Here is a 70787-nt window from a genome sequence, read left to right as displayed (position 1 = left end):
GATAGCAGAGATGATTGGATTGCCAAATGAATCTAATTTCATTGAGGCTGGGGTCAGTGCAATTTTATGCTTCGTAACAGCTGACTATTATGTTACTTGATTATTGTGCTGTTAAGGTCATTTTAGCTATTAGTTACTATACATCCCAGTTCAGATACAAAATGTTAAATACTCCCGAGATAAGACGAAGTTAATTGCTTTTCCAAAAGATCATAGAGTTTCATACATATGATACTTTCTTTCCAACTTAAAACATTATGCAGAGGTTGCTTTCTTTCCAAGGACAATTGTATCTCTCTCTTCAAGTTATATAATTTCTCCATGGGTTTTGAAGTCAAATTTTAAGAGACTTTAGGCTATCATAGCTTTAACATTTTCAAAGTGGTGCTAACTCCTTTACCATTCTGTATCTTTATTATGTCCTCTGTAGTTATCAAATTATGATTTTGTACAAGTGCGATTATCTGAAGGGTAAATTTACAGTCATAATTTACAATGTTCTTTAGATTCTCTCTTTCTTGTCATTGTTTTCATTAAAAGAAAGTGCACATTTTTTTTTCCAGATTCCTCCGTTAATAACTTCTAGCTTAAATTTGAGATAAATCAGCTCAGAATAACCTGCATTAGCTGAATGACATTTGTCTTCAACCCTCACCCTGTTTTGATATTTAATTTAGTGTTCTGATACTAAATTGTTCTTGTTTATTGTGGTTATGTAGCATTTGGTCTTCTTGCTATAACTATCCATTTAAGTATTAATTACATATTAGTTTTGACTGAATTGTTCCAGGTAAGAACTGTCCTAGATATAGGCTGTGGTTTTGGTAGTTTTGGAGCACATCTCTTCTCAAAGCAGTTATTGACCATGTGCATTGCAAATTATGAGGCATCAGGTAGTCAAGTTCAACTCACCCTTGAGAGAGGCATTCCTGCTATGATTGGTTCTTTTTCATCAAGACAGTTGCCATATCCATACCTTTCCTTTGATATGTTGCACTGTGCAAGATGTGGGATTGAGTGGGAGAAAAACGGTTAGTAATATTTGCCTACTTAAGAATTACTGGTAACCTCATATGTATTTTCTTTTCCTTTCTTTTTCTCTAAAAATTCACGGGAGTCAGCTTGAAGCAGTCCTTTTCAAACAAACTACTGTATCATAATAAACCATTTATCAAACAGAACATGACAACAACATTTAAGCAGGTGTGGCATCATCAGCTCATTTAACACAAATATGTTTGAAAAGGACATTATAAGAACTAAACTTCCATTCTGATAATCTGAGAACAATTTATAAGGATGATGATTTTCTTTGCTACATAAATAGGATAATGCTGCATCTTCTGTACAATTTTGATCATGTTTCCATAAACTTTTGGTATAAGAACTTAATGTCTTCATTGTTAAACAGATAATGAAGGTAGGTGCATGAATTTTATTATCTGGAGTGGTCGATGGACAAAAAAAAATGGTTTCTTGCTGGTAAAAATTGCATATATTCACTTGTTTTTCTGCTTCCTCTTTCTCGCATCCATAGCCACTCATCTTGTGATCCGCTAAACCAACTTGATGACATCCCACTCTGTGATTTTGCTTTTAAGTTATATTGGCCTTATTGTTGTCCTACCCTGGTGCTGACCGTACTTAGCACACTTCCCTCTACCACTGTTCATCTTCTATTCTTTTCATTGTCTCATCTTGTGATCTGCTAAACCAACTTGATGACATCCCACTCTGTGATTATGCTGTTAAGTTATATTGGCCTTATTGTTGTCCCACCCTGGTGCTGACCGTCCTTGGCACACTTCCCTCTGCCACTGTTCATCTTCTATTCTTTTCATTGTTGAAGTTTGACAAACTGATATTTTTTACATTGTTAATATGAAATTCTTCCATCATCCACCTTCTATTATTTGTATCCTTCCTCCTAGTGGTCTGTGGCCTATCAAACTCACATAATTATAGTCATATGGCAATAGTGTTAATCATGATAATCATAGTTCGTTAAAGATTACAATAACTTACAAAATAGAGATTTATTTTGTAAATGTTATTATTGTGTGATGTGATTTGTTCACCAAAGCATGGTTCAAAATCTCGTCCAAATAATCCTGTACCAAACATTATTTTCAGAAGTAGTATATATTCCTTTTCCTTTCAGATTTGACCATTATCATTTTTTAATTTAAAACCTAAAAAGTTTGACCCCGGCAGTTATTGCTGTAGTAAAACAGCTCTCTCTGTCTCTGTGTGTGTGTGTGTCTCTCTCTCTCTCTCTCTCTCGTCCTATTGTCCAATCCTTGCTTGTCACCGCCTCTCGTGCCGCCCACTGCTCACACTACCTCCTGCTTGCTGCCACCGCTGCCCTTTTGATACTTATCCTCTTCTCCTTCTCCTTCTCTTCTTCCTCCTCCCCTCTTCTTGACACCGATTGGTATGGCAGTATATCATGTGTTGATATGCTGATCTTTACCGAATCCATACTGGTACATGCAAGAACCACACCAGTCTGGCCAGGCACCGGTGTGGGATCAATATTCAAAATTTTAAAGCACCAAAGATATGAGTTATTTATTGTACATGAAAGCTTAGGAAATTATAATGGCTTGAGTAATAGTATTTCATAATTTCTTTACAAGAACCTTATAGAAATTTGTATATCAGCTTCTCCAATTTCCAAGACTGAGTCCTGGATTCATTGAGGACTAGGTCAAGTTGAGTTTCTTGGTTTTTGAGGACTAGGCATGGTCATTACCAAAACTAATTTCCTCTTCATTTTTTTTCCTGATAGCTATAAGCATGGCAAAAATGATGAGAATGCTGACATGTTTCACTAGTGCTGGATCCAAGAACAGATCTTTATGAATAAGGAACTTTACAAACATTGGGATTGTAGGACATATTATACAATTTTATACAATTCTCAAGAAGGTTGATGTATTAGCTAAGTGGTAAGAGAAGGTACAACAATTATGTCATGAACAAGGAGGAATGTAGGACCTATGTAAATTGCAAGTAACCAAAAAACCAATTGGATTGCACCATTATCTGGAACCCTAAGGTTGAATGCTAAAATTTGACACATTTAAGCTTGAGGGAACTGGTAACTACCCTTCAAAAGTCCATAGATTTCAGTCTAATTGAAGGCAAGTTGCAGCTTGTTAGTTACTTTTAGATGTGTGTCGCATAGAAATTTATGACATTCGTATCTCATACTCTTTAATATAACAGTATATATGCTTTCTTTGGCTGGGATGTGAAAAGAATACACTTATTTTCTAATTTATATGTGATTTTCATATTCTCCTTGTTCATTTAAGTAGTTTCTCTTGAGAATATCTTAGTAAGTTGATATAATCATATGCTAAATCTAAGCTAAACTACCAACTAAAGTTTATATTTCTAAGGTATCAAAAAATATTAATGTTTTTTTGGTGTTGAAATGAAAAGTAGTAGGAAATCAGTTGTTCTTATATCTTCAGAAGTTCATTAAGCTTTTCTTTAGGTAATGGATTATGGATACTAAAATTCTGATATCATGGCAGATGGTATTTTCTTACTTGAAGTTGATAGACTTCTAAGACCTGGAGGTTATTTTGTCTGGACTTCACAAATGAATACTCACAGATCTTTGCGTGATAAAGAAAATCAAAAGAAGTGGTCAGTGATTCATGATTTTGCCGAAAATCTTTGCTGGGACATTTTGTCACAACAAGATGAAACAATTGTATGGAAGAAGACAAGCAAAAAGAAATGTTACACTTCTCGGTATCAAACCCTAGTTCATATCCTTTCTTGTTATATCTCCCATATTATGATTCCACAGGGACAAGCTAACTGTGATCCTTTATACAGCAATATATTTTATTATCCCAATTATATGCATTAAACAACTTTTACTTTTTTACAGGAAGGCGGGCCCTGCAGTTTGCGATAGAAGCCACGATGTTGAATCTCCATATTACCAACCACTAAATCCCTGCATATCAGGGATGGGGAGTCAGCGATGGATTTCCATTGAGAGCCGTACACCTTGGCCCTCTCGAGTTGCCTTGAATTCAACTGAACTTGGTATATATGGTAAATACAAAATCCAGCTAGTGAATGAATGTATCCGTGATCCTTACGTGCATGCAACTCGTGCATGCACAAATTGCGTGTGTATACAAGATTGCTGTAACAATATCGTTATCATCTCATCATCCATTTTCAAATATTTCTCTAACACAGTTTCTTATCAGGTGTACATCCTGAGGACTTTGCCGAGGATGCTGCTGGTTGGAAGTCAGTGGTTCATAATTATTGGTCACTTCTTTCACCACTTATATTCTCAGATCATCCAAAGAGACCTGGTGATGAGGACCCCTCTCCACCTTTTAACATGCTAAGAAATGTCCTTGACATGAATGCTCATTTTGGTGGTTTTAATGCTGCTTTATTGGATGCTGGGAAATCTGTGTGGGTGATGAATGTGGTGCCCACAAATAGCCCCAATTATCTTCCTATGATTTTTGACAGGGGCTTTGTTGGTGTTCGACATGATTGGTATGTGTACGCCCACTGATATCCCCTTTTACATTTGTTGCTGCCTCACCCATACATCTTGACTGATATCTGCATGTATTGATGCAAATATGCCACAAAAGCATTTTTATTTCCTCTAGTTCTAATGATGAGGTTTTAATTTACAAAATATTTTAGGGCAAAACACAGTTCTATTATGTTAGTTTTCATTTATATCATCCGATAGTGCACTTTTTGCCATCTTGTTTCATTGTAAGAAAATCGAGATTGATTCATGTTCCATCATTGTATAATTCAAGACCTCTTAATGTTCCTTAATAATCAAAATTGTTCAGTATGTGTTTCCATATATCTCTTAGCCGGAAATTTAGACCTGTTAATTTCTTTATGTTCCAGTAATTGTGTTAATATTAAATATTAATCACTCTCACCTGACCGCTTCTCTAACTCCCTTTCCTTTTTAGCAATCACTCCTGTGGTTGATCCTGCATAGTTAAGCCTCGTGGCTTGGGCATCATAAGGCTGCATCCTAAACATGGGGTTCTATACTTAACTTAGTATAACTTCGTATTCTGTCTATTTTACCATGCTGATCATTGGAATTGTAGTTGGTTACCCCTGGTATATTCATTATTCAATCTCTAGCATAGCTGTTCACTTGCTGTATCTTTTCAAGAGCTTTAGTTATCTAATTAAGAATCCGATATTTGATAAGGTGTGAAGCATTTCCAACATATCCAAGGACCTATGATATGGTCCATGCTGAAGGATTGCTATCTCTCGGGACTCATCAAAAGCAAAGGTGCTCCATGCTTGACATTTTCTTAGAGATTGATCGCATTCTACGACCTGAGGTACAAAACATCTTATTTGTTTGTGCACCTTTTATATGCTAAAAGATATTGATACCCAGATTGCAACATTTTCAGGATAGAATATTTTCTCCGGATTTTTTCCCAAATTCCAGAAATTCAATTAACATACTGTGACATTATTAATGCCTATGGTCTTTGTGGGTGTCATTCAAGTTTGGGGCAACCTTTGGTTTGATTGATAAGAAAATTTGTATTGTGGATTTCTATTCGCAAATATCAGCAATCTCTAACTCTTTGTGGATTGGATGGGGAAAGATAAAAGATTTTTTTCATTGATGAGTCATAGGTACCTTGATTCTATTTAAATAAAGAAACACCTCACAACATAGCTAATGCCAACAACCCCAAGTTTGTGGCAGGACGTAAAAGTTATTCACTAATTGACTTCCTCACTTCCTCATCCATGGTAATTGTTTTACTAACATTCTTGGAGGTGTATGAGTCCGGGATTAATCATGGTATCATATTTAACCACTGCAATTTGTCCTTTCACTAGAATGTTGGAAATCAAGGACATAACTGAACAAGAAGTTTCATTATCCTCAGTGAAGTTAAAGTCAGAAAATAGATTAATTTATTAGAGTTTTTGTATCAGACCTGCTAACTTTATTCTAGATTTGCTGCATATTCTTCTTTATGGACCTCTTAGTTCAAGTGATGAATTGGTCGAAGGACATATTTTCAAGAAAATGAGTTACTTATTAGTGGTTGCAAACTTCTGTAATCATGTGAAATGACCATTTTGTTTCAAATAACAAGTTAATTTATCTTGACAAGCTCTGCATTGTTAAGAAAAGCATTACTAAAATACATGGATTCAACTATTCATCATAGCAGGTTGTCTCATTTCTCCTTGTTGTATCCTAGTGGTGGTTATGTTATTTTCAAATAATCATTTAGTTGTTACATTGTATGTCAGTTTGCCAGTATTCTGTTTGTGCTGTTGTTTTTTTTTCTTGTTACTCTTGTAAAATGTTTTGCTATTTTCTCAAGGCAATTTCCAATTGTAATTGTACTTTGTATTAGAATAATCTAATATTTTAAACACAAGTTAAACCTTTCTGCTGACTATCTTTTAGACAAACAGGACAACTCTTCTGCTTATTTTCCTTTGCTAGGATTTTATGTTGGACTTTGATGGTTGTCATCAGCTTGACATATACAAGCCTCTGGCCTGCCTATACCATTGTGGCTATGATTTTAGGCCAAATTCCAATTTATAAGAACTGACATCTGAAATCGATATTAATTTTTTGTATAATCATGAGACAAAGCACGTGTGACATGCTAGTCTTCAGATACTTCTCATTCCTCATTAAACCCTAGCATTCTCAGAGCCTAGCATCCATCTCTGACACTGTCATCAGTATATGGTCACACCAAGTCAAACTTTAATCATAAACACCTAGATTGACTTTGTTAGCAATCCCAATGCTGCTTCTCTCCAGTAGCTCTTGATGATACATGACGTGGGCTATGCCATATTCTTCCATCCCATACAGGTATCCAAGGTCTTTTGTCATGGTCATCTGATGTGGGGAAAAGTAATAGCATATCATGATTTTGAGATTTTTCTAGAATAACACGGTATCAGTGATAAAATTTTTTTATGTTTGTAAATGATGGATCAGAGAGGATGGGAAAAACATCTCATAATGCACAGCTAGTGTCTTTATATTGTTTACATTGTTTGTTGATTATGGAATGGTTCAATTTTGGGAGCTCATAAGAATGCTGTATAGTGTAACTCTTCTAATTTTAGAGAAGGAAAACTTAAACATGCTCAGAAAAATAATTTGTTCTGAGATGTTGTAATGACCCAATGATAATTGATTCTGTATTATAACAAAGTGCCTTCTCAGAAACTTTCTCCATGTCTAGCTCCAGTTGGTTCAGTTGTAAGCTATTCGTAAGTTTTGATTATAATCATTAAACTTGTACTAAATCTGATACTATTGCTGGCACAATGCAGGGCTGGGTGATAATTCGTGACACAGCGCTTCTTATTGAAACTGCTAGATCCATGACCACACAACTGAGATGGGATGCCCGCCTGATCGAGCTTGACAGAAGCAGCAACGAGAAGCTCCTAGTTTGTCAGAAGCCGTATTTCAGGAAACAACAGTAGCTCACACAACTACAGCAGTTTTGCATAGGATAAAACATTTGTTATTTGTCGATAATGTTTTCCGTAAAATGTCATCATGATAGGTGGAATCAGAAGAAAGAATAGAAAACGTTGTGAGGCAAAGAATTTTCAGCAAATGCTATTCCTGCGGAACCACAAGGTTCCATTGGCTATGTGATTACATTATAAATCTGCATCAGAAGGCATATGCCGAGTTCACCATGTTCCTTATAAAGATAAAGAAGATGAAGCCAGACATTGTGTTGGAAGAAACATACTGGTTCAGGAATGATGCTGCAGTATATATGATTCAGCAACAATTCTAATTCTTTCTCTCATTTAATATTTCATTAAGCAGCATTTTTTTTCTTTCTACCTGTAGATCTCATCTATGTGACTATTGAATGGTTATAGCTTTGAGAAAGAGAAAGAGCAAAAGAAAAACCATATTGACATTTTTTATTGTTTCAATATCTATCAATTCTCTGATTAGCTTCAGCAGTCAAACCTGTGATTGATGAAAAGAGACTGATCTGATTGCATTCATCCAACTATTGTTTCTTAATCCTTTCAATTGGATTTCTGTCATTTAGCCAGCATAGGCAAAAAAGAAAAAAATATTATGTCATATATATCATCTTATTTGAGTTTATGTGCATCCCCAACTTAATGATGGTTAAAATATTATGTACATTTGTTTGGTGTCTGGTTTTGTTAAAAAAACTCTAAAAATAGAGATTTAGCTGAAATCATTAAGCAAGTCCTTTTATTTCTTTTGGTGCTAAAAAACAGAAAACGTAATAAACTACCTCTAATCATTTTTATTTATTTATTGTTGATCTCAATACTTAAAATATTTAATTGTGTTAAAAAATGTTGTAATTGAGCTTCCATTATTTTGAGTTTTTACTAACTTTAATCATCAATGGAACTCTAACTTTTGAGGTTTTATAAAGTAATTTATACAAAGGTTTGAATAGTTCTTGATGAATCATAAGACATTTGGTTCTTTTTTTGAGAAATGATACTTAAAAAGGTTTGTTAAAAATACTCATTTTATGTTTTCCCAATAATTGACTTTAATATATTAAGGGTAAAATTTTCAAACGAAAGCTAAAAGGTTTTTTACTTTTACTCGTAGAATATTTATTTTTTATTTATTCACACGTAACACTTGTTTATTTTTATAAAAATAATATTACCCTCATCCTTCACCTCATAGGCTATCGTCTTAATTTTATTGTGCTTGTTCTTATTTTTTTTTGTCAAGACATCAGTAAAGAGCTAAAGGCCTTACTTCTGTCTCATTATCCTTCTCATCGACCTTGATAAAAGAAAAAGAGGTGAGCATGATGAGGTTTCCTCTTTCTCCTCGGACGTATCAAAGTAAAGAATGATCATTGGAGGAAAGAAAGAAGGGAAGCTTTACTGTGATTATCTCTTTCCGCTCTACGATTGATTAATGGAGCAAAGGTGTGAGGTATAGTAGCGATGAGGATAGGGATTAAAGGGTAAAAGATAATGAGAGACGAAGACTGTTCAAGAGAAAATAATCTCATCGTTTAGAAAATAAAAATACTACGAGAGAGAGAGAGAGTAATCTCAAAGGAGTAGAAGTTACAAAGTAATCTCATCTTTTAGAAAATAAAGATATTATGAGAGAAAAAAATATAAAAAGGGAACGAAAAAAAGAAGTGAAAACTTAAAATTTCAACAAAATAATATCTGCAAAATTAATATCGTGGGCTACTCTTGACTTCCACTCTTTAAAGAATTTGAAATATCTATAATAAATAAAATCCAACAAAATATATGATCAAATATTAAGTTGTATTAACGAAAATAATATTCCGTTGTGCATCGCAGCTGCTTGCGACCACTACAACTATATAGGTGGTGACGTATACAGAACCGTGACGACCTCCTCCGAGAGCCGAACCCGAAGGCGAGGCGGCGGCGATGTCGCAGGTCTTCTCCGCCGCCAAGCGGCTGCCCGCCCTTCTTCTCCCCCGACACCATCTCTCTACTTCTGCTCTCTCCACCTCCTCCTCCCTCCCCGATGGAGCCACCCCCGCTACCGCCGCCTCGGGCCTCCCCTTCCTCAACTGCCGGCGCCGGAAGAAGCTTCGCAAGAAGCTCCAGAGCCCTCGCGTCGCTCCCATCCAGAGGGATGCTGGCCGCCGCCTTCCCGACTTCGAAGCGGTCGTTCGCCTCGACGCCGCCCTCCGCTTCATCTCCCGCACTAAGTGCTATCTCTCTCGCCTACCCGGCCACTGCATCCCCCTCGCTGACGCCGGCAAGCTCCACCGAGAGCTCGGTTTTCCTCGTGGTCGCAAGGTCTCCCGCTTCGCTGCACGCCACCCGCTCCTTCTCCACCTTCCCCGCCTCCCGCCGGACTCCAAACCTCTCCTCGCCTTCACCCCGCTCATGGATTCCCTCATCGCCGAGGAGCTCGTACTCATGGACGCCATGGAGTCCACCCGGGTTACCACCGTCCGCAAACTCCTCATGATGTCCGCCGGACGCCGCATCCCCCTCGCCAAGCTCCACCACTGCCGCCTCCTCTTCGGCCTCTCTGATGACTTCCGTGATCGCGTCCATAAGTACCCCGACTACTTCCGAGTCGCCGTGGATCCTAAAGACGGTCGCCATGTGCTCGAGCTTGTTGAATGGGATCCAGCCCTCGCGGTCAGTGCCCTCGAGAGGGACTTCGTCCCTGATGAAGCCCGGGTCCGTCGAACATTCAAGTTCCCCATCCGCCACGGAAAGGCGTTACCTTTGCAGGAGGACGACGAGAGGAGACTGAATTCTCTGACTACACTACCCTTGGTGTCGCCTTATTCAGATTGTTCAGGCCTGCAGCCGTGGACAGTGGAAGCGGAGAAGTATCGGGTCGGTGTGATCCATGAATTTTTGAGCCTGACTTTGGAGAAGAGGGCGTGGATTCATCACATTGTGGAGTTCAAGGAGGAATTCAACCTCACGAAGCATACTTACCCGATGCTATTGAAGCAACCTCGAGCATTTTATCTTGCAGGCACCGAGATGAATTGGGCTGTGTTTCTAAAGGATGCTTACAGGGAGGATGGGACTCTGATTGAGAAGGATCCACAGGTGTTGTTCAACGAGAAATTGCAACATTATGCTTTGACAGAATCAGAATCTGGTGAGGGGGTTTCCTAAACAAAGAAGTTTGGGCTAATTGAGTATAGTGAAAAACAAATGTTCTTAATAAAATTAGTTTCGGTCAATGATAACAAGGCCAACTCAGGGGAATTGGAATTGCAAAGTTGTAAGAGACAGTGCCTAGAAAACTTTGATCAGGTGTTGTTCCTGGAGCAATGAAGGTATTAACTCTTGACTTTGAACAATTTGTGCTCATTCATGTATTTTAGTCCATGTCATGTGTACCATTTGGATGTAGTGAACATTCCAATTTGTGTTTGCTTTTGTGTTGAATTATGTCCTGATTATTGTGGCATTTTTTTGTGCTTGTGACCTGGAAAGTGTGAATTTAAGACTCTTATTGTTTTAAATTGTCGAACTTGCTAGATCATGTAAAATGAGCATCATGAAGTTGTATATTTGTCGACTTCAAATTGACTAGCAGTGTTACACAGTGAAGTTTGGTTTTCTTGGATCATCATGATGAGGCATGTGGACGATTCAATAATTGTACTATTGTATCACTGTAACGTCACGAACTTAGTTGGTTTTGTTAAAATTGTGCAGTACCTTTGCTTGTTCGTCCGCAAAATGTCAGCCTCTCCGAAATCTCTCATGGTCGTATAAGGACCTACAAAAGAGAAGATGAGTTAGAGGAAATATTTAACTTAGTATTCTATAAGTAGATGTTTCAGCAAGCACTTAATAGGCAATGCAAATGACAAACATAGACTTAATAAGCTTTGAACAGTCACGCGATAAATGATTTAAGGTGGTTTGCCATGACCAAAAGTTCCTACAAGTGCCCATATGATATTATTACGGAACAAGACAACGAACCAGTCCTAGATAATAACCCAAAGGTCTATCCAGCCATGTGCCGTCCGAGTAGCTTTAGGGTGCTGTATTGGCTGACACTCTGCACCACTCTACAAAGTTAGAAAACCCCAAAAATGGCTATCTAGATAGCTTGTTTTTGAGTAGTTTTGCCTTTGTGTGATAACTGCACACAACTTGTATTTATAGGACTAAAATGGCCACAAAAGCCAACTAAAGAGGGGTTGCCAAGCCTACTGCAAGTCCTCTACATGTTGTGCAAAGCATGAACAAAACTAAAAGATACCGACATACACAAACATTACATCAAACACCCTTTGTGCAGATTTATCCGTGACACTCCCCCACTTATTCCTTCAACGTGCTCGTTGAAGCCTTTACGGACGCTACATTTCCTAGTCTTTGCTAAATCTTTAATCTTTTGCTTTAACTACAACGCATCTCCCTCGACTTTGAGCTGCTATTCGCCACTGTTATTGAGTAGTCAAACTTTGATTCGCTAACGTTGTTTCAACTCACTAGTGACTTTGATTGGTGTGGGGTCGGTCGAGTTGTCTTGATTTTTTCTGGTTTTTGCGGATCCTTAAATGAAAGAAAAGACATTCCTTATGTGTCAGCCTTTTAAACATCTTGTATTGCTTGAATTGGGTGAATGCCTGTTGGAGCTTTAACGACCATCGCCTCACAGACTTTGAAGTTTTTGAAATGTTTTCTTCAGAAAATTTGTCCATCAATTTCTCTTCTACTTAGTTGTCGCCTCCAAGCAAGTTCACATCACTTCCACTTTCGCTTGATATTTTTTTGGGAAATGAAGTGGACAATCTACTCTTAGTAGAATCGATCACTATTGGTGAGGATTTAATAACTATTGTCTTCTACTAAGTCTCCTCGAAGGGTCTTTAAACATGTGCAGAGCTCTGCTACTGGATAAATTAAAGAACTGTAGTACTCGGTTTTGCTCATTCTCTTAAGAATTGAGAAGGTAAAGATTATTTGGTTTCGCTCGCCTTCTTGAGGGTTGTACTTAATGCATCAAGCTGGTTACTAGTCTTCACTTGCGCTTTGCTCATACTTTTGAAGCACCTGAAGTGTTTGCACTCATTGCATTGAGCTAGTTACTGCAATTTGCCTCCTCATTGTTATTAAACTTCTGGAATGCAAGAAGTTTTAACAAAAAAGAATAAAATTTTGTCCCAACTTAGAGTAAGTCTCCGATAATTTTGGTTATCTTTGGGATTGTATCATCTTCTTCATCATTTTCGTTGCCTACTCTTTTGAGTAGAAAGGTACAACATCGTGTACTATCTACTTTGTTCATTGGTCGAGCACTTCTGTATCAACTCAAAATCCGTCACTTTTGGCAATTTTGACGAGAACCCCGTCGACACTGGTCTTACGAAGTTCCTTGGCTTCTTCCCTTTTGTGTTGTCTCGGTATTTGGAGTTTGCCTCTATAATCTTCACCTTCTCGGCCCCCTTTTATAACCATGCACTCTCCCTCCATGAGAACAAATGATCGATGACTCAATAAAAGTCTCGCTTCTGTGGTACAATGGTGCTACCATGCCCATGGCCCTACTATCTATTGTTTTGCATTTGCGTCATTTTCTTTACGATTGGTAGATCCACCTCTGCGACACTGTAGCACTCTTCTAAGTCCACCTCTATTATAACTGACGCTTGGTTTTAAGTAGCTAAGTCCCTGTAGACTCATTGTTGTTTTCTTACCCATTTTGACTACCTGTTTCAACACCTCTATGTTCCCTAAGCAATTCTCCTTGATCGATGGAAAGACAGACTGCAACTCCCATGCATGGCCTTTGCCCTCATATTGTAGGGCTCACGTCGATTTTGTTCTTCTTTATTTCCTTAGTAGCAACATTTGCTCGCTCGACCTCGTCCTCCAACTTGTCGGGCTCCTTTAAGCGAATTTGAGCTCTAAAGTAGTCCAACACTCCAATTGCCCCGATCATATCTCTGTATGATCAAGACCACCCCATGAGACTCATTGGTACTTGCACTCGGAATCCTCTTCGGTGGTACATAGCCCCCATATACTAATAACTGAGGTTTTCATCATATGCAAAATTTGATGTATGCACGAAAGACCCGCCTCTATGGTATCATAGTATTCACTCCCTGAATCCATAGCCCTTTTGTCGTGTTACTCACCGAAGTGGAGCTCCTAATAGCTCCTAATCATACCTCTATATGATCAAGTCCCGTACGGGACTCCTCTCGTATGTGTTGTATTGCTTCAAACTATTCCACCATGATCTACTGCACCATGTCGACTTTTGGTGACATATCTATTACATTTTGATATTTGTAGGATGAACTTGGACTACGATCTCTCCAATATGTGGCCTCTGCCGACACATCGTAGGGCCTCCACTCCCTCTGATTGTGTTTGCTTTTTTGACAATCGACCTTTGCCCACTTGCTCTTGAGTGATACATAGACGAAGCACAACTCTAGAACAGTCTGTAGCTTGGTAGCTCTCGAAGTCCACCGACTTTGTTAAAATTGATGTACCATTGTTTGGATCCTGGGCCCTTGCCCCAACACAATCTTCGTTGTGCACAACTTCCTTTACGATAACTCGAATAACAACACTGTGGTATATTCTTCAAGAGTACCTATTTCTGTGTCCTCTTGTCCCGTGTCAAGACCGTATAACCCTAACTTCTCCATAAGTTGAGTCACTTTAGTCCCTCTATCAATTGCTTCTCTAAGATAAGGTGTATGTGGCTCGAAGCTCCCTTCAACTTTGGCACAATACAAGATGAGTCTGCTTTATCAAAACGAGGGACCCATAGAATGATATGATCTCGTTCTTCCCTTTGCAAGAGCTCATGTCCTTGACCTCTATCCTAGAAAAGTTTCGTGCCTCTACTCCATGTTTCGTCTTCTGTGTCGACTCCCTTCATGCGACTTGGGTACTTCACCAAATTCCACCTAAGTTGCTTCATTCCTCGCTTTTTATTGAATTGATAGGGGCCCTCGTGCCCACCTTTTTATAGGTCAGCCCTTCGTTGAGTTCGATCTCCACATCATCTCTAAGTGTGCCTTCGTTTGGTGTTGCCTAGGGTCGCTCTCTCACTTGATCTTACACTACGTCCAACAACACATTACCTCATGTGAGATCATGTAATGACCTCTCGTTGCTTGCTCAGTTCATTGAGCTTTATGGACCTGTTGTCTTGAGGTACACTTCTCAACGTATGTGATCCGTTGCATATGAGTCTCCCTTTGGAGAATCGAGACTATCCCTCCCGGATATCTGTCTCGTTGGAGCAACTTTCCTCTTCACATTCTTCCCTCTAGAAGTTTCGGAGACCACCGTCCCCATGGATTACTCTATTTTTTTGAACAAATTGTGCATTGTTTCGCCACCGTTAACGCACTTGTTAGATTATGACTCTTTGCCAATATAGTCTCCATTGTGCCCCTTAAGACCTAGCAACATGCTGAACCTACTACATATGTCAGCCTCCTACGGACGTATCCTTCTCATGTCGAAGAGAAAGTTTCCATGCTTTATGACGTTGAGTTTCGATCTCTTTGAGATGGCCATGAGCAGACCATTGTTCACATATAGGCCCTTGTATGAGTATCGAATTATTCGAGTTAGCAATTTCCCTCACCTTTGTGAGCTTTACACTACTCTTTCAGTCGCCGAGCAACTTATCCCTCTTTGCATGGTCTCATCCTTTGCCAAGTGCATTGCTTGCCTTGAGCACCATCAAGTTTGGTTGCCAACATCGAGCTGTAGTGCTATCCCAGCCTCTGTGCGCTACACATTCTTCCCAGTTCCCTTGTCCTTGTGATGCCTCTCACGTGAAGGCTTGGTCATTCATTTGAATGTCAATCTCGGATGCTCGTACCTTTGAGTAACTCCTTTTCCTACATCCCTACGCTCATTTCCCTCAAATGGTCATGCGTGCTAGCTGGCCTCAGCGCAGTCCCGCTAGGTCCCCACGTTTGTTTGCCAAGAGTTTCTAAGTGTGCTTGTCCCGCTTTGATACCATATGTCACAGATTTAGCTAATTTTGCATAAATCGTGTGGCACCGTTGCGTGTTCGTCAACAAAATGTTAGCTTTCTCGAAATCTCTTCTGGTCCTGTAAGAACTTACAAAAGAGAAGATGGATTAGAGGAAGCATTTAACTCGAAATCCCACAAGCAGACATTTTAGTAAACACTTGATAGATAATGCAAATTATAAACATAAACTTTATAACCTCTGAACGGTCACGCAACAAAGGGTCTAAGATAGTCTGTCGTAGCCAAAAGTTCCCACAAGTGCCCACATGACATTGCTACGGGACAAGGCAACAAACCAACCTTAGACAATACCCCAAAGGACCATCCAGCCATGTGCCACCTAGGTAGCTTCAGGGTGTTGTACTGGCTGACATTCCGCACTACTTAACGGAGCTAGAAAACCCCTAAAATGACTACTTGGATGGCTTGTTTTTGGACAGTTTTGCCTTTGTGCGATGACTGAATACAACATGTGTTTACAAGACTAAAATGACCACAAAAGCCAACTAAAATGGGGTTCCTAAGCTTACCGCAAGCCCTCTACATGTTGTGCAAAGCATGAACAAAATTGAAAGATACGGGCATACACAAACATTATATCGGACACCCCTTGTACAGATTTATCCGTGACAATATGTATTTGCACTAATCGAAGTACTCAATTAAGAATAACTTAATAAATCACTTGTCACAGGAAACTACTGATAGCTAGTTACCTGTGGTAGAAGGTGAACACCATGCGTCTCTTTCATGCACTTGGGCTAGTAAAATTTGTGAAGTGCCCCCATGGCTATCAAGTCGGAACATTTCTCAAGGGCTTGTATGCCCTCAAGTAGTTTCCATCCTTTTGTTGCTTTTTCTTCTGTAGACAATTCCCAATATACTCTTTGAACAAGATATTTAAGATGGACCACCCTTTTGTATTTAAATATTTTAATCTTTTTTTGGTGCAACCTGGTCTTTAAGAAGCGTCAAATTAGTGGTCGGATGCCACAATTTACAGTATAAGTAAAGCTGATCTAAATCTAGTTTTTACATGGTTTTCCAACATTTTCCATTCTGAATTCAATGATGAGTATGCAGTGTAACCAGTAATGGCTTGCAAACTCTGAATTCCATAACTGCTTTTTATATCAATGTTAGTTGCCAATTATTATTTCTTTGTTTCTTTATTTCTTTTTTGAAAACTTGCATCTTTGAATTAAAGAACTAACTAATTAATAGCCATTTACAATTCTGTAGTTCACTTTAAAGCAATAAACTTAGAACTTCATAATATCTTCTTTTTAAGAATTTATTATTGTATCATAATTGTTTGTTTGCTCTAACAAATAATGTATATTGAAAAAAATTGGTTGTGCAAAGAATAAATAAAATTCTGCATTGTGGCTCCTCCACATCAGCCTCAGGTTATCAAAGGGTGTCAGCTTTTGCCTTTGGTTACCCTGGAAATTGAAGTTTATGAAATATTACTTACAGATTTTTTTTTAATTTAAATGCAATATGATTTTAGACGTGAATTTCTCCCTCTTGGCAAACCTGTTCTGTGATTATACCCTCCTAGTTTGTTGTGGTTGCTACCTGTTTGGTGTAATCCTGCATTACTCGATCAAATATCTGTGGAGAAAATCATGGACACACCAGATGATGCTGATCTCAAGGAAGCTCGACAGCAGGAGTATGGTCTGCTTTCCTGGGCTGTTCCCAGAAAAAAATGCTTTAGGCAGACACTTATCTATCACTTGCTAGCTTCTCTACTTATAGATTGGTTTGTTTTCTTCTTCCAGGACTTACTGCCCACATTCAGCAAGCTTGGATGAGGAAAATGCGTGATGCAAACTTGATAAGATCTTGGGATTGGCTCATGCATATGTCCAACAAGCCAAGCAGGGTGTCCATGCAAGAGAAGCAATTTCTGGGAAGCTGCAAAGAATGAGTGGATGAGCTTCCAATTCATCAGCATCAGTCTTCAGGCTAGTTTCGCCTTGACGTTCTCTTGGATTCTCGATGCTTGTTATGTCGCTCCATCTCCCCAGGGACTGAGAGCCAGTTGCTAGCAGAAGAGCTTATGCCACAAGTGATGGCAGTTGAGACAGAATGCATCGAGTGAAATATAGTGTTGTATAGGATAGATATGTAGAACAAGAACTCTATGTTTTTGTTTTCTTGCAGCTGCCTTCTGTTGGGAGTGAATTCATTAAATGGCCCAATTACGACCCTCTTTGTTAAGTTTTTTTTATTTTAACACAGAAGAATTAGTGTAAGATATTTCAACTGGCACATTATAATCAGGACCTGACTGCTGTTTCAGTCTGCTTGAAATGAAATGGTTGGCTGAATTCAAGTGTGAATGAATAGTTCTGTTCTCATTAGTACTCTAGTGAAATATATTTTATGACTTTGTGGATGTTGATGGGAGGCCTCAATATAATTTTGGATAAATTGTGTGAAATTGATTACCAGAAGATGACTGTGCAGATGGCAATTTACTCTGCTCTGAATGCCTATAAAATATGTTGATCTGTTGTCTCTGTTGAGACATCCAGTGTTGGTACACAACACTGCAATGTTGCACAGATGGTGCATCAGGTTGGATATGATTTAATATAATATTTTTTTTCTTTCAAAAATATGATCTTTTTTTTTGTAATCCTGTTTTAAAGCCAATGATAACTACATAGAGCGCAACATATAATCAAATTATTATATAGTTTCATTGATAATAATTTTTTAAGTTTTTTAATAAATTTTTTAAAGCAAATGATAACTACAGAGAAAGCAAAATATAATTTAATTATTATATAGTTTCACTAATAATAACATATACTGTATAAGCAAAGCTTAACAAACTAATGATGGAGTTTCAAACAAACCATGCTATAGCTATGTATGCAGTGAAAACCTAAATACACAGGCCAAGCATATTGAAGTTATTCTTGCCAATATATCTACCTGCTTCATGATATAACCACCTTATTCTAGAAAATATGCATAAAGTTAATGCAAGGCATTGCTGTTTGTTGAGCAGTATAACAGCTTGTTGTAGAAAGTAAGCAGTTTACACCAATTTTCCATTGATTACTTCAAAACATATTAACTTCTATGAAAAATTTATATGGTTGGAGATCATAGTGTTTCTTTCTTGATAGATGTATTTAAGAGGATTCTCAAGCAGTGTGGATAACTGGACAAGAACAGGATTGATCCACAATTCTGGAAATCCCAGGGATAATGCAAAAACATCTAACATAATACGGCCTTTTTATCAATATTTTTTGGTTATAATTGCATTCTTAAGTTCTATGATAAGGCTTTTCAAGGTCTGCAAGATCCTGCAGATTTTTTATCACTTGCAGAAAAATATTGAGGCATAGGAAGACAAATTATAGTTCATGACAATATATTTTCCTGCCAATTTGGCAGCAAAGGTGCAAACAGCACCACCAGAAAATAAAATGAGAAAAGTCCACCAGTTGAATATATTTGCAAGCATGATATCAATATCTATATGATTGAATACCAAGAGAACATATAACCTTCACATCACCATATGAAAAAAAAGAAAGATGTTCACCAGAGGACACCTGTAGGGCATGCTGGATTTATACAGAAAAGAAACAAACAAAAATTAACTTACAAAATGACAAAGCAATTACAACAGATGTCACGAGGGTATAGAACTTCACTTGTGCATGAGTGAGTTGTTCAATGCAGCTTCAAGGAACAAATCATGGTTTGCACGGAGGTTTATGCCATAGTCGTATAAGCATATTTAACATAAGGAAAATATTGATGATCATCTATCTCATGAGATGTCTGATCGAACCCTATCCCTTGAATCGAACAACAATGCATGATATGTCATCTTTACTATCTCTGTTGAAGGCTTCCAGTGTCAGCTGTTTAGCTGCTGCTAATGGATTCTTGATTTTTCTCGCAAGATTGACAGCTTCCTCATTGCTCATAACCTGGTAAAAATATACAATAATTCAAATTTCTCATGTGTTAAACTTAAATGATTAGAAGATGCATGGACTATGATAAACAACACCTTCCAAAGGCCATCACTTGCAAGAATGAGCAGCTCTGTTTCGGAGCTTGTATCTTCAACTTGTATATCAGGATCTGAACTTAGAAGTGTTTTGAGGTTCTTGTCTCCAAAAGCCCGTGAAACAGCTAGTTGACCGTTAACTCTTGCGACATCTCCTAGAAACCCATTAGTACTAAGCTCATTAAAAAGAAAGCTTTCAGGTTTATTAAACATGTTCCATAGAATTAAAGAGCATATATATATGTAGAGAAGTCAATGGGAAATTGCATTAAAGAATCATCTGCTCAGCATTTTAGTCTAAGGGAAGATGACAAGCTTTTGAAATTTGTCAGCAAGACACCTGGCATGCTTCTCTGATGCATACAAGCAAGAATATACAGGTGTTTTAGAGATACATTGAAAGACTCATTAATATGTTTTCATTGTACAACAAGTACAGTGAGATATAAGCAAAATGGTCAGTGTTTCTTCTGGAAAGTAGTTTGGGATACCACTATAAAGTATTCATTGGTAAGTATACTCATGCTATCTTCATATCTGACCCTCTAGATCCATCTATTCCACACGAATCTGGAATCAAATCAAGTGCATTATCAAACTTCATATACGAATCAATTGTATGAATGTATCAACTCACTCCTTTTATTCAGTTAGTGTGAGAGTATTGGCAGTTCAAATTGTTTGTTTCACTTAAAAAAGTTCAAATTGCTTGTTATGTGGGTTGACCTCAACTATCCTTTAAAAACTGACAAATTATCTTTAGTTGTTAATGCCAATTACATATGTAACGAGATAATGTGCTTCACATGGGTTCAATTAGAGTTTAATGTAAAGGAAGAAAGGGATCTAAGACTATTTAAAGACCATGATGTGGTGCAAATTTCTTTTCCATTAAGGGTTTAGGTTGACATATGCGTTCAATATTTTTTACAAAAAGAAAGGTAAAAGAAAAAAACACGCATTCAAAGAGAAGCTCCATGGAAAGTGCATTTGTAGATCAGCAGTCCAGCTAGTCCCTGCAGGTGTAGCTGGTTTACTTATTTGAGTCCTAATATGAAGGCTTCCAATTATTGGGTTATTGGACTCTATATACAAAGACAGAAGATTGTTTTCTTTTAATGTACTTGCTGGTATAACTATGTATAGTTTTCTTGCTGAAAATAAGAAAACTATGAAGTTTGAGAATACTTGAGTAGGTGCAAAGGTAAAATGACTGATTCTGGAGACAATTGGAAATCATAAGGCAATACCTATTTTAGGGGTAATTTGAGTTCTGAAGGATGTACCATGTCCTAGTAGCATCAGTTAATTGATATAAACTTCTTAAAGAGGACTACGAGTTCCGGTGAAACAACACACACATGAGAACAGTGAAGTAGAGAGGATTGAAAAAGGATAAAGCAGGATAAACTGGAAACGACTGGCAGGCTGCTGGTAAAAACATTAATAAAGGAGGAAAAATTAAGCTCGGACAGAGACAGTGCTACTCTAGATTTTCTCTTTTTGCAAGAAAAAGGAGGGTATTGACTGACAGGCTACTTAAACTTTACAATTCATTAAATATAACTGAAACAAGTCCTTGATGCAATACGTCTGACTAACCTGGCATGTTAGAAACAAAGCCACCCCTCGTTTCAATTCTTTCACGTTCAGAATCTGGTTCATGATCTGTTGACATTTGTATAATCTCTCCAGATTTTGCAAGAACAGCTCTTGAGTCGCCAATATTAGCTATCCACAATTTGGTGCCGTTGACTAGGACTGCCGTAACAGCAGTGGATCCACCTCGCCCCAAATCACGACTCTGAGAAAGTATCTCATTATCAGTCTTTTCATAGGCCCTTCTGATGGCAATATCAGGATGTGTCCAAAACTCTTCCTGTTAAGAAATAACACATTTAACATTATTCCATGAGCATCTCAACATCCAAGAATTTTTTACTCCATCCATACAAAAAAGCTGAGTATTACCTCATTTATAATATTGGCAAACAAATGCTTCTCCAAGTATGCCGGGACACTATCGCCTAAATGGCCGTCAAATACAGCAAATAGACCAAGTTCCTGACCTCTGATATGGATGAATTTGGCTACATGATAATCCTCGATAGGATGAGCTGCTGCTCCTTTTAGTAGGCTAAACCCATAACTAACTCTAATGCGACCTTGCGAGTTTCTACCTTTACCGACAGTTAATGAGGGACCTGCAAGCTGCATAGCAAGATCAGTGTCATCAGGTAAATTCATGAGACAATCCTCCGACTATTTGTCATTCAAGAAATTGTTATTAAGAATAACTGCATTAACATTCGAACTGGCACACCAAATTGAGTTTCTTAATGAATACGATAAGTAGATGTTTAACTTTCTCAAAATGAATATAGCAAAGTAATTCAAGACCATAAATAAACAGGAAAGCAGAAGGGAAAACATTTTTGGTACTTGGCTCTAGAATCTATCTGAGTAGCTATCCCAAATCGAGACATGAGATGGTTGATCAAAATTACAATTAGTTAACCAGAAGTAACATACATAACACAGCTAGTAGGCCCTTGAGACATCAATTTTAACTAGTAAATTCTGGCACGGTTGGGTTCATATACACTATGATCATCCTTCATACTTATTCTGAGTCGAATAGTCCCTCCTAGAAATAATCAAATGAAAATTCAAGATCTAGCTTTTGAATTACACTCCTCCCTGAAGAATCCATGATTAGATAAAATTGAATGAGAAGTATTGCAATGGAGTAAGAAGGCAAAAGCAGGTAAATTTCTCCCCTCCATTCAACCACGACAATCTGTGCAACCAAAGCTTCGAACAACTACTCTGTAAGTAGAAGAGGATTTCGAACAACTGCTCCATAAGTAGAAGAGGATTTTCTCGTTATCCACTTAAAGATCAGTGAAACCATTTGCTCGAACGAAAAAAGAAGAGAAACCAAAGCCAAGAACTAAATAATAGGAAGAGCAGCAAACGAACAATATCAACAGAAGAAGGTCAAAAACTGTCAGATGCCCAATCAGAATAAACTTACTCAATGCGTTCAAAGCAGCAAAAGAATGATTACGTGGATAAATGAGAGAAGGCAGGCTCAGATGTGAGAATATCTTACCCATGAACAGCAGGATCTTAAAAAGCGCATCTTATCCATCAAATTCCGCACAGCTCGATGGCGACTCTTAATTTCTCAACACAAACCGAAATCGCAGAACCTCAACTTTTCCACGAATCCGACGCCAAGTCGGAAAGTTCCTCACTAAATTCCCAATCTCCGCTACCTTCGACGCCAAGATACGATTTTTAACGAAGCTCGATGCTCAAAATCTTGACTTTAGACCCAGAGGATCAAGTCGCACCAAAAAAAACTTCTTCGGAAAGAAAGCTGGCTTACCGAATCGATCGACTCATCTGTTCCAGCAGCGAAACACCAAGGAAGGGGGGGAGAGATCCGAGGAGGAGCAACGAGGCAGTGGTTGTTTCCGCTGAAGAAGTCGGAAGTCTGGGGGATTGCGAGTGGGAAACAAGGCGAGGTGGGCGCGTCTCCTTGGAAGAGTCCGCGTAGTCGAGGGAGTCGTCAGCATCGGGCCGAGAAAGTAAAGCCGATCAATAAATTAAGGAAAGTGAATGAATCAGCACGCAAAAGCTTGGCCACAACACCAACGCGAGGCTGAATTCGTCTCCCGTGGACTTCACCGTCCCTTTCAAGAACAGATTAATTTAGACCAATATTTATATTTATATTTATAATTAGTAAAAAAATTAATACATCATCATCGATCAACACTCGATGCATAGATTTCGATTCGTAACTATTGGACACATCACGTCAGCTTTCGAAGGTTATCAATGATAAATGTTTATTTAAAGAAAACTTGACTGATACTGTTCATTGATCTAAAGAGGTGAGAAAACTCGACTTTTTTGAGCTGATGATCAATTAAAAATAATATATCCAAGAATAAAGTCCTAAAAAAATCTGGGAATTGGATAAATTCCATTTCCAAAATTGACTCTCTCTCCCTTGAATCATATTTGATCCATGCAGAGCAAAATTGAACTGAGGTAGCTACTTTGCCTGAAGGGAGCATTAAGACTTGTTGCAGTTGTTTCATAGAAACAAAAAGGATGAATGTTGATGGATTCAATTCACCTCTGTTTGTAGTACTCGAACCAGAGAGAAGACCAGCAGTTTCAAGGAAGACAAATTTGGTATTGCTTTGGGTTGGAGATCAAAACCAGGCTAAGAAAAATTGGAGGACAGACATCTCAAAGAAGAAGACTTGCTGTTGGAGTTCATATTGGGGAGGAAGACTTTGACTTCAGAACTTATTGATGTTGAAGTGAGCAATCATGTCACTGTGATTGATGGGATATGTGGAAGAGTTATGCCGGAAAAAAGAAGAGTTATGGTTTAGACAGCTTACAAAGAACATTAAAACTAATATTCTGATTAAAGACCAAAAATGTCATTAATGGCTAGAATATAATATGACCAATATTTTAGGTAATAAAATTTATATTTGATAAGTAATCATTTAAGAAAATGATTATATATTTTCAAATCTAATTAAAAAAAATTTCTCATCTCTTTCGGTTAATAATTCTGTAACATTTCGATCAACTCTTTTAAGTTTTATGCATTTAAGCAATCTCAAAGTTAGTCTCATTCTTATCATTACTAAACATATGTAACAAAAGTCTTAATTATCTTGTAGTCAGTCTTCTCAGCCTTAGGAAACACATTGTCTCCTTTGACCAGGAAGTCATCCAAGGAAATAGATTTCAAACTGACTTGGTCAATGAGATACCACCACCACCAGATAGATATATTTTCAGATATCAGCATGACAAATTTTTAATTTGGCAACTTATGTTTTCTTGAGACATCACTTAGAGCTCTTGTTATTATAATCCTATTGTCCTTTATGTTTTTTCTTTTGTTATTTTCCCTTCTTTTTTTTTTATGTATGTAACTTGGTTGAGAACATAAATAATAACCATGGTAAATAGAAAGTTGTAAGTTTTTATACAGTGTTGATTAATATTTATGCAATGTCATTCTCTTTGGCTAAATTTTACTTATATGTCTGGTTTCATTTGACTCTGCATTTTTCATTGTTCTTGAAAGTATTGCAGTATATGCTGATGAGATTGTCATCCCTTCACTCCAAAAAAAATGGAACTCAATTAATAAAAATATGCAACTCCTGCAGTATGGGATTAACAAATATTCTATCAACAATCTCAGTGTGTAGTACTTAACTGCTGAAGACAACCATGGTTTCTCCAAACAAAGAATGGCTCCCTTTGCAGAATGACATATTGTTCTTTTCAACTCTGTCTGTAGCAAGTCAATCTTTGGTGGTGTGAGCCCAGCAATGCATTTGATTCCTTTCCACCTCTGATCATTGTCACCCTCAATCAGTAGTTCAACTTCTCATGGCAGTACACCATGCTTCAACTTTGATGCTCCATTCTTTGTCTCTTGAAGTGATTCTGGCAAACTTCTTTCCTTGCTTTATATCATTGAGCTTTTGATAACACTTGAGATTTAAGTTGGATTACCAATTCCCTCAAAAGTTTAAACCGATAGGAAAGGACCCAACTTGTTCATAAACTCTAACAAAAATCACATCTTCTTAAATTGTTTTTACTGAATAATATGTCTGTCTAACATGTTAACCTTGTTCTGTCCTTCATGAACAAATTACTTTGCCTACCCTGACATCCCAATATGAGGCATGACTTCCAATTTATTTATTCTTCGATCCACTGTTCTGGATCAGTGCTGTACTATAAACCTTATGAGGTGAAAGGTCATTACCTGAAAGCAGCATTTAAGGTTGCAGGTTAATTGAATGGGTCTCACTTAATCCAAATTTACTCCACCAGATTTCTATATATTTGGCTGATCAAAGAAAATAGGAATAAACCAAGTTAATATAGTTAAATTCAGCCAATAACCATGAGTTTGAGTCAGATGTGAAGACAGTTTCCTTTGCACTTCAAGAAGGAAAGTTTAGATGAAGCCCATGCAAACAGGCCATTAAGATGGATCAATATGTCTGTGATCAACCCCCATCATGTTTATCAACCCCGTCTTTTTGCTCTGCTAGTTCATTTATGCAAATGGCAATAGAAGTTAGATCAATTTGAAGAACTAATTTCTCAGCAGTGGATATATATAGTATTATGCTTCATGCCTGTTGTCATCAGAATGGATATTTAGTCATTTCTATTCCAAAACTGAAAACCTTGAGATATACATACTGATTTCTGATTTTTTTATCCATATGATGCCATGGAATGTTTGCTCTTTTTTGTTCTTTCTGATTACAATCAAAATCTGGCCAGGCTCATCACAACACTACCAAGTGAACTGCCACAGCTGCAATTATTCAGCAAGCAACCACATTCCCTTATAGTTCATGCGGTGCAATATAGGCCAAAAGGCCTGTGCCACTTATCTGAATGGTCACATCATCTCATTTATCCAATTACTGAATCCTTCATAACATTGGATAAGAGCTGCACACTGCAAAAAGAACAAAAAAAAAAAAAAAGGAACAAGAAGAAGAAGAAGAAATCATGCATACATCAGAGCATGGAGTTTCAGGTTTAGATAGGTACTTCTCTGTACCTTCATCAGACCATGGTAGAATAACAACCCATATGTAATTGTATTAAGATTACTATATGCATAAGTTCCCTTCTCTTATGGAATATGGATCCTAAGAGAGGTATGCATTAACAAAGTCAAAGCTCTTAATTGAACAATAATTATGTATGACAAGCGACAACTCATTGATGGATATCAATTAGTTAACATAGGCCAAGCAAATTAAAGATCAATGTCTGGTGAGGAGGGCACAGGTAGAGCAGCATATTAAAGAGTTGAGATCAGAATAAATGTCTAATAGGATTGAACCTGAGACCAACTTGGAAATGATATTTATGTCATAGTACATTTCTGTCAGCATGCTTTCCACTCTTTTTATCTTCCTCTCTAGGCATGTCCATCTCTATCTGAAGTAAACAAAACTTTATTGATGGTGTTTTAGCCACTTCAACAATTTTCAGCTTCCATTATATTGCAATTTTAAGAAGAGTGTTATATTTTTTGTAGATTGTTAACAGTAGCATGACAGAAAACCATCATCTTAATGGTTTTCATTAAATGGCCAGATCATATATTTTCTGTATAAATTCAAAATTAGAAGTATTTTAATACATATATATGAGATATTAATCGATAATTTAAACCTCACAGATCAGCTGTGCTCTTCTTTATTAAAGATGGGACAAACCTCACAGATCAGCTGTGCTCTTCTTTTATCATTTTCAGACATCAGTCAAAGTGTCATTGTTTCAATAAGGTCATAAGCAATGGTAGTTGGGTCTAAAAATAGTGCTACTTTCTGCTCCTGAACAAAACCAAGAGATTAGGTAGCTTGAAATCTTGAACACTGCACAAGTATCTAAAGACAAGCAGTGCAGCTGTCCAAAAGATAGGAATTCCCACTGAGTTGGGCATAACAGTTGGGAAAATAGAGCAAGTGGAGAGTTGTTTATCCACAAATTTTGTATGGTTTTACAAGTCATAGATTTGTCTTCCTTCCCAAGAATCACATTATATTCATATTATCTTTTATATAATAAGCTGGATTCATTATTGAGAATTATGGATTTAGATCATTCAGAGGCTTGCTGCATTCTTTGTTTCTCCCATCTCGTTGAGTTCTTAGTGGACAGAAATGTTCAGAAGAGATATTAAGAGATTAATCAAAACTGAAACATTTCTTCCTATCTAAATAAACTCCATTAGTTTGGCTTCTCATTTGGTACTTTTTATTTTATAGCCTGATTATTATAATACTATTGCCACACTGTTAATAATGTTCATATCACCCATTCTCATGTCATGGCCAGTGACACAATTTTAGTCATAACCACTAGCTTCGAAGTTTCAGAATGCTACTTTGACTGAAATCAAAAAGATGTGATGAAAATTGGATTAGATTTGCAGGGGGATATCATACTTGGTTGATGCTACACAAGTTCTTAGATTACAAAGTTGTGTTCACTGTTTCTCTTCCTTTAACAGTGCATGTCCAGCCACCACTTCTGATTCCAACTTGTACTTAGCTACCCCATCACATAGAAAATTGGCATGACAGTATCTATCTGTCAACTCATGTTTCTGGTCAGATTTTAAATATAAGTTGAAATCTCTTCTGTCAGAACGGCTCATGATCCATATACAACGAGTCTCTTTGTGGTCTCTGCCATTTACTATTTTCTTGCACATTAGTCCTTCATCCTGTGCTGTCTTCATGTTAAGTTCATGGAAGGAAAAGTACTTCAATTAAAATTTTGTAACATTTCCTTCCAATATATCACGAACTTTCATTGCATAATTCTCCTTATAAAACTTAGTCTTCTCTTTGTTATTTCTTGTCTTCTCTCTATCAGAAGCTACAGTTGTATGAGATATAACTTGTCTGCCAGTCAGCACGAGTTGTGTTCACAGACGGAGAGACAGGTTCTGAAATCCAAGTCTCCAAGTAACCAGTAGTTCAGTTCAGGTTAATTAGGAAACACTATTGGTCATGTCATTAAATGGGTGACAGACACAATGAAGGGTGGTCCATCAGACAAGGAACCTTTCTTCAGGAAGCTACACTTCCATGAAACCTGACACATTAGCTCCGTTGAAGGTAAGCGGACAAGTTTTTCTCCTATTAACTTGTTCTTGAAACCAAATGATGCAAGTTGAGGAGAAGAAAAGAAGCATGCAAAAGGAAAGGAAAGGAGAGAGAGAGAGAGAGAGAGAGAGGAAATATGACAAGAAGATAACCCATTTCCCTTGTCCTCTTGCTTGGACTCTTTGCAACAGTGATGGCACCACCATTTTAGTTGATCTTCCAAGGTTTCTCTACCCAAACAAGCTGTGGTGGAAACTTATCGTCAGATGAATGTAGGGAGACAAAATACAGAGAGAGGAGAGTGAGTTGTAGTTTATGTACGATTAAGAGGTTGAGTAACTCATCATGAGGTGTTGATGGCTGCTGTGGCATTAGCTTGTGAAGCTGGGAAAAGTGTGTCAGCAATGAGCAATGTCATGAAAGGGGGAGGAGGTGGTGGGGATTTTGGGTGTTGGCTACACCAACTCCATTTGCTCACCATGGATCATTGTCAATAAGAGAGTGACTTCCACTGTCCACCTCATTTGGATACTTGGAATATAATATATACAGCTACAAATACTTCCATTTCCTTTGTGGAGCTTCACTTGAAGTTCTACTTACAACATATACATTCAAAACCAGTTCAACTTCAATGTGCACATCACACTAAGTAGTCCTACAGTAATATAATGATTTCAATTTTTTTTTATCTAATATTTTTTTAATGCCTATAACATCAATTAACCGCTTACCAAAAGAGCGAAGAATTGTCTACATTATTTGATAATTTTTTGATGTACTAGATTCATTTATTAGAGATCGAAGACTCAAAAACCTTATCATACAAAACATTAGTCTATTAGTGTTCTCGAGCCATTTAATAAAAGTTGACAATTTGAAATCGATCATTTTTCGAATGATATGTTAGACTCATTTATCAAAATTTAAAAATTTTAATATTTTAAAATTTTGATACATAGAATATTGGTTTGGTCGTAACAGATCAAACTCATTTATTAATTATCGGAGTTTAAAATCTCATCTGATAAATCACTTGTATGATATTAATGTAATAATGATACACTAGATATTCTTAGATTGAAGTTCAAAATCTCATCGATAAATTTTAAGATGCTAACCACTCTAGCTATCGAGTGAAACCTAGCAACATCTTCATATTGAATTTCATCTCTCTATTTTTTTTTTTTACTTATATTTTGTATAAAAAATAATACATACTAAGAATCAGAAATTGGTTCTGAAACCAGTTCCTTGTAATTCCATTAGACTGCAAGATGGTCAATAGATATTGCAAGAAAATATTTGCAGTATAACAACAATGCCCATGTACTTACTATAAAGAACATGACTTATTATACTGCTGCAAGTGTTACCTGTCCTTTGACTTCTATACCCAGTTAGAACAGTAGGTTAGGGTAGATCAGTTTGGTGAGTTCCCAGTGCATGAACTACTGTGTCAATGCACATCTGCTACTACAATCAATTAAATTATTTTATTTGTCAGGTTAATATTTAGATAATTAATTTATAAGATATTCCAAGAAATGCATTCACTTCTATAATAATATTCCAAGAAATGAATAAGAAACTAATGACAAGCGAAATAAAAAAAGGGTTTAATGTAAACAAAACTGTAGTACTAACAAAGGACATTAAGGATGGAAGGTGACAAGAAGTCATTTGCTTTCTCTTATGTTGCGTGCATGGAGAAGATTTGCTTTCTGTTATTTAGATAATTAATTTATAAGATATTCCAAGAAATGCATTCACTTCTATAATAATATTCCAAGAAATGCATAAGATTATATTGCGTGCATGGAGAAGATTTTCTTTCTATTATTTAGATAATTAATTTATAAGATATTCCAAGAAATGCATTCACTTCTATAATAATATTTCCAGAAATGCATAAGAAACTAATGACAAGCGAAACAAAAAGAGGGTTTAATGTAAACAAAACTATAGTACTAACAAAGGACATTAAGGAAGGGGGAGGGTGGAAGGTGACACGAAATCATTTGCTTTCTGTTATGTTGCGTGCATGGAGAAGATTTGTGACCTCACACTGAGATAGGTTTAGTATTCATGCAAGTATCCTGTGTTGCTCACTTTAAAGACCAAAGCCTTGATGTACAATGATGCATTTGATCTCTCTCATAATTCATGGCAGAATATCCATATTGCCTATGGTTGTGTGTACATCTCACATCATTCTTACTCTTATTGTTCATCTTTTAGGTATTGTGGTGAATGGTGGCTTCCCTAGTATTTAGGCTCTTGAATCAATCAAAAAGAAAATGAGAAATAATAGATAAATACAGATCATTGCTATGAACATTACTTGGATACATCTTATTGCTATCTCTGTGGCTTAGGTTATTAGTTCTAGTCATGAAAATAATTTCTCTCATTTCAAAGGTCAAATCACAAGCATTAATCTTCAAGTCCCATATCGATGAGACCATCAATCGTGTAGGCCCTCATCTCCATCAAATTATTTATGTATGGTATTGGCATGCAAGTTCTATACATACACTTCCTAGAAAGGTCAGGAAATGTCCTTTGAAAAATATCCATCCAATTTTCTCTTTTAATATCAAGCATTTCTTGATTTGGTCAAATCAAAATTTTTTGTTATTACTATTTTTATGAGACAAGCAGATAATTAAGATTAAGCAGATAATCAACTTTTCTGACTAAGATCCCCTCTTTTATTAAGATATCTGTAGTGCATCTAATGCCAGTGACAGTGCTCCAAAGGTCACATTGTCATGGGAAACAGAGCCAAAGAAGTGTATAAATAAGCAAGCTATCTGTTGATGGCAAAGTGGAGGAACCACCCAAGGGAGCAGTCACAGTCCCCACTGCCCAACCCTGCTTCCTTCTTTCTCCTCGGATTCCGATGGGGAGATCTCCCTGCCATGATGAGATTAATGGCCTTAAGAAGGGCCCTTGGACTCCTGAGGAAGACCAGATACTGGTCGAGTACATCCAGACCCATGGCCATGGCAGCTGGAGAGCTCTTCCAAAACTTGCTGGTTCCTCTCTCTCTCTGTCTCTCTCTCTCTCACATATCACTCATACATACAGTACAGAGTTGAAGTTTGGTGCTCTTTGATCTCTTGTTGTAGGGCTGAACAGATGTGGCAAGAGCTGTAGGCTGAGATGGACTAACTACTTGAGGCCAGACATCAAGAGAGGCAAGTTCTCCCAAGAGGAAGAGCGAACCATTCTCAACCTGCACTCCATCATGGGCAACAAGTACTTCTATACCTGTTCTTGATCTCCTGCAGGCACTTGCTACGATCAATCTGAACTTGATCTGAATGTAGCAAATTAACCTTCTGATCTCCACCCAGGTGGTCTGCGATCGCGACGCACCTCCCCGGGCGAACGGACAACGAAATCAAGAACTTCTGGAACACCCACCTGAAGAAGAAGCTCATCCAGATGGGGTTTGATCCCATGACTCACCGCCCCAGGACCGACTTCTTCGCCGCCCTCCCCCAGCTCATCGCCCTCGCCAATCTCATCGACGGCCGCCCGTGGGACGACCACACCGCGCGGCTGCTGGCGCAGGCGGAGGCGACGGAGGCTGCAGCGAAGTTACAGTGCTTTCAGCACCTGCTGCAGTCTGCAAGCGCCATGCCAAATATCTCCTCAGCTGACTTGGCGAACATGAGCCTCCCTTCGATCCCTTCTCCTACTCCTCCTCAGTGTCTGACCAATGACCATGACCAGATGAACCAGCTGCCATCCATCTTCTTTGAGCCATCCGTCAGCAATGAGACAGGCCAGTGTTCCACCATGACCGGGTTCAGCCAGGGAAAGGACAGCAGTCTCCCTCCTCTCGCTGATGTCTCCGTTGCTAACCAGGGGGATGCTTGTAGCATTTCGAGCTGCAATGGCGATGAGACTCCTTACATCTGGCCCGAGTTCTTCCTCGATGACCAGTTCATGACAGGATTTGCCTAGACCTTTTGAGTGGATATATACCTTCTTGCATGATTCTATCACACTTGTAAATGTGCACATGTAGTCTCAGTCTTTGTTTGTGTATACTTCACTGGAAACTTTTGCTTCTTTCGCTCATTTCTCCATGGATGCATGGTTCCATCTTTTTCTGCGTTGCTGCTACTGGAACACCATCATCCATAAAACTATAAGATGACATATCTATTTCAAGGTTTTAATATATATACATATATATATTTATATATCTATTAGTAAAATGACATCTAACCGAATCAATCTTGGTGTATAACTGGATGGCATTTCCATAGGTCAAAGGTGACATGTCAAAGAAATGGTAAGGAAACAATCGAGGACATCAAAGACATTGCATTGCAATATTAATTATTGCAGTCAAGCAACAGTAGAAAATTTAATCGCATTTCACTTCTTTTGAGGCAGAATAATTCTATAATACTTGCAAGATGAAAAGAATGATCCAAGTTTTCTTACTAGCAGGTGGAATCGATGCCTTTTCCTACAAGGGATTGACAACTAGGACTCACCACGATTGACTCCCATCTACAAGTAAGGTTTCGGATGAAAGCCCTAACTGGGCTTCCTGTGAAAAGCTGTCACTAACTTATGTGGACTAGGGTTGTCAAGGATATTAGTGTACACTAACAATAGATATAGTGGACTACCTAATCACTGCCCATATGTTGGAGACCACAGCAAGTCTCCTATGTCACTTGCAAGAAAATGAATCATAAGACCATACGACACCTATGAGAAGCAGCCAAACTTGACAAAGTTGGTCACTGTAAGAAGGACTCATGGCCAGCAGCAGCATAATGGCACCATCAGAAAGTGACATTCTCATCTTTTATACAAAATATTAACATCATGTCAGTTTTGGCATTGTCCAATCCAATCACAGTTCGAGTGTCGATGGGATTACCAATCAATGGTAGTAGGGCATGAAGGATCCCAACATTTTCCCAGTCACATAGATCATTCACATACAAGTATACCGATAGAATTTTGGTGTCCAAATGAACTATGTGCTATGTTTCTTATATTTGCTTCTCTAAATTATGTTCTACATTTTGGTTCCCCACAATGTCATCTTATGTTTCCTTCAAATTCTTCTGGGGATAACAATTACATAAGTAGATAAACCTCCAACCTAAGTTCGATTGGGTCACTAACAATACATCTTCTTGTCTTGGGTAGCTTTGGAAGAATCTTGACTTCATGCTACAGGGTTTTAGGTAGAGAAATGATCATAGAGAGCAGGCCATCTGACTGCTTACTAGTTCATGTTGACTAAGATAAGGCAGGAAAGGATGCAGTTGTCACAAGGATGTGGGGTCTCAAAAGACTAATCTCCAAAATAAACCATCATCTACCAAGCTGGTGTAACTATTAGTCAACAAACAACTCTTAATCATTTCTGAGCAGATTAGTGACTCAATTGACAATTTAGGTTCCTACTTTCATTCATGGCAGACTTCCTTCTAAGTTGCTAAATAAATGCCAAAACTACAATCGTTCGCGTACTAAATTCAAAACATCAAAAGATCTTCATTCCGTGGATTTCTAAGTGGATGTTTTAAATCCCTACACACTTTAGATTCATCGACGATCACATGTTGTCAAAAAATATCTCACAGCATAAGCTGATAACATATGGCTCGTTGTAATTGGAAATTCTAAACATTGTGGAAGATTAATGTTTTCTTCGATTGAAGTGGCATTGAAATCATGGTCACAAAATCTTTAATATGATAAGAGAAACCCACGAATGCTTCAATACTAATTTGGAGACTTTGATAAGATTAACAAAACATTATCGTCTTGATTCCAAGTGAAGTATTTTTAGCGTGTTGGCAAATACACACGCATTTTCTCCATATTTGTCCTATTTAACTAAGAAATTTTATATACGTAATATTTCTATAAATCTTAATTCGCCAATGACTCCATGGCCCAATGGATAAGGCGCTGGTCTACGGAACCAGAGATTCTGGGTTCGATTCCCAGTGGAGTCGTTTCTCGCATCATTTTTGTTCTCCTTTTTTTTTTTTTTTACTTTGTTCTTCTCCTCTTACAACCACTTGAGACACAGCTTTTCCCACAATTTTGTCTTTCCATTACCAGTATTTGATTTGTCATTATTAAAATTATCTATGTTGGATGTGTTGATACAATATATTTGCTCTTTGTCATTCACAACAGCTTTATCATCTTCCCATTATCTTTATTGGATTTTTGAGATTTCATGGTGTTTGAACATAGTTTTTCTTTTCAGATATTACCAAGCATTTTCAAATAAAAAGGTAATACAAGAATCTCACATGTACGGGCTAATTGCAATTTCAAATGCCATAAAGGAATTGAGAGATTGAGTAGTCTCTGTCTCTCAGAGAACAAAAGACATGTCAATGTACATCAATCTAATTGGAATGAGGAAAATGTATGCCATGAATGTGTATGTGAATTCCCAACTATAATTGCAAATTAAGCTTGCAAATCACATCAAGGTTCCAGGTTTCGAAAGCTTTTCATATGAACAAGATACAGTAACTAGATTTTATTTTCTTTTTCTTCTTTTGTAGATCACCTTCTCCTAATATAACCACAAAACTTTGCAAATGACTTTTAACTTACAAGACATCCACATTGTTTCTTACAAGAATCGTGGAATGAAAATGACCAGCCAATTTCCTCCAGATGGCTAACTTGTCAGGATATGAGGTCCTTGAAGAGTACATTTTGATCCCAGAAGAAATATGGATGGAGCACCATTTTGTGTGGTTATTTCTTTTACTGAAACCAGTGTATGATATGATACAACTGACTAAATTTAGATGCTCCTTTAATTTGATGTCTCCACTTTATGTGAGAGAAGTGTCCTCTCATCATTGTCATCGATCTCAAAATCTTCATTTCCATAAACAATATCAATCTCACTTCTCGGGTTCCCATTCAATTCCATCTCAGAAACTTGAATTCCTGAAGACTCTGGCAACACTTCACCAACATTATCCATCTCTATCTGCTGCAGTTCTGATGCTATCAATGAATCCATCCGTGCCCTCTCTCTGTCTCTTGGATAGGTACAATACAAGAAGGAATAGATGAAGCAACAGAGTGACATGGGAAATGCTATTGCAGTGTAGAGTGCCTTGGCTAGAGATGCAGCATTTTCTCTGTCTGTTTCAACACTGCTACTTTCATTTGGTCCATAAGAAATTGGCTTATATCCATAAACATGCTCAGCTAAAATGCCAACAACAGGAGGAGCAAACGATGATAGCACCGACTCAAAAGATCTGTCCAATGCATATATGCTTGTTCTTGATTTCTCAGCTACAATCTCTGCAAATATAGGGCTGCATGGAATATGAAGCAAAAAAATCAAACAATAAATAAAAGAGAACAATTAACTGTAATGAGGAAGTTTGTTTCCATTTAATGCCATCATGTGAAATAGTAGTATTCAATAAGAAGTTTATCGATGTGGAATCTTAATTGCCAATACATCATAATTCATTCAGTGTGATTCCTACTTAGTAACGGCAACTGATTTTGATGAAAATAGCAACAATTAGCATCTTGAACATTGAGGATGGTTCTTGTTCTTGGTTTCTCAGAACAATCTCTGAAAATATAGGGCTGCATGGAAAAATAAAGCAAAAACATCAAACAATAAACTGTCATGAGGAAGTTTATCTCAATTTAGTGCCATCATGGGAAATAATAGTATTCAATAAGAAGTTTGTCGATGTGGAATTTTTTGTTTTCTTTTTGTTTTTTGTAAAAGGGTAAGAATGGTATTGATTCAATATGCAATCTCATTTGCCAATATATCATAATTAATTCAGTGTGATTCCTTGCTAGTAATGGAAACAAAATCTTAATGAAAAATTGTAGATAGCAAAAATTAACATCTTCAACATTGAGAAACACGGTGGTTTCTGTTCTTGATTTCTCAAGCACAATCCCTGCAAATATAGGGCTGCATGGAAAGTAAAGCAGAAACATCAAACAATACCTACAAGAAAACAATTAACTGTAATGAGGAAGTTTATTTCCATTTAATGCCATCATGGGAAATATTAGTATTCAATGAGTAGTATCAATGTTGAATCTTAATTGCCAATATATCATAATTCGCTCAGTATGATTCCTTGCTAGTAATGGAAGCAAGATTTTAATGAAGCTAGTAACAATAAACATCTTCAACATTGAGAAGCACAGAATAGTTTGAATCTTATGTGTAGGCATCTTGCTTTAGATCATACTGATAGAATATTAGAAGGCCACAGATTAGTAGGATAAAGACCTTATCGTTAATACAAGCATCAAAGAGGCAGTTCCATAGATAACAAGGAATCAGAGTGTTGACATACTTGTTTGTAGCCGGAGCATTCCAGGAGATGCTTAAACCCATGATGAACAAGACAATGCCATGTGCAAGTCCCATGGAGGGATCATCTGGTAAGACCAGCATCAACAATGCTGCAAGTGGGATTGCAGAGCCAGAACTTATCTGAGACAAAATGATCCTTCCAGTATCAGGGAAACGTTTGGCAAGGAAATCACCCATCTTTCCTCCCAACAGTCCTCCGAGAGAGCTTGCAACGATGAACATACTCATTAGGATCCCAGTTCCTTTGTGAGAGAAACCGATGAGCTCCAGCCACATCGGCGCAAAGGATAACGCAGACCATGGAAATGAACCAGTGACGCCCTGAGCCACAATTATCTGAAACGAGGGGATTCTCAAGACAGCCTTTGCTTCATCAAGCATAAACTTCGCCTCTTCCCATGCGGACTTCCGCGGAACAAGCTCGTTGGTCGATCTGGCATCATCGGAGAAATGAGGATCCACCGCAAAGAGTCGGATGAGTACTCCGACCACCACGCTAATCATACCAACCACATGGAAAGCAACTCTCCAACCGGCAATTCCCATGAATGTAGTGGAAGCTAATAGTAGGGAGAAGAAGCCACCAATGATGGAACCAAAGTTGCCAGTCAATTGTAGCCATCCGAAAGCTGTGCCTCGCGTGCTATCGTCGGTGGAGTCGGCAACAAGGGACTGGATAGCAGGTGTCACCAAGGCTAGTCCGACTCCATTCAGAGCTCTTGAGATTGCTACCTGAACAATAGAAACACGCTGCAGCCGCTAATAGATGAAATAGAGATCAAGATCAAATCTTTAGGCGGGGTTACCTGGAGGAAGGTGTTGGAGAGGGCGACGAGGAAGGTCGCCGCGGCCCAGAGGAAGGCACCGAGGGCGATGACGTGGGTGCGGTTGTGGCGGGTGGCTAGGTAGGCGGCGAGGGGGTAGCAGGCGGACTGGACGATGGAGCGGAAGAGGGTGAGGGAACCGAGCCCCGTGGGCGAGGCGTGGAGGGCTGCCCCCACCTCATGGTAGACCGCAGGGAGGAGCGCCTCGTCGGCGCGCTCCATGATTGCCGCCAGGTTCACCAGCACCAGCGTCCGCCGCTCCGCCACCGCCGGCCCCATATCTCCTCCGCCGTGGGATCGGATCTTGCAGCGAAGGAATAAAGGAATTAGGGACCTGTTTAGTGGAATCATTCTCATTCCTCGTTAATTCGATAGCAGTTATCGGATTCTATTTTGGATCCGCTAAAAGTTCGTTGACCCTCGGGTTGACTTATTGTGGTCACTAACACAGAAGAAGAAGACAGATCAAAGGCTGGGCGGCAACCATCCGATTTCGTGTGTTTTCTCTCCACCTGTCCGATGGCCATGCACGTGCCGCACTGCCTGCGTTCGGCGCCACCATGCCGACTTCTACGCGCGCATAATAAACGTGACAGAACACTCGTCTTTCTCGGTGGTGGGAAAGAAGGGATGTTGAGGAGGAGGAGGGTGTTGATGAACTGGTTCAAGCATGGGGAGCGAGCAAGGCGGCGAGCTTCGTGAGGGGAGTAGAGGAGTCGCCGCTGCAGGTCGTCCACAAAAACTTCCCCACGTTGAGAGGCGACCCAAAGGCCAGAGAGCACTTCGAGCTCGCCGCCCAGCTTCCGGAGAAGCCGACGAAGGAGTTCAAGATCTACAGATGGAACCCCGACGAACCCCGCCGCAAGCCCTTCCTCCAATCCTTCTTCGTCGACCTGCGCACCTGCGGCCCCATGGTGAGTAAGAGCAGAACCGGATCTTCGACATGGACGGGATGTAACATCTGCCGCGGGTATTGGACGTGCTTCAGCAGATCAAAGCGGAGCAAGATCCCAGCCTGAGGTACCGGAGGTCGTGCAGGGAAGGCATCTGCGGCTCCTGCTCCATGAACATCGACGGCAACAACACCGTGGCTTGTCTGAAGCCCGTCGACGCCGACACCTCGACAGCCACGATGATCACCCCTCTCCCCCACATGTTCGTCATCAAGGACCTCGTCGTCGACCTCACCAACTTCTACCAGCAGCACAAGTGCGGCCACCCGATCCTTCTGCAGAGGATGATGAAGACGATACACTTGTCCTTAATACTCCATCTGAAACATGGTCTTCACAGGCTGATCGAGCCATGGCTGAAGACCAAGAAGCCACCGGAGAAGGGAAGAGAGTACCTGCAGTCGCCGAGGGAGCGGAAGAAGCTCGACGGGCTCTACGAGTGCATTCTTTGCGCATGCTGCAGCACGGCATGTCCTGCCTACTGGTGGAATCAGGAAGCTTTCTTGGGACCGGCTGCTCTACTCCATGCCTTCCGCTGGGTCTCGGACAGGTAACCCATCAAGCTCTTCTTCGTCCCTTGAGAGACACTGTGATTACAAGCTCTGTTACTCGTCTGTGAAGCCGTGATGAGTTCACGAAGGAGAGAATACGAGGTCTGACGGAGGACGAGGACAAATTATACAGATGCAGGACCATCAAGAACTGCACAGCTGCTTGCCCGAAGAGCTTAGATCCTGCAAAAGCCATTTCTGCCATGAGGACCATTCATCAACTTCACTAGGATCAACAACTGTCAGTACCTTCGAGAAATTTGGCTTCTACTGTCATTTAAATCTGTTTATCTCCTATTACATCATATAGTCTTGCTTCTTAGTGTTTCTGATGGGTACTTTGAGATTGAAATCTGCTTTGGAGAAATGTGGTCTTCCAACAAGGTTTGAGAATCACATAAGACCTGCTTTTTGGCGGCACTGCAAATGCTTAAGATCTTAATCGCTTGCACTCGGTGTTTGCAGATCTCCATTCAAAGAACTCCGCAGAGACGGAAATGATCCAAGAAAAGGAATACAAGGCCTAAATACTGGAGGTGAAAATAACACTGTTTGGATTCCTTCGTAAAATGGAGGCAGGACCAAAGTTCTTGTACTGTTTATGTTCTTTAGTAGATGCAGAAGGACTTGGGAGTGTTACTTGACTACGTAACATCTAGATATTGAAGTAGCACAAACAACCTTACGGTACAAGAAAAACATAGCTGGTGGATGGGATGATCTGGAGGATGAACTATTCGCGAGTCGTTGCAACAGCATCCTTTCTAAAGTTTATTTCTTTCATGGTTGCAGAGGAGACCAAGATAGAACATTCACCAGAACATAAACATCTAAGTATTCCAAGTGTTCTTCCGAAACAAGAGAGGAGAGACAGTGAGGTTGAGGTGCTTCAGATGTTTCATGGGTGTCAATGCTCGAAAGATGTAAATGGATTTGGCTAGGGATAATCCAGTTGGAAAAACAGTAGAACACAGAATTGCTTTCGTGCAGTGGTTTTTTAGACATAGATGCAGCTTTAGTGTTCACTCAGCACAACAGAGCTCATTGTTAGTAGAGCTTTTCAAATGGCCTATAACTTCAATGACCACATCAAAAGCATTCATTTTGTCCTCCTCGTTACAAAGTTCAATCAACCAAATCAAAGTAGGTAAGTCGTAATGACTCAATTACATAGTCAATTAATTGACCATATGGATCAATCTTTGTCATTGAACTTTATACAAATCAATAGACTTAGTTAAATTTACATCTTTTTAATTTTTATTTATAGTTTAGTAGCAAAACATTTTTAGCTCTCCCTCTATTTTTTTCCTCACATTTATTTATCTCTTCTAACCTTAACATGTGTTCATATTAATTATTAACATGTTCACATCATTGTTGATAATTCTACTGATTTTATCTTTTGATTGGAGTTAGACATAATTATTCAGAAATATTTTTTTTATTTTTTATGTACAATTATATCCAATTCAATATTTTCATCCGTCATAAGTTCTTTTATATATTTATGGTTTTCATAAAATATTTTTTTATTATTAATATAAATTATTTTCTTTATTCTAATCACAATATACAGTGTCTTTTGGTCTCTTTAGTAACATATATCATCATAAATGAATAATAACAACAATAATAAAATCATAGAGTCCAAATTGTTTTGGGTCAATTATGTTGACCTGAACAAGTCATTGAGTTATAAAAAATTATATCCTTAGTTAATTTAAAAATGTTTTAACTCTTTATTACAGTTTTTAGGAACATCTTTTTATGTCTCCCTTTACGTAAATAATATTAATCATTATATATATATATACATACATATACATATATATATACATATATATATACATATATATACACATATATATACACATATATATACACATATATATACATATATATACACATATATATACATATATATATATATACATATATATATACATATATATATACATATATATATATATATATACATATATATATACATATATATATATATATACATATATATATATATACATATATATATATATATATAGACACACACAAACGATTCCTTCTCATTTTATCATCCTTCGAAACTACACTCCTAGTTATTTATAAAAAGATTCCTGTCTTCTTACTAACTCTAAACAATTCTATTTCAGTAATACTAACTATATATATATATATATATATATATCAATCAGAGTACTGTCACTCATCCAATCTACCTTTTGAACCCAGAGATATAAATTATTAACATATATTAAGGACACATATACTAACCCTTAATCACCCAACAACTGTGTCCATAAATCATCGTTGGCCCAAACTTATTCCTCCCACTCGATAAAAGTTGGAAGCATGGGACAAATGCTTGGACAAGAAAGCCACCACCACTTCTGACGAAGCCCTACCCATAACCAGTGTGAATGATTGTGTGCATGGAAGAGTCAAAAGGCACCGTCCACATCAACAGAGTGTCTAGCTCAGTAAATTGCAACGTGGCAGCAATATTCATGTCATGGAATGGCTTCCCTGCCAAACCCATTTCATGATAAGCACTTACTTCCCTGATTGTTGATGAAACAGCCCATTGCCCTTTCTATAATGACATGGAGACTCCTCATGTCACTATTATTTGTTGTTCATATCCTCATGCAATTAAAATTGGAGAACTGTCACCGATATCTTATAAATATCACCACAATCCATTACTAGAAAAACAAAATCATATAGATTTTAGGTGAGAAATTGTTATAAGACAATACAGAATAGATGGTATATATTTTATGAAAACAAACCGATGGCGCCATGTAAATAGCGGTCCGTTTTATTCTCGAAACCGAAAGGCAGGGAAAAAACACCCGATACGATACAACAAAACAGTCGTTACGGTCACGGAAATAACAGCTTATAATAGACAAAAGCCTCGACAAGTGGAAGAGGAATAGAGCAGGGTGGCTCACTCCACGTGCGCCACGTGACTTCCGCGTATGACCTTGTTGTCTCCGCCCTCGCTCTGGCCGCCAACGTCGTCGGGGTTGGGGCAGTAGTTGCGGGTGGCGTAGAGGCGGTAGGGGCTGGCGTCGCGGGCGAGCCACTGCTCGACGGTGAACTGCTGCTGGCTGCAGCCCATGTGGGGGCCGGTGGTGGTGACCTCGACGTAGTTGCAGTACCAGCCGTGGTGGGGGCCGGAGCCGTCGGAGGTGAGGTTCATCCAGCACGGCGGCCAGGAGGTTATGCAGGGCCCGCGGCCGCTGAAGATGTCGAGGTTGCCGCGCTCGTAGTAGTCGTAGTTGGCGCCCATGAGGCCGCCCCAGCTCTCCAGGTCCTCGATCAACACCCCGACGCCGTCCGCCCCCGCCAACGCCAGGCTGATCACCGAGTCCGTCCCCGCCTTCCAGATCGACCCCGTCCGTATGTAGATAGTGTACACGCACTTGTACTCGTCGTCCTTCCCGGCAACCGCCACCTGTTCGACGAAATAACAAAGACAAATATGAGCCACCAACAACAACAAGATCTAGGATGGATAGCGTGGTGCATCAAAGGCATACCTTGACCAGGGAAGGTCTGGTGGCGTGGGAGATGGTGGCCAAACAGGAGAAGAGGAGGAGGAGGAGGATGGTCATCAAGACATTGTTGACTCCGCCGTTGGCCATGTTTGCCTTCGCTTTCTCGCGCTATGGGGGGGTGGACGAGGAGATTGGTTTATATGCTTACCTACCCTTGCAAATGCACTGCATCAAACAGGTCGTGGGCAAAAGGGAAAGGATATTCTCGGGAGATGAGGATTCTGGGTGTGATATGCCGTGGGTGCTAGATAAGCTAAAGATGTGGAGGGTGAGGGAAAGCAGAGTTTCTCTTCAGGACCATAGTGTGCCTGTTTAATTAATCCTAACCTAATTAGTTATATAGGTAAATTTAGTTCATATATTTTTTTTACATGAACACAGCTCAAACAATATAAAAGATTTTTTAGATTCACCTAAGCAATTAATGAAATTTTTTTATGTTAAATTGCTTAAAATTTTAAATCAATGATTAGTCCGGACCAAATGGATCAAAATTAATATACATAAGATAAGAAATTAATTTAGTCTAAAAATTTAACCTTATTAAGTTGGTCTGATTCCTTCAAATCCTAGTAATATAAGATTATTATTAATTATATTTTTAATTTTTACCTCGTACATGAATATTTCTTATGGCATGTCAATACTTCGCTTGCAATTAGTTAGAAGTAATCAAAAGCAAATTGATCTACACGCATTAATTACAAATATCATATATAGATAGGATGCACTAGAAATAAATTTCTAAAATATTTTTAGCGCAGGTGTTATAGTTTTGCCTAAGATGATTGGGGATGTCCGACGTGTACTTCCCAAAGTAGTGTCGAGTTCTCGACATCTTCCCTCCTACATAAAGACGTTCATCAATAGGGACTCTCGATAAAGTTCTTTCCGTTACAAAATCTCAAGGTATTTTAGAATATAACAAGGATAGACTCTTGTCTCAAGCGTAATAATCACGTATTCTTTTTATATTCAAATCAAAATTATCTCTAAATTAAAAAAAGGAGAATAATTTTTTTATACTACATCCAAAACATTGATTATCAAATATACCTACCAAAAATTAAGAATTTAAAACCTTATCAATAAATATTTTTTGGAAGATATTAATTACTTTAGCCGGTAAAGCCCTTGATTATTGATATCAAGGGATAATGGTAAGATCTTATCACTAAAAATTGTACTAATTTTTCATTCCATCCAAACCCACACAAAAGCCAACTATATTAGTGCTAACAAACGCTCAAACCGTGGTCGAGGTGTCAATACGGGTCAGTCCGACCCCCGATGCGTAGGATCATCCGTGCAGTTGGTCATTGGATGGTGGCTTTTGTCGATTCGGGCTGAGCTTGAGGCTTGTCCCCACATGTGGTACTCCATATTGGCATGTGGCTTTCCTTGTCGTTAGGCTCCTGCATATAGGCCGAGGTCGGGAGGGTGATTTCTCGACTTGATCCCTTTGAAGGTTAAGTTAGTATCGAGCAAAGTTCAGGGGAATGTCTATCCTCCCCTCCCTGACACCGATCAGTGAGCTTTTATACATTCGAGCGCGGGTCGATCGTACGTAATCTGATGATGATGATCGGTTTGTACTTTTGTGTGAGCACCGATCGACTTGCACGGATCTGCACCACGCGATGTCGTTCTGAGTTTTCCGGAATGGCTTTGTACTATACGACATTATCTCATACGACTTCGAATGGCGTGGGAAGTGCTAGTCATAGGTGCCCAGCAAGCCAATCACGTGAGTGATGGCATGTGTGACTTGATACAGAATCTTTTTGCTTATTATATTTTGGCGTATATCACTTTATAACTATTGCATAGATGCATATATATATATATTGTGATGTCCTTGGATTTGTGCAATGGGAATCGGATCGTGATGAGATCATGATAATGAGATCGATTCACCTTTAAACACATATCCTAAATAATCCCGGTCATAGGTTACTCGAGAGGGATATCATGATAACCGGACAGACTGGTGTGCTGTATACCCATCCATATGATGGATGCAGTTGGTCTCATAGCTGCTCGTGTAGGGACACTAGGGATACAGTACAGATGCTCATTGGAGAATGAGTTCACTGATTGATCCGCTTACGAAATGCTGGATGGTTGATGATGCCTTATTGTCAGACAGTGATTCCGTAGTCCTAGTGGTGTATCTGGTCCTTAGACTTGAGATACCAAGGATGTCCTATATGAGTGCTCCACTATTTGATACCAGACTTATAGGTTTGACTGTCCCAGATCTAGTACAATTGGTCATTGGGAGTGGTAGTCGACCTTACGAGGGCTATTGAGTGTCGATAGAGGATCATCCACTCTCGGCGTCATGGGAGGAATATCTTATGTGTTCTTGCTCAGACAAATCCCTGGCCAGGGTCATTCGGGTTGAGAGAGAAAGAGTTCTCCGGGAGAATCCGATTAGAGCGAGACTCGAGTAGAAACCGTATGGGTATGACAACACCATGCTCGATATACAGTCTCTGGGATATTAGATGGATGAGGGATTATAGGTACACGGTAACTGAGGACAGACAGGTCCAATGGATTGGATTCTCCTGTAGATCCAATACACCAGGGGAGGACCCATTAGGGTTTGACAGGGGATCTCTTATTGGATGCAGATCCAATACCCACTAGGGGAGGACCCATTAGGGTTTGACAGGGGATCTCTATAAATAGGAGGGATTCAGAGCCTCATAGGCCAGAGTCTTTGCTTGCCTTTCATATTCTCCTCTTCCTCTCCACCTCATTGCTTGCCTTTCCTATTCTCCTCTTCCTCTCCACCTCAGAGCAGGCCTGGAATTTTGAGGAGCGTCGTCGCAACCCTACTGTGTGGATCACCGCTAGAGAGGAGGACGCTTGACCTCCTTTACCCTCTCCTAAGGATCTGCAAGGAAATAGGGATATACGATCTCCCTAGGTAACACAATCTACTTTATACGCAGTTTCATATTTCGCGGATTTTTGCGTACCAATCTTCGCACGACGACGAACATCTTTTTGGGAATCGGGGATTTTGTTTTCTTGTTCTTTCGCTGCGTATGTGATGTCGCCCCCATGATTTCCCAACAGTGGTATCAGAGCAAGGTTGTTCATGCGAATGATTGGTTTTGAACTGCGTGTGTTATGTTTAGGAAGAATTTTGACGTCAAAATCGTTGACGCAAAAGCGAGAAAGGGCAACAACAGTTGCTGCCCTCGATCTGCGTGCGAGAAGCGCAGCCGAAGGCGGGCAGCACAGGGGCTGCGTCTGCAGCAGCCGGCCGGCGGCCTGCTTGCAGCAGGCTTGCTGCCGACGGGGCTGGTAGCCCACGGGCAGAGGCGCCGCAGGGCAGCGACGCCTGCCGCCGCTACTCCCGCGGGCGAACCCCCCCCACAGGGGCGGCCGCCCGGCGGGACAGCACCCCCTGCGGAGGCAGTGGCGCCCGAAGGGGGCGCCCACACGCAGCGGCATCGCCGCCAGCGGGCGTGCCGCCTGCAGGCAAGGGCAGTGCCCTCGCCCCGCCGCACAGGCCGCCGCCGGCAGGGTGGCGGCAGCGGCACCAGCGAAGGGGGGAAAGGGCATTAGGGTTTTCTGGGCAAAAGACAGTTTTGCCCCTCGAAATTTGAGAAATTTCAGTTTCTGTCCTTTGTCCAAATTATGAAAATACCCCTATAAATTCAGAAATTCCCTACATGTCCCTGATTTCAGAAAATATTAATTAATTAAAAGGTTTAGTTGATTATTATTTTTATTATTATCTAGTAGTCCTACATGATGATGATTATTTATACATGTGATGTATGATGTGTGGACGGATGATCATGGACCGTGTGATGTGTGTACTTGTGATTATTATTATTGAGGTCTGCGAGCCTTCATTATATTTCTCGTTTATTGTCGGGCCTGCGTGCATATGATTAAGTTGTAATCACATGAGGAGGCGCAGCGGGAGCGTGGATGCGATAGCCGGACCCACGAGACGGATGATCGTGATGCATGGAGATGCATCAAGATGTCGACGGTACCGACGAGGACGAGATGGACGATCACAGGGCATGAAGATGCACTATTGCACACATAGATCTTGATGTGAGTGATTAGGCCTACTGGCTCGGGCCTAATCATATTAGGTTGTGGTCCATGATCATCTAGTGTGATTACTTATACACATACTAGATATGTATATATATTTGCATGCGATGTAGATATATATTAAATATGTATATGTGTGACATGTCATATTAGGAGACCAAATCTTAGAAACATCTCTTGATAATATTAAGTCGGTAAACGTGAGGCAATTAGATTGACCCATGTGGCCTTCCATCGTTATAAGTATGAACCGATTCTCGGTGTAGGTTGAGTTGGTTGAGTCCCTCGAGACTCACCTATATCGCGATTCACTATCTTGCTTACGACATAGAGATGTCACCGGTGACCTGAGGGCATGGTATACTTGGTCGAGTCCCTCGAGGGTATATCATCAAATCAGACTCATCTTGTAACGAAGGTGTTGACTTAACCGAGCATCATGGTTGGTCGAGTCCCTCGAGGCCATGGTGATTCGGAGGCCGAACAGGACGGGAATCACAAGGAGTTGTGATCGGCAAGAGTTGCCTACCTTTTAGGCTTAGTGTGATTGGTCGAGTCCCTCGAGGTTACACTAAGACGCTGATTGGATCCTGATCCCCACTAGAAGTCTGCCGGATACTTCCGTTTCACGTGTTGAGGGTGTCGCGTGACTCGCTAGTAAAATAGTGAGAGCATATTAAGATAGAAGTCCATATCTTGATAGTTTATTTCTTGCAAAATCTGCATGTTATTCATTTCTGCTGCATCTTTATTTTCAGAAAATATCGCTTTCAAATCCCTTACGTGGCATACTTGATGTCAACCGCCTCACTGGTCCAAATTATACGGATTGGCTCCGTAACTTGAGAATTGTTCTCATAGCGGAGAAAATCGTGTACGTCCTTGATACAGTGATACCTACGCCCGAAGAAGGGGCAAACGAGGATGAGATCGCTCGCTACGTGAAGTACATTGATGACTCTACTCTTGCTCAGTGCTATATGTTGGGCTCTATGACTCCTTAGTTACAGAGACAACATGAAAAGATGGATGCCAGATCCATTCTCCTACATGTTCGTAAATTGTTTGAGGAATAGGGAAAGACTCAACGATATGAGATATCCAAGAGCCTTTTCCGCGCTAGGATGACTGAGGGGACACCGGTTCAGAACCATGTCCTAAAGATGATTGAGTGGATAGAGAAACTCACAGGTCTAGGAATGGTCCTAGAGGATAACTTGTGTGTGGACATTGTGCTTCAGTCCCTACCAGATTCTTTTTCACAGTTCATAATGAATTTTAATATGAACAAACTTGAGGTGACTCTCCCAGAGCTCCTCAATATGTTGAGGGAGGCAGAGAGTACTATTAAGAAAGAGAAGCCAGTTCTCTACACTAGTGAGACCAGAAAGAAAAGGAAAGCAGAAAGGTCCCTTAAGAAGGGAAAGGGCAAAGGCAGACCAGGTAAAGCAAAGGTTGCTAAGAAAGACCCAGCAAAGGACAAAGGCCAGTGCTTCCAATGTGGTAAAGATGGGCACTGGAAGAGGAACTGCAAAGAGTACCTTGTAGAGAGGGCGAAATAGAAGCTTGGAGAAGCTTCAGGTACATTCATGATCAATCTCCAATTGTTAGATTTTTGTGATAGTCCATTGGTATTGGATACCAATATTGCTTATCACATCTACAATTTATTGTAAATTCTAGCAAAGCCGAGGGGAGATTGACGAGAGGAATATTGCATAAAGGTTTGTTTATGTAAGACACTACTCCACATATCATGAATGTAAGTGTCTAAGAGGAAACGAGAGGAGGTGAACAGTGTATACCTATGGCATTGTAGGCTAGGTCATATCCATGAGGGAAGGATTCAAAAGTTACTAAATAATGGATATCTAGATCTATTTGACTATGTGTCATATGTAACTTGTGAGCCTTGCATTCGTGGAAAACTGACCAACTCTCCATTTAGTGGAACTGGAGAGAGAGCCACTAAGTTGTTGGAACTCATATATAGTGATGTATGTGGACCCATGTCAACTCATGCCATTGGAGGTTACCCCTACTTCATTACATTTACTTATGATTTCTCAAGGTATGAATATGTGTACTTAATGAAGTACAAGTCTGAGGCCTTTGAGAAATTCAGAGCGTATAGGAATGAGGTGGAGAACCAAACTGGAAAGAGTATCAAAACTCTTCGATCAGATCGAGGAGGTGAGTACTTAAGTACAGAGTTTACTCAGTTCCTCAAAGACCATGGGATATTATCCCAATGGACACCTTCTTATACACCTCAGCTCAATGGTGTCTCTGGAAGGAGAAATCGTACGTTATTAGATATGGTACGGTCCATGATGAGTTTCGCTGACCTACCCATCTTATTCTAGGGATATGCCCTAGAGACCGCAGCTTACCTTCTGAACAGAGTTCCAACTAAGTCGGTAGTGTCTACACCATATGAGATATGGAAAGGGAAGAAGCCTGATCTTAAGGTTGTTAAAATTTGGGGCTGCCTTACCCATGTTAAAAGACACAACCCCGATAAGTTAGAATCAAGGACAGAGCGATGCAAATTTGTGGGATACCCCAAGGAAACTTGTGGGTATTATTTCTATCATCTCGAGGACCAAAAGGTCTTTGTAGCTAAGAGAGTAGTGTTCCTTGAGAAGGAACACATTCTTGGCGGAGACAGTGGGAGAATGATAGAGTTGAGCGAGGTTGGAGAACCAAGCTCAAGCACCACTCTACAGCCCGAGTCTGTTCAGGTACCTAATGCACAAGTTTCAACTTTACGCAGGTCCGATAGAGTATCTCATCCTCCTGAGAGATATGTGGGACATATTAGAGGAGAGGATGTTGAGGATATTGATCCTCAGACCTACGAGGAGGCTATTATGAGTATAGACTCCGGGAAGTGGCAAGAAGCCATGAATTATGAGATGGATTCTATGTACTCCAATAAGGTTTGGAACCTAGTTGATGTGCCCGAAGGTATTGTACCCATCGGTTGCAAGTGGATCTTTAAGAAAAAGATCGGAGTAGATGGAAAGGTAGAGACTTATAAAGCAAGGCTAGTGGCTAAGGGGTATCGTCAAAGGCAAGGTGTTGATTACGACGAAACCTTCTCACCCGTAGCAATGCTAAAATCCATCAGAATTCTATTGGCTATTGCAGCACACTATGATTATGAGATCTGGCAGATGGATGTGAAAACCACATTCCTCAATGGGAACCTCGAGGAGGAGGTGTATATGATGCAACCTGAGGGATTCGTGTCCAAGAACTGCCCAGATAAGGTGTGTAGGTTGCTTAGATCCATTTATGGACTAAAGCAAGCTTCCCGAAGTTGGAACATAAGATTTGATGAGGCAATCAGATCTTATGACTTCGTTAAGAACGAAGATGAGCCTTGTGTATATAGAAAGGTAAGTGGGAGCGCTATCACCTTTTTGGTGTTATATGTGGATGACATCCTCATCATTGGGAATGACGTAGGAATGCTATCTACAGTAAAGACTTGGTTATCTAGACACTTCTCCATGAAGGACTTAGGGGAAGCATCCTATATCTTGGGGATTAGAATCTATAGAGATAGATCCAAAAGGATGCTTGGCTTGTCCCAGTCCAGGTACATAGAAACCATTGTCAAAAGGTTTGGCATGAAAAATTCTAAGAGAGGTCTCATACCGATGAGACATGGGATATCGCTTTCTACGAGTATGTCCCCAAAGACTCCAAAAGAAAGGGCAAACATGAATATGATACCTTATGCCTCAGCAATAGGGTCTATCATGTATGCCATGCTATGTACTAGGCCTGATATAGCGCATGCTCTGAGTGTCACGAGCAGGTATTGTTGAATCTCGGATTTTGATGATGAAGTCAATTGTCATTTGTTGTCTAATCTATGTGTTGAGATAAGTGTGCAGGATTAACTACGATGAAAGTTAGACAAGCAGCAGGAGTTGCGCCGGAGTCAAGTTCATGATCACGTTGGGAGTTCGAGAGTTCGATGGAAGTTCAGACGGTCGTCGGAGGTTCTGCGAGAACAGATCCGAGAAGTCCAGAAGCTTGCCAAGCGAAGCTCGTCGGAACTCGCCAAGTGGATCGTCGTAAAGTCCAGGAGTTTGTCGAAAGTCCGCAGAAGAATCACCGAGGGTTCATCGGATGATCGACGGAAGTTCGCCGGAAACTCGCCGGAAGAAGCGATTGACGTATCGGAGCAAAGCTGCAGAAATTGTCCTAGATTTAATCGTAGTTAGCACATTGATTAAGTTGGAAAATGGGAGGTGATCCCATTAGCTTAATCTTGGGGCAATTGGGCCCCTGAAAAGATTGAAATTGGGCCGAATGGAGATAACCATTCGGACCCTGATTGCACCAGGAGGAGCAACCGCCTAGGCCAGGAGGTGGCACCGCCTGGGCTAAGCCTCCCAGCGAGACTGGGCGGTGCAACCTCCCCAGCCAGGAGGTGGCACCGCCTGAGCTCAGTCTTCGAGCTAGACTGGGCGGTGCAACCTCCCTGACAGAGAGGTGGCACCGCCTGAGCTCAGTCTTCGAGCTAGACTGGGTGGTGCAACCTCCCTGACAGAGAGGTGGCATCGCCTGAGCTCAGTCTTCGAGCAAGACTGGGCGGTGCAACCTCCCTGACAGAGAGGTGGCACCGCCTGAGCTCGGTCTTCGAGCTCTGCCAGGCGGTGCAACCTCTCCAGTCAAGAGGTGCAACGGCCTGATCCCGAAATTCCGGGATTTGATCATTTTGAGCTCCAAATTTGAATTGGGTTGGGGCCTATAAATACCCCACCCATTCAGCACTGAAGGGATATAGATCCACACCGAATTCTTGATCTTTTCAGTGATTCTAAGAGCTCAAATTTGTGTAAAGTCCAAAAGTTCTCCTCTTTTCTGTTCTTCAAGTCTTGAGTTGTAAAGAGAGGAGAGAAAGGATCTGTAAGGGTTGTCTCCTGAGCCCGTCAAAAGGAGAGAAACTGTAAAAGGGAAGTTGGCCTTCGCCTATTGAAGGAAGGCCCCTAGTTGACGTCAGTGACCTCGCCGGTGGAGGAAGCCAAAAGTGGAGTAGGTCAAGACTGACCGAACCACTCTAAATCTCTGGTTTGCGTTTATTTTGAGCACTTTATCATTACTGCAAACCTCCTACATAGCTACTGCTCTCTGCGCTTTTGCGAACAAGTTTCTAAGTTCTAATCTTTCCGAATCTGCATTCAGACGTCAAAAGGTGTTTTCGTACGATCTTTACATTGCAGCTTACATTTACGTCTTGAATCTGTTTATAATTGTGAACTGTCTTCTGCGCTTTTACGAACGAGTTTCTTTGCAGCTTACATTTACATTTTGATTCTATTTATAACTGCAAACTGTCTTCTGCAATTTTACGAACGAGTTTCAACATTTAGACGTAAAACTGCATTTAGACGTAAATCGGCTTTCCTCGCACAATCATCAGATTTTAGTTTACATTTACGTCTTGATTTCAACTGCATACTACCTTCTGCGAGTATACAAACGAGTTTCAAAGTTCAGACGTAAATCTGCGTGTAAGACGTAAATCTGCGTTTAGACGTAAATATGCGTTTAGACATAAATCTGCTTTTTGCAGATTACTTTTTGAGCTGTACAATAGCAGCACATTGTCTTTATACTTCTGCTTAAACTGCGCTTAGACGCAAACTGTGTTTAAACGCAAACTGCGCTTAGACGCAATCTGCGCTTAGACGCAAACTGCGCTTAGACGCAATCTGAGTTTAGACGCAATCTGCATTTAGACGCAAACTGCGTTTAGATGCTAACTGTGTTTAAACGTAAACTGCACTTAATCATAAGTAATCTTAGAATCGGCTTTTGCATCAAAATAGTTTTTATCGAACGAACGCAGCTTTCGTTTTTAATCGCTGAAAGATTTCCGCTGCACTAATTCACCCCCCCCCCCCTCTTAGTGCTCTCGATCCTAACAGTTGGTATCAGAGCAAGGTTAACTCTCTAACGGATTAAAACCTAAAGAGAAATGGCATACGTCGGAAACCAAGAGGGGCATTCTATTACGCGTCCATCCATGTTCAGTGGGACGGACTACACCTACTAGAAGACCCGAATTAGGATCTTTCTTATTTCTATGGATTTTGAACTGTGGAATCTTGTCGAAAATGGATTTTCGAAGTCTTCTCTTCCAATGATCGATTGGAATGATTTAGAGAAGAAGGCTTTCGCTCTTAATGCAAAGGCTATGAATGCCTTATTTTGTGCACTTGATAAAAACGAGTTTAACCGTGTTTCAACTTGTGAAACTGCATTTGATATTTGGCACACACTCGAAGTGACCCATGAGGGCACAAGTAGAGTAAAAGAGTCAAAAATCAATTTGCTGTTACATTCTTTCGAACTTTTTCGGATGAAACCGAGTGAAACCATTGGCGACATGTTTACCCGTTTCACGGATGTCGTCAACGGTCTAAAAGGACTCGGAAAGAGCTTTTCGGATTTTGAGCTTGTTAATAAGATACTAAGATCCCTTCCTAAGAGTTGGGATCCTAAAGTCACTGCTATTCAAGAGGCAAAAGATTTACGAAATTTCCCTCTTGAAGAACTAATCGGGTCATTAATGACCTACGAAATGACTTGTAAAGCTCATGAAGAGCAAGAAGACATCCTTCCAAAGAACAGGAAGGATATGGCACTCAAAACTTCTGAATGCCACTTGAGAGAAAACTCAAGTGATGAGGACTGTGATGATGACTTGGCACTTCTAACAAGAAAGTTTAAAAAGTTCTTTAAAAGAAACAAGTTTAAGAATGATGCAAAAAATAAACTTGAACCCAAGAAGGACCAAGTAATCTGCTATGAATGCAAAAAGCCGGGACACTACAAGAGTGATTGTCCCCAAGTCAAAAGGAGAACGTCAAAGAAAAAGGCACTTCAAGCAACATGGGATGACTCAAGCGCATTCGAAGAAGAGGAGTCCAACACCGAGCAAGTTGCACATTACGCCTTAATGGCCATCCAAGATGAGGTAACAAATTCAATAGATGCAGATTTATCATTCGATGAATTATTAAATGCTTTCCATGAATTGTTTGATGAGTGTAAGACTATCAGTAGTAAATACAAATTGCTAAAAAAGGAGCATGATAGTCTTATTTGTAATTTCGATAAGTTAAATGCTGAACATCATGATAGTTTAAGCCCATGCATAAAATGCCATGATCTAGAAACTCTCCAAAAAGAAAACTTGCTACTTAAGGACACCTTGAAGAAATTCGAGGTTGGTAGCAAGTCATTGAACATGATCCTTACAAACAAGGGTCACGTTCCCAAAAGAAGTGGAATTGGATTCGTGAGAAGTCCTCACCAAAATCCAACCACCTTCATAAAAGGCTCCATCCTACATATTTGACATCAAGACAAATGTAACTTCTGTTGTAAATTTGGACACAAGACACATTGTTGTCCATTCAAGAAAATAAGTCCAAACAAATTGATTTGGGTTCCTAAAGGAACCATGATAAACTCCATGCAACATGATAAACAATGCAGATCTATCTTTGAGGCACCCAAAAGCAAATGGGTACCTAAAAATCATCCTTTCTTGTAGAAACCCACACCATCGCAAGCTAGGAGCAAGAGATGGTACCTTGATAGTGGATGCTCAAGGCATATGACCGGAGATCCATCTCAATTCTCTAAGCTCACTAGCATAGACGAAGGCTATGTCACCTTCGGAGACAACAACAAGGGTAAAATCATTGGCAAAGGAACCATAGGTAACAAATCCAACCTTTTTATTGAAGATGTTCTGTTAGTTGATGGTTTAAAACATAACCTCTTGAGTATTAGTCAATTATGTGATAAAGGATATACTGTCAAATTCGAATCTAATGCTTGCATCATTGAAAAACCACATAAAAATATGTCTATGATTGCATTAAAACAAAATAACGTATACACTATTGACATCAATGACTTATGTGATGAAATGTGTTTTGCGGTTATGAATGAGGATGCTTGGCTATGACATAGAAGATTAGGTCATGCTAGCATGAAACTAATCACTCAAGTATCATCTAGAGAACTTGTAAGAGGAATTCCTTATATCAAGTTCATCAAAGACAATGTGTGTGATGCTTGCCAATTAGGTAAACAAATTAAGGGTAGTTTCAAAGTTAAGAATCAAATAAGCACCTCTAGGCCCTTACAATTGATCCATATGGACTTGTTCGGACCAATCTCTACATCGAGTCTAGGAGGTAGAAAAGACGCCTTTGTCATTGTTGATGACTACAGCAGATATACATGGACCTACTTCTTAAAACAGAAAAATGAATGCTTTAGATATTTTACCAAGTTTTGTAAACTTGTTCAAAATGAGAAGGAATCTATGATTTCGTCAATTAGAAGTGATCATGGTGGAGAATTTCAAAACCATGATTTCAAAGAATTCTGTGAACTCAATGGATACAACCATAATTTCTCTACTCCAAGAAATCCTCAACAAAATGGGGTAGTAGAAAGAAAAAATCAAAATTTACAAGAAATGACAAGAACCATGTTGAATGAACATGGCCTACCCAAATATTTTTGGGCCGAAGCTGTAAACACTGCATGCTATATTTTGAATAGAGTTCTAGTAAGACCCTTACTATCCAAAACTCCTTATGAGTTATGGAATAACAAAAAACCCAATATCTCATATTTTAAAGTCTTTGGGTGTAAGTGTTTTATCTTGAATGAAAAGGATAACTTAGGAAAATTCGATACTAAATCTGATGAAGAAATCTTTCTTGGTTATTCTTCGGTTTCTAAAGCTTTTCGTATTTTCAATAAAAGAACCTTAATTATTGAAGAATCCATCCATGTTGTTTTCAATGAGATTTCCGAAATTAAGAAAAATGATCTTGATGATGATGTTAACTTTGATTATTTGAATTTAAACGAAATCCCGTCTCCAACTAGCAACTTGGATGCATCCACTTCCTTACCCAAGGATTGGAAGTATGTAGATGCTCATCCTAAGGAGCTAATCTTAGGAGACACATCAAAGGGGGTTCAAACACGATCCTCTTTTAAGAATTTTTGTGGCAACGCCGCCTTTCTCTCGCAAATTGAACCCAAATGTGTTGATGAAGCCATGAAAGATGATTCATGGATTATCGCAATGCAAGATGAATTGAATCAATTTGAGAGAAATGAGGTGTGGACGCTTGTTCCTAGGCCAAATGACCATTTAGTTATTGGTACTAAATGGGTCTTTAGAAACAAGCAAGATGAAAATGGTATCGTGGTTAGAAACAAGGCTAGATTAGTGGCCAAAGGTTTCAACCAAGAAGAAGGTATCGATTACGAAGAAACCTTCGCACCTGTGGCTCGATTGGAAGCCATAAGGATGCTCCTTGCCTATGCTAGTTGTAATAATTTTAAGTTATTTCAAATGGATGTTAAAAGCGCTTTTCTAAATGGCTTTATTTCCGAAGAAGTTTATGTTGAACAACCTCCTGGATTTGAAAATAATAGCCTCCCTAATCATGTGTTTAGATTAACTAAAGCTCTCTATGGCTTAAAACAAGCCCCAAGGGCTTGGTATGAGAGACTTAGTTCTTTTCTTATCAAAAATAACTTTACAAAAGGCAAGGTTGATACTACATTGTTTATCAAGAATTTTGAAAATAATTTTCTCATTGTTCAGATTTATGTTGATGATATCATCTTTGGCTCTACAAATGAATCTCTTTGTGAATCTTTTGCTAAAACTATGAGTCTTGAATTCGAAATGAGCTTAATGGGAGAATTAACATTCTTCTTAGGTTTACAAATCAAACAACTAAGCAATGGCATCTTTATTAGTCAAACTAAATATGCCATGAATTTATTAAAAAGGTTTAATATGAACAACTCAAAGGCTAGTAACATTCCTATGAGCACCTCCACTAAGTTAGAAATTGATGAAAGTGGAGAAAGCTTTGATCAAAAAACTTATAGGGGTATGATAGGAAGTTTACTTTACCTCACTGCCACTAGACCAGACATCATGTTCAGTGTAGGACTTTGTGCTAGATTTCAATCAAACCCTAAGATATCTCATCTTAAAGCAGTTAAAAAAATACTTAGATATCTTAATGGAACCACAAATCTAGGATTATGGTACCCAAAATCAGAAAATTTTGAGTTAACAGCTTATGCTGATGCGGACTTCGCTGGCTGTAGACTAGATAGAAAAAGCACATCAGGATCATATCAATTTTTAGGACATGCCCTTGTTTCCTGGTCATCAAAGAAACAAAGCTCGATTGCTCTATCAACAACCGAAGCTGAATATATTGCAGCAAGTGCATGCTTTGCACAAGTTGTATAGATGAAAAACACTTTAGAAGATTACAAGGTTAATCTTAAAGATATTCCCATTAAATGTGATAACACGAGTGCAATATGCTTAACTAAGAATCCTATACAACACTCAAGAACAAAACATATTGATATTAGACATCACTTTATACGAGATCATGTCACTAATCATGACGTAACCATAGAGTTCATTGATACTAAACATCAACTAGCTGACATTTTTACAAAACCTCTAAGTGAAGAACAATTTGATTTCATTCGAAGAGAATTAGGAATGATGAGTTGTCCGAATAGATAAATTTGTTAAAATTATTTTTCGGACTATATTGAATGATTAAATCACTTGATTGCCATGTGAAAATCTGCAACAAAATCTTGTCTGAAGGCATCTTATTTATTCGAATGCTATAAAACAAATTTTCTCGTACACTTTCATGAAAAATAAGTTTCTGAAATAGATTTGATGAAGTGATTCATGTGCATGTATTCCATCCTGCTAAATCTTTACATAGACAATGGCTTATAACGAAAAGGGGAAGAAGTATTAAAGTAATCTATGTAAAATTCCTCTATAAGCTTGCTATTATTATTTTCCTGGTATCATAATTACTATGTTTTTTGTTGATGACAAAGGGGGAGATATATGAATTGATAAACACTGCCATGATTAGAAATACTATGAGTGATGCTATAAACACTGCTATGATTATGCCATCCTTGCATCACCAAGAGATATATGAACATGTGCTAAAGTTTGCATTATGCCCTGAGTTGATATCTTATCATGTGAAGAAAATGCAAAACTTGCTAGAATATTTCAAATATGTGCATCATGTAATAGCGTTTCACAGCTTTATATGATAATGTTCAAACTACATGATGAATAGTTACAAACACAATCATACAAACTTGATGATGTATGTCAAGCCTTGACATCATCTTTGAAGAGATACATCATGATGAGTATCATGATGGGAGTATTGATAAGTTTAACTGATCTAACTTATCAATACGTCACTTGAATTCTTAGGTCTTGAATTCAAGGTTGACTTATCTCAACTATGGCATATAGACAGGGGGAGTTAAGGATAACTCCATTATCAATTGATTGTCATCATAAAAAAGGGGGAGATTGTTGAATCTCGGATTTTGATGATGAAGTCAATTGTCATTTGTTGTCTAATCTATGTGTTGAGATAAGTGTGCAGGATTAACTACGATGAAAGTTAGACAAGCAGCAGGAGTTGCGCCGGAGTCAAGTTCATGATCACGTTGGGAGTTCGAGAGTTCGACGAAAGTTCGGACGGTCGTCGGAGGTTCTGCGAGAACAGATCCGAGAAGTCCAGAAGCTTGCCAAGCGAAGCTCGTCGTAACTCGCCAAGTGGATCGTCGCAAAGTCCAGGAGTTTGCCGGAAGTCCGTAGAAGAATCACCGAGGGTTCATCGGATGATCGACGGAAGTTCGCCGGAAACTCGCCGGAAGAAGCGATTGACGCATCGGAGCAAAGCTGCAGAAATTGTCTTAGATTTAATCATAGTTAGCACATTGATTAAGTTGGAAAATGGGAGGTGATCCCATTAGCTTAATGTTGGGGCAATTGGGCCCCTGAAAAGATTGAAATTAGGCTGAATGGAGCTAACCATTCGGACCCTGATTGCACCAGGAGGTGCAACCGCCTAGGCCAGGTGGTGGCACCGCCTGGGCTAAGCCTCCCAGCGAGACTAGGTGGTGCAACCTCCCCAGCCAGGAGGTGGCACCGCTTGAGCTCAGTCTTCGAGCTAGATTGGGCGGTGCAACCTCCCTGACAGAGAGGTGGCACCGCCTGAGCTCAGTCTTCGAGCAAGACTGGGCGGTGCAACCTCCCTGACAGAGAGGTGGCACCGCCTGAGCTCGGTCTTCGAGCTCTGCCAGGCGGTGCAACCTCTCCAGTCAAGAGGTGCAACCGCCTGATCCCGAAATTCCGGGATTTGATCGTTTTGAGCTCCAAATTTGAATTGGGTTGGGGCCTATAAATACCCCACCCATTCAGCACTGAAGGGATATAGATCCACACCGAATTCTTGATCTTTTCAGTGATTCTAAGAGCTCAAATTTGTGTAAAGTCCAAAAGTTCTCCTCTTTTCTGTTCTTCAAGTCTTGAGTTGTAAAGAGAGGAGAGAAAGGATCTGTAAGGGTTGTCTCCTGAGCCCGTCAAAAGGAGAGAAACTGTAAAAGGGCAGTTGGCCTTCGTCTATTGAAGGAAGGCCCCTAGTTGACGTCGGTGACCTCGCCGGTGGAGGAAGCCAAAAGTGGAGTAGGTCAAGACTGACCGAATCACTCTAAATCTCTGGTTTGCGTTTATTTTGAGCACTTTATCATTACTGCAAACCTCCTACATAGCTACTGCTCTCTGCGCTTTTGCGAACAAGTTTCTAAGTTCTAATCTTTCCAAATCTGCATTCAGACGTCAAAAGGTGTTTTCGTACGATCTTTACATTGCAGCTTACATTTACGTCTTGAATCTGTTTATAACTGCGAACTGTCTTCTGCGCTTTTACGAACGAGTTTCTTTGCAGCTTACATTTACATTTTGATTCTATTTATAACTGCAAACTGTCTTCTGCAATTTTACGAACGAGTTTCAACATTTAGACGTAAAACTGCATTTAGACGTAAATCGGCTTTCCTCGCACAATCATCAGATTTTAGTTTACATTTACGTCTTGATTTCAACTGCATACTGCCTTCTGCGAGTATACAAACGAGTTTCAAAGTTCAGACGTAAATCTGCGTGTAAGACGTAAATCTGCGTTTAGACGTAAATCTGTGTTTAGACGTAAATATGCTTTTTGCAGATTACTTTTTGAGCTGTACAATAGCAGCACATTGTCTTTATACTTCTGCTTAAACTGCGCTTAGACGCAAACTGTGTTTAGACGCAAACTGCGCTTAGACGCAATCTGCGCTTAGACGCAAACTGCGCTTAGACGCAATCTGAGTTTAGACGCAATATGCATTTAGACGCAAATTGCGTTTAGACGCTAACTGTGTTTAAACGTAAACTGCACTTAATCATAAGTAATCTTAGAATCGGCTTTTGCATCAAAATAGTTTTTATCGAACGAACGCAGCTTTCGTTTTTAATCGCTGAAAGATTTCTGCTGCACTAATTCACCCCCCCCCTCTTAGTGCTCTCGATCCTAACAGGTATCAGGCGGATCCAAGCTTGGAGCACTGGAAAGCATTAAAGTATATCCTTAAGTACTTGAGAAGGACTAAGGATCTTTTACTAGTATATGGAGGTAATAGCCTTAAGGTTGAAGGCTACACAGACTCAAGTTTTCAGTCTGATGTCGATGATAGCAAGTCGAATTTAGGGTATGTGTACACCTTGAATGGAGGAGCAGTATGTTGGAAGAGTTCTAAGCAAGATACTACTGCTGACTCGACCACAGAGGCAGAGTACATTGCTGCATTAGATGTAGCAAAGGAGAGAGTTTGGGTGAAGATGTTCATCACAGATTTGGGAGTCGTTCTGGATAGCGAGAAGTCGACTTCCTAATATTGCGACAACAACGGGGCGATTACTCAAATAAGGGAACCCGGGTCTCATCAGAAGTGTTATGAGGAGGTTCCAACTTATCAGAGAGATCGTAACCCGAGGAGATGTAGCAGTGGAAAGAGTTCCATCCGAAGATAACATTGCAGATCCACTAACAAAGTCGTTGTCTCAGATTGTCTTTGAGCGTCACAGGGGTCTGATGGGGATCAGACACATAGGTGATTGGCTTTAGGTCAAGTGGGAGATTGCTAGTCATAGGTGCCCAGCAAGCCAATCACGTGAGTGATGGCACGTGTGACTTGATACAGAATCTTTTTGCTTATTATATTTTGGCATATATCACTTTATAACTATTGCATAAATGCATATATATATTGTGATGTCCTTGGATTTGTGCAATGGGAATCGGTTCGTGATGAGATCACGATAATGAGATCGATTCACCTTTAAACACATATCCTAAATAATCCCGGTCATAGGTTACTCGAGAGGGATATCGTGATAACCGAACAGACTGGTGTGCTGTATACCCGTCCATATAATGGATGCAGTTGGTCTCATAGCTGCTCGTGTAGGGACACTAGGGATACAGTACAGGTGCTCATTGGAGAATGAGTTCACTGATTGATCCGCTTACAAAATGCTGGATGGTTGATGATGCCTTATTGTCAGACAGCGATTCCGTAGTCCTAGTGGTGTATCTGGTCCTTAGACTTGAGACACCAAGGATGTCCTGTATGAGTGCTCCACTTTTTGATACCAGACTTATAGGTTTGGCTGTCCCAGATCTAGTACAGCTGGTCATTGGGAGTGATAGTCGACCTTACGAGGGCTATTGAGTGTCGATAGAGGATCATCCACTCTCGGCATCATGAGAGGAATATCCCATGTGTTCTTGCTTAGACAAATCTCTGGCCAGGGTCATTCGGGTTGAGAGAGAAAGAGTTCTCCGGGAGAATCCGATTAGAGCGAGACTCGAGTAGAAACCGTATGGGTCTGACAACACCATGCTCGATATACGGTCTCTGGAATATTAGATGGATGAGGGATTATAGGTACACGGTAACTGAGGACAAACAGGTCCAATGGATTGGATTCCCCTGTATCGTCTGGGGACTACGACGTAGTGGCCTAGTACTTCCGTAGTCGATGAGTCAAGTGAATTATTACAGAGATAATAATTCACTGAGTTAGAAGGAGTTCTGACAGGTATGACTCACGGCCAGCTCGATATTGGGCCTGGAGGGTCACACACATATGGTAGGCATTGCGATGAGTAGAGGTTCAGATATGAGACATCCGACGGAGCCCTTGTCTTATTGGATGCAGATCCAATACCCACTACGGGAGGACCCATTAGGGTTTGATAGGGGATCTCTATAAATAGGAGGGATTCAGAGCCTCATAGGCCAGAGTCTTTGCTTGCCTTTCCTATTCTCCTCTTCCTCTCCACCTCAGAGCAGGCCTGGAGTTTTGAGGAGCGTCGTCGCAACCCTGCTGTGTGGATCACCGCTAGAGAGGAGGACGCTTGACCTCCTTTACCCTCTCCTAAGGATCTGCAAGGAAACAGGGATATACGATCTCCCTAGGTAACACAATCTACTTTATACATAGTTTCATATTTCGCGGATTTTTGCGTACCAATCTTCGCACGACGACGAACATCTTTTTGGGAATCGGGGATTTTGTTTTCTTGTTCTTTCGCTGCGCATATGATGTCGCCCCCCTGATTTCCCAACAGGAAGGGGGCCGCCCTCCTAAGTCCGAGGTGCTACGTCGACACGATGCTCCATCTCAACCTTGAGGCTCCATGTTCGCACTGACGTGTTTGCTGATTGTGGCCACGGGGGCGATATCAAAATATGCCCTATCACAGGTTATCCTTTAGGACCATTCTTAGACATATTAGTTTCTCTATCCACTCAATTATCTTTAGGACATAGTTCTAAATTAGTATCTCCTTAATCATCATAGCACGGAAGAGGCTCTTGGATATCTCATATCGTTGAGTCCTTCCTTGTTCGTCAAATAGTTTACGGACATGTAGGAGATTGGATCTGGCATCCATCTTTTTATGCTGTCTCTGTAACTCAGGAGTCATGGAGCCCAACATGTAACACCAAGCAAGAGTGGAGTCATCTATGTGCTTTATATAACGAGCGATCTCATCCTCGCTTATCCCTTCCTCGGGTATATGCATCACTATATCAAGGACGTACATGATTTTCTTCGTCGTGAGAACAATTCTCAAGTTGCAAATTCAATTCATATAATTCAGACTAGTGAGGTGGTTGAGATCAAGTATGCCACGTAAGGGATTTGAAAACGATATTTTCTGAAAATAAAAATATAGCAGAAATAAATGATATGTAGATTTCGTAATAAAATAAACAAATAAGATATTGACTTCTATCTGAATCTACTCCCATTGTTTTTTCTAACGAGTCATGCGACACCCTCAGCATATAAAACATAAGTCTCCGACAAACTTCTAGTGGGGATCGGGATCCAATCATCATCTTAGTGTAACCTCGAGTGATTCGACCAATCACACTAAGCTCAAAAGGTAGGCAACTCTTGTCGATCACAACTCCTTGTGATTCCCGTCCTATTCGGTCTCCAAACTACCACGGTTTCAAGGGACTTGACTAACCATGATGTTTGGTTAAGTCAACACCATTGTTACAAGATGAGTTTGATTCGATGATATACCATCGAGGGACTCGACCAAGTATACCATGTCCTTAGGTCACTGATGATATCTCTATGTTATAGGCAAGATAGTAAATCGTGATATAGGTGAGCCTTGAGAATCGATCCCTACCTATAACGATGGAAGGCAACATGGGTCAATCTAATTGCCTCACATTTATCGACTTAATATTATCGAGAGAGGAGATTTTGATTTAGTCTCCAAATATGACATGTCACACACATACATATTTAATATATATCTACATCGTATGAAAATATATATATATATATATATATATATATATCTAGCAGGTGTATAAGCAATCACACATCACATGAGTAATCACACCAAATCATCATGGACCATAACCTAATGTGATCAAGCCTAAGCTAGTGGGCTTAATCACTCATATCAAGATCTACATGTGCAGTGGTACATCTCCATGACTTGTGATCGTCCATTTTGTCCTCGTCGGTTCTGTCGGCATCTCGGTGCATCTTATACATCGCGATCTCGTGGGTCCTACTATTGCTTTCACGCTCTAGCTACACCTCCTCATATGATTATAACTTAATCATAGACACGCATGCCCGATAATAAACAAAAAATAAAGTGGTGGCTCATAGGCTCCAATAATAATAATAATCACAAGTACACACATCACACAGTCCATAATCATCCATCCACATCGTACATCACATGTAAATATCATTATATAGGACTACTAGATAATATTAATAGTTAATTAAATCTTTTAATTAACTAATTTTTTTTTGAAGTTAGGGACATATAGGAAATTTTCTAAATTATGATGGGTATTTTTGTAATTTGAACAAAAGGATAGAATTCATAATTTCTAAAATTTCGAGGGGCAAAACTACCTTTTGACCAAAAACCCTAACCCTCTTTCCCTGTTCTGCATTGTGGCAGCCACTACGTCGGGAGGAGGGGGCGCCCGTATAGGCGGTTTTGCCCGCGGGTGGCTTTACTCATGGGCGCAATGCCGGTAGGTGCCGCTATCCCCGTAGGAATCATTATCCACATGACTCCTCTGCTCGCGGGTGCAATGCCCGTAGGCGCCGCTACCCTCGTGACTTCCTCTAATCGTGGGCGCAGCTCCCATATGCATCATTGACCTTATGGCTGCCTACTTGCGGCCCGGATGCTGCTAGCTGTAGGCGACCGCTGCTACCCGCCGGCCACCTGCACGCAGGTGGCCAAGCCTCGACCAAGGCTACAAGCAGCCATTAGCTAACCTACGAGGGCAGTAATTGTTGCCCTCTCTCACCTTTTGTATCAACGATTTTGATGATAAAAGTTTTCCTAAAACACAACATATGTAGTTCAAAACCAATCTTTCGCGCAAACAACCTGACTCTGATACCACTATTGGGAAATCTAGGGGCAACATCACATGCGTAGCGGAAGAATAGAAAACAAAAATTCCTAAATTTTCAAATGATGTGTTTACCGTCATGCGAAGATTGGTGCACAAAATCCACAAAACTGAAAACTGCATATATGAAAGATTATGTGTTACCTAGGGAGATTGTATATCCTAAAATTCTTGTAGATATGTAGGAGAAGATAAAGGAAGTCAAGCATTCTCCTCTCTAGTAGTGATTTACATATCACGGCTTTGACAAGCTCCTAAAATCTCCAAGCCTGCTATCTAAGGAGGAGAAGGGGAGAGGAGAAGAAGAGATGACAACCAAGAGAAGCTCTAGCCTTGCCTTTGGTTTCCTCCTATTTATAGAGGCCCCTTATCAACTTAACCATAATGGATCCTGCTTTATTAGGTACTGGATCTTCATCAAACTATCCAAGCCTCTTAGATTAGTGGATCTTTATCCAATAATCTCTCATTGGCTCTTATTGGATCTTATCCATAGGATCCAATAATTTAGAGGCTTATTGGATATCCAATAAGATAGAGGCTTTGGTGGATATCTCATATTCAAACCTCTACTCATCACAATGCCTACCATATGTATATGACTCTCTAGGCCTAATATCGAGTTAGTTGTGAGTCATAGCTATAAGAACTCATTCTAGCTCAGTGGATTATTATCTCTATAATAATTCACTCGACTCATCGATTACAAGCGTACTAGTCTACTACGTCGTAGTCCCTAGACGATACAGGGGAATCCAATTCATTAGACTTATCTATCCTCAGTTACCATATACCTATAGTTCTGTATTCATCTAATATCCTAGAGATTGTATACCGGGCATTATGCTATCAAACCCATGCGATTTCTACTCGAGTCTCGCTCTAATCGGATTCTCCCAAAGAACTCTTTCTCTCTCAATCCGAATATTCATGGCTAAGGATTTGTTTGAGCGAGAACATATGAGATATTTCTCTCATGATACCAAGAGTGGATGATCCTCTGTCAATACTCAATAGTCCTCGTAAGGTTGGCTACTACTCCTGATAACTGGTTTTGCTAGATCTAAAACTTCCAAACCTATAAGTCCAGTATCAAAGAGTGGAGTACTCATACGAGATATCATTGGTATCTCAAGTCTAAAGACCAAGTATACCATTGGGACAATGAAATCACTATCTGATAATGAGGTATTATTCACTATCGAGCATTCCGTGAGTGGATCAATCAGTGAACTCATTCTCCAATGACCACCTGCACTATATCCCTAGTGTCCCCACACGAGCAACTATAAGAGTAGCTGCGTCCATCATATGTATAGGTATACAGTACACTAGTCTGTCCGATTATCTCAATGTCCCTCTCGAGTAACCTATGATCGAGATTATTTAGGATATATGTTTAAAGGAGAATCAGTCTCATTATCGTGATCTCATCATGATCCAATTTTCATTACATAGATCCATGGATATCACAATATGCAACAAGCAATATTAAGTGATAAAATATTAAATAATAATAATAAATAAAAAGATTACATGTCAAGTCACACATGTCATCACTCACGTGATTAGCTTGTAGGGCACTTATGACTAGTAGTACTACCTCACTCTCTAGGCTAAGCTGAACGATGACTCCCCTAAGGCAATCTTGGGAGTAGTCTGAGATGCCCATAGAATGCTCAGGAGCTCCTTGACCTAAGCGCCACAAGCCTTGACTATCCTCTTCTTCAAGCCTTCCAAAATTGCTTAGTTGGTGACTTCGGCTAAGCTATTGGTTTAAGGGTGTGAAACCGAGCTGAATTTCAATCATATCCCATAGTATTGATAGTATGCTTTGAATTTCGTGTTGTTAAATTGAGCTCCGTTGTCGGTGACGACGACCCCCGGGATCTTGAATCGGGTGATGATGTTTTTCCAAACGAACCTCTTGACCTACTTCTCGATGATGGAGGCCAACGGTTGAGCCTCAACCCATTTGGTGAGGAATCTCCGTTGCCCCGAAGTAAGGGGAAAAGGTCCAAGGAGGTCCATACCACATTAGGCGAAAGGCCAAGTGGTGTCTATCGGGGTGAGAGAGACCGTGGGCTGATGTTGTATCCAGGCCTGCTTCTGGTATTACTGACATCATTGTATGTATGACAAGGCATCTCTGTGCATGGTTGGCCAGTAATACCCATGTCTGAGAATTTTGAAAGCCAAGGTTCAGCCACCGATGTGTTCCCCACAGACATCTTCATAAACTTCAACAAGGACTGTCTTGGCTTCAGGGGGCGCCAAGCAAAGAAGCAGAGATTGGGAGAAGGCTCTTTGATATAGCTTGACATTGATTTCATAGTACCATGCCTGGGTTTGTTTGAGTCGACGAGCGGTGGCTGGGTTATCGAATAATATTCCTATTGGGAAATCTAGGGGCGACATCACATGCACAATGGAAGAACAAAAAACAAAAATCCTAAATTTCCCAAAAGGTGTTCATTATCGTACAAAAATTGGTGCGTAAAATCTACAACAAAGAAAACCACATGTGAGATAGTTGTGTTACCTAGCGAGATCATATATCCTTGAATCCCTACAGATATGTAGGAGTGGATGAAAGAGGTCAAGCGTACTCCTCTCTAGCGGTGATCTACATAGCAGGATTGCAATGATGCTTTTCAAATCTCTAGGCCTACTATCTGAGGAGGAGAAGGGGAGAGGAGAATAGGAGGTGGCTACTAAGAAGCCCCAGCCTATGGGCCTTTAGTTCCTTCCTATTTATATAGGCCCATAGTTAACCCTAATGGATCCTGCCCTATTGGGTATTGGATCTCCATCCAATTACCCAAGCCTATTTGATTAGTGGGTCTCTACCCAATAATATATTATTAGCTCTTATTGGATCTCATCCATGTGATCCAATAATTCAGGGGCTTATTGGATATCCAATAAAATAGGGGCTCTAGCGGATATCTTATATCCGAACCTCTACTTGTCGTAATATATACTATATGTGTATAACCCTCTAGGCCCAATATTGAGCTGGTTATGAGTCATACTTATCAGAACTCCTTATAGCTTAGTGAATTATTATCTCCATAATAATTCACTCGACTCATCGACTACGGACGTACTATGCCACTACGCCATATTCCCCAAACGATATAGGAGAATCAAATCCTTTGGACCTATCTGTCCTCAGTTACCGTGTACCTATAGTCCCTCAACCATCCAATATCCCAAAGACCATATATCTGACATGGTGTTGTTAAGCCCATACGATTTCTCCTCGAGTCTCACTCTAATCGAATTCTCCTAGAGAACTTTTTCTCTCTCAATCCGAATGACCTTAGCCAAGGATTTGTTTGAGCAAGAACACACGGAATATTCCTTTCATGATACCAAGAGCGGATGATCCTTTATCGACATTCAATATCCCTCATAAGGTTAACTACCACTCCCAATAACTGACTGTACTAGATTTGGAACTTCGAACATGTAACATTGAGCAAGAGTAGAGTCTTCTATGTACTTCACACAGCGGGTGATCTCATCCTCATTTGCCCATTCCTTGGGCATATGCATTACTATATCAAGGACGCACGTGATTTTTTCTACCGTGAGAATAATTCTCAAGTTGCGGAGCCAATCTATATAATTCGGATTAGTGAGACAATTGACATCAAGTATGCCACATAAGGGATTTGAAAGCGATATTTCTGAAAATAAAGCATAATCGATGAGTCGAGTGAATTATTATCTTCATAATAATTCACTCAGTAAGAAAGAGTTCTGACAAGTATGACTAATGGCCAGCTCGATATTAGGTATAGAGGGTTATACACATATGGTAGGCATTGCGACGAGTAGATGTTCAAATATAAGATATCTGTCGGTATCTTATTGGATATTTAATAAGCTCCTAAATTATTGGATCCTATGGATGAGATCAAATAAGAGCCAATGAGAGATTATTGGATATAGATCCACTAATCTAAGAGGCATGAGTAGTTGTATGAAGATCCAATACCCAATAAGGTAGGATCCATTAGGTTAAGTAGATAAGGAACCTCTATAAATATGAGGGAATCAAAAGCTCATAGGCTAGAGATTTCTTGGTTGCCACCTCCTATTCTCCTCTCCCTTCTCCTCCTCAGATAACAGGTGTAGAGTTTTAGGTAGTGATTTGAGGAGCATCATCATAACCCTACTATGTTGATCACCTCTAGAGAAGAGGATGCTTGACCTCCTTCATCCTCTCTTATAGATTTATAGGGATTCATGAATATACGAACTCCCTAGGTAACACAACTATCTCACACGTAGTTTTAAGTTTTGTAGGTTTTTGTGCACCAATCTTCGCATGACGATGAACAACTTTTTAAAAAATTTGAGAATTTTGTTTTATATTCTTCTACTATACTTATGATATCACCCTTAGATTTCCCTACGTCTAGGAGTGTTTATCGGCCCTAACAACCTTGTCGGGTTGGCTTTTCTCGAGGGGGATTTCCATTAATTGTTCGATCAGCTCTAGGTGAGGCAATATTTTGGAGGTATCTTAGGGGTCCGAGAGGGGCAACTCGAGGCGTGGCTTCTTTGGTAGAGTGACTTCCATCAAGTAGCATTGCTTGGACTCTCTTGGGTCACTTCTCACTACCCCAACCCCGATTGGGGTCGAAAACTTATGCCTTTGTGGTAGGTAGGGATGACTACTTTTATTTTGTTGAGGATCGGTCGACCGAGGATGTTGTTGTGCATGTAAGGTAGGTTGACCACCGTGAAGACAATCATTAATGTCTTAGATCTTGGCTCTTCTTCAATGGTGATGAGAAAGGAGGTGGTCCCATGGGGAGAGATAGAGTCTCCTATAAATCCAGTAAGTGCCGAGGCCATCGAGGCAAGGTCTCCTTTCGTTAAGCCGAGCTTCTTGAGACGTCAAAGTAGAGCATATTAGCGGAGCTTTCGGTGTCGACCATCGCCCTTTTCACTCGAGCATTGGTGATAGGAACTGAGACCACGAGGGCATCATCGTGGTCTAGAAACTTGACTTCTTCTACCCCGAAGGTAATCTCAGACCCAGATCCTTACTAATCATATGTGCCCTGCAAGCCAATCACGTGAGTGATGACACATGTGATATAATACACATTCTTTATACTTATTATTATTTGATATTTTATTACTTTATATTGAATGTTACATATATGCATATATATTGTGATATCTATGGATATGTACAATGGAAAATTGAATCGTGATGAGATAATGATAATGAAACTGATTCACCTTTAAACACAGACCCTAAATAATCCTAGTAATAGATTACTCGAAAGGGACATCGAGATAATAGGACAGACTGGTGTGCTGTATACCCATCCATATGATGGAGGTAGCTGATTTCATAGCTGCTCGTGTGGGGACACTAAGGATACAGTGCAGGTGCTCATTGGAGAATGAGTTTACTGATTGATCCGCTCATAGAATACTAGATGGTTGATAATGCCTTATTGTCAAATAATGATTCTATAGTCCCAGTAGTGTATCTGATCCTTAGACTTAAGACACCAAGGATGTCCTGTATGAGTACTCCACTCTTTGATACCAGACTTATAGGTTTAGAAGTTTCAAATCTAGTACAACCGGTTATTGAGAGTGGTAGCCAACATTACAAGGGCTATTGAGTATCGATAGAGGATTATTCGCTCTTGGTATCATGAGAGGAATATCTTATGTGTTCTTGCTTAAACAAATCTTTGGCCAAGGTCATTCGGATTGAGAGAGAAAGAGTTTTCTAGGAGAATCTAATTAGAGCGAGACTCGAGAAGAAACCGTATAGACCTGATAACATCATGACCGCTATATGGTCTTTGGGATATTAGATAGATGAGGGACTATAGGTACATAGTAATTGAGGACAGATAAGTCCAAAGGATTGGATTCCCCTATATCGTCTACGGACTGCAATGTAGTGGCCTAGTACGTCCATAGTCAATGAGTTAGTAAATTATTATAAAGATAATAATTAACTGAACTAGAAGGAGTTCTGACAGGTATGACTCACGGCTAACTCGATATTGAGCCTAGAGGGTCACACACTTATAGTAGGTGTTGTGATGAGTAGATGTTTGAATATGAG

At 39.7% G+C, this 70787-nt stretch overlaps 7 protein-coding genes and 1 non-coding gene across 11 annotated transcripts in view; 5 read left to right on the top strand and 3 right to left on the bottom strand.

The window, feature by feature from the left end:
* LOC135674185 (probable pectin methyltransferase QUA2) overlaps positions 1-8034 on the top strand; it is a 9469-nt gene extending 1435 nt beyond the window's left edge. The window contains exons 3-9 of the mRNA XM_065183754.1: positions 1-52; positions 791-1031; positions 3546-3768; positions 3911-4080; positions 4242-4545; positions 5240-5378; positions 7372-8034. The exon at positions 1-52 is cut by the window's left edge and continues 78 nt beyond it. Coding sequence (XP_065039826.1) covers positions 1-52; positions 791-1031; positions 3546-3768; positions 3911-4080; positions 4242-4545; positions 5240-5378; positions 7372-7527 — 1285 coding nt within the window. The 3' untranslated portion in view covers positions 7528-8034. The remainder of the gene's footprint in view (positions 53-790; positions 1032-3545; positions 3769-3910; positions 4081-4241; positions 4546-5239; positions 5379-7371) is intronic.
* Positions 8035-9448: 1414 nt separating this feature from the next.
* On the top strand, positions 9449-17925 carry LOC135674184 (protein WHAT'S THIS FACTOR 1 homolog, chloroplastic-like). 3 transcript variants are annotated; one of them, XM_065183753.1, is made up of 3 exons: positions 9449-10874; positions 16984-17252; positions 17362-17925. In XM_065183753.1, exon 1 carries the CDS (start codon positions 9487-9489, stop codon positions 10708-10710), a length of 1224 nt encoding a protein of 407 aa, XP_065039825.1. In that variant the 5' UTR covers positions 9449-9486; the 3' UTR covers positions 10711-10874; positions 16984-17252; positions 17362-17925. The 3 variants fall into 3 exon arrangements, with proteins under 3 accessions (XP_065039825.1, XP_065039823.1, XP_065039824.1); XM_065183751.1 differs by lacking the exon at positions 16984-17252; XM_065183752.1 differs by having other exon boundaries at positions 16984-17925.
* A 1105-nt stretch (positions 17926-19030) lies between these two features.
* LOC135674182 (probable protein phosphatase 2C 41) lies at positions 19031-23221 on the bottom strand. Its single transcript, XM_065183750.1, has 6 exons — positions 23020-23221; positions 22741-22906; positions 21597-21836; positions 21228-21504; positions 19626-19780; positions 19031-19542 (listed from the first exon to the last, which is right to left on the bottom strand). The coding sequence occupies exons 2-6, from the start codon at positions 22777-22779 to the stop codon at positions 19402-19404; spliced, it is 852 nt and encodes a 283-aa protein (XP_065039822.1). The 5' UTR covers positions 22780-22906; positions 23020-23221; the 3' UTR covers positions 19031-19401.
* A 7952-nt stretch (positions 23222-31173) lies between these two features.
* On the top strand, positions 31174-32423 carry LOC135675073 (transcription factor MYB93-like). The gene is made up of 3 exons (XM_065185340.1): positions 31174-31374; positions 31468-31597; positions 31696-32423. Exons 1-3 carry the CDS (start codon positions 31239-31241, stop codon positions 32309-32311), a joined length of 882 nt encoding a protein of 293 aa, XP_065041412.1. The 5' UTR covers positions 31174-31238; the 3' UTR covers positions 32312-32423.
* Positions 32424-34268: 1845 nt separating this feature from the next.
* Positions 34269-34341, top strand: TRNAR-ACG (transfer RNA arginine (anticodon ACG)). The gene has a single exon. It is a non-coding gene; the product is annotated as a tRNA-Arg (tRNA).
* A 441-nt stretch (positions 34342-34782) lies between these two features.
* Positions 34783-37885, bottom strand: LOC135581925 (uncharacterized). Of its 2 annotated transcripts, none has more exons than XM_065183748.1 (3): positions 37532-37885; positions 36706-37457; positions 34783-35685 (listed from the first exon to the last, which is right to left on the bottom strand). In XM_065183748.1, the coding sequence occupies exons 1-3, from the start codon at positions 37826-37828 to the stop codon at positions 35169-35171; spliced, it is 1566 nt and encodes a 521-aa protein (XP_065039820.1). In that variant the 5' UTR covers positions 37829-37885; the 3' UTR covers positions 34783-35168. The 2 variants fall into 2 exon arrangements, with proteins under 2 accessions (XP_065039820.1, XP_065039821.1); XM_065183749.1 differs by lacking the exon at positions 34783-35685 and adding an exon at positions 35718-36311.
* Positions 37886-38068: 183 nt separating this feature from the next.
* Positions 38069-39283, top strand: LOC135673946 (succinate dehydrogenase [ubiquinone] iron-sulfur subunit 3, mitochondrial-like). Its single transcript, XM_065183340.1, has 5 exons — positions 38069-38080; positions 38146-38462; positions 38519-38758; positions 38843-39052; positions 39124-39283. The coding sequence occupies exons 1-5, from the start codon at positions 38069-38071 to the stop codon at positions 39281-39283; spliced, it is 939 nt and encodes a 312-aa protein (XP_065039412.1).
* A 2565-nt stretch (positions 39284-41848) lies between these two features.
* On the bottom strand, positions 41849-42767 carry LOC135674181 (PLAT domain-containing protein 3-like). The gene is made up of 2 exons (XM_065183747.1): positions 42602-42767; positions 41849-42516 (listed from the first exon to the last, which is right to left on the bottom strand). The coding sequence occupies exons 1-2, from the start codon at positions 42704-42706 to the stop codon at positions 42007-42009; spliced, it is 615 nt and encodes a 204-aa protein (XP_065039819.1). The 5' UTR covers positions 42707-42767; the 3' UTR covers positions 41849-42006.
* Between the last annotated feature and the right edge of the window lie 28020 nt (positions 42768-70787).

Source organism: Musa acuminata, chromosome BXJ1-5 (genome assembly GCF_036884655.1).
Source record: "Musa acuminata AAA Group cultivar baxijiao chromosome BXJ1-5, Cavendish_Baxijiao_AAA, whole genome shotgun sequence".
NCBI classification, from domain to species: Eukaryota; Viridiplantae; Streptophyta; class Magnoliopsida; order Zingiberales; family Musaceae; genus Musa; species Musa acuminata.
Note: the sequence above shows the minus strand (reverse complement) of the source record. Positions and strands in the feature narration are given on the sequence as shown.

Coding starts and splice junctions, on each gene's coding strand:
- LOC135581925 (XM_065183748.1), bottom strand. CDS start 37,828: ATGGGGCCGGCGGTGGCGGAGCGGCGGACGCTGGTGCTGGTGAACCTG. Junction 37,458..37,531: donor TCTCCAACACCTTCCTCCAG/GTAACCCCGCCT, acceptor TCTATTGTTCAG/GTAGCAATCTCAAGAGCTCT. Junction 35,686..36,705: donor AATGCTCCGGCTACAAACAA/GTATGTCAACAC, acceptor TATTCCATGCAG/CCCTATATTTGCAGAGATTG.
- LOC135674181 (XM_065183747.1), bottom strand. CDS start 42,706: ATGGCCAACGGCGGAGTCAACAATGTCTTGATGACCATCCTCCTCCTC. Junction 42,517..42,601: donor CCAGACCTTCCCTGGTCAAG/GTATGCCTTTGA, acceptor TTCGTCGAACAG/GTGGCGGTTGCCGGGAAGGA.
- LOC135674184 (XM_065183751.1), top strand. CDS start 9,487: ATGTCGCAGGTCTTCTCCGCCGCCAAGCGGCTGCCCGCCCTTCTTCTC.
- LOC135674182 (XM_065183750.1), bottom strand. CDS start 22,779: ATGGATAAGATGCGCTTTTTAAGATCCTGCTGTTCATGG. Junction 19,781..21,227: donor CTTTGTTTCTAACATGCCAG/GTTAGTCAGACG, acceptor ATGGGTTTCTAG/GAGATGTCGCAAGAGTTAAC. Junction 19,543..19,625: donor CAAGTGATGGCCTTTGGAAG/GTGTTGTTTATC, acceptor TATTTTTACCAG/GTTATGAGCAATGAGGAAGC.
- LOC135675073 (XM_065185340.1), top strand. CDS start 31,239: ATGGGGAGATCTCCCTGCCATGATGAGATTAATGGCCTTAAGAAGGGC. Junction 31,375..31,467: donor AGCTCTTCCAAAACTTGCTG/GTTCCTCTCTCT, acceptor CTCTTGTTGTAG/GGCTGAACAGATGTGGCAAG. Junction 31,598..31,695: donor CACTCCATCATGGGCAACAA/GTACTTCTATAC, acceptor ATCTCCACCCAG/GTGGTCTGCGATCGCGACGC.
- LOC135673946 (XM_065183340.1), top strand. Junction 38,463..38,518: donor CTGCGCACCTGCGGCCCCAT/GGTGAGTAAGAG, acceptor ACATCTGCCGCG/GGTATTGGACGTGCTTCAGC. Junction 39,053..39,123: donor TTCCGCTGGGTCTCGGACAG/GTAACCCATCAA, acceptor TCGTCTGTGAAG/CCGTGATGAGTTCACGAAGG.